The following is a 72,089-nucleotide window of genomic DNA, read 5'->3' as shown; positions in this document are numbered from 1 at the left end:
CTCCTCTGTTAAAACCTAAATGAAATGTTGACCGGCTACCATGGAATGTTGATTATTCCATTAATTATGAATGTCATTAAAATGATTTACCCAAAAAATCTTTTTACATTATTTTAAAAATTTTACTATTTATAAAACAACCCATAGTGGTAAAATCCCATATACAAACATTCAAATTGAATTTCATCAATTTCAATCTCTGCACACATTAAACCATGACATATCTACATAATTTTCAACAAGGCAACTAAAAATTTTCAAAACCCAAATAAATTCAACAACAAAACATATAAAAATCTCATTAAATAAACTTAGGCTTAATTTACGATTTGATTTTTAATACTTAAACTACTTTTATCCAATATTGTTAAATTATAATTTTTAATTAAATCTCCAACCAATTAAAGAATGTTCCTATATTTTCATAAAATAAATTTACTTACTAAAATGAAATTTAATTAACAATATAAATATATATAAAATTAATTCTCGCTTCCCCACGTTCTCCCTCCCTCCCTCCCTCCCTCACTCCCTCTTTCATCTTCTATTGTCTTTTCATTTTTCTTTCTGTAAAAACATATAGAGTATTAGAACGGAATGAAATCTTGAATTGAAGCATAACTTTTGAGATACACGACTTGTTTATTTATACAAGAAACTATAATTCCTTCATAGCTAGAAATTGGTTGAGCCTAACTAATTGTAGTTATTTAGTTGCTTCTGTTAATTGCTATTGCTAACATCTGCTGATATTTCCCCTGTAGAAACGCAAAAAATAGTAAGTGAAATTACATTGAGTTTATCACAACATTGAGCAAAACTCCCCATGGTCAGCGGTTTGTTGAGTATATCTGCTACTTGATCTCTACTAGGAACATAGTTCACTTGCGGGTTGACACTCAACACCTTGTCTCGAATGAAATGCAGGTCAAGTTCCACATGTTTCACTCGAGCATGTAACACTGGGTTGGCAGCCAATAACACTGTGCTGGAGTCGTCACACCAGACAACTGGAGGTCCAGGAAGCTTTATCTCAACTTCATCAAGTAGAGAATGAAACCAGGTTACTTTATAAGTTGCTTTTGCCAAGCTTCTGTAGTGGATCGTGACACTACACTTTGTTTCTTAGATGTCCAACCAATGAGATTATCTCCAAGATACACACAGTAACCTGATGTGACCCTTGAAGGCTGAAAAACTATTCCATGATCAAGTGTCCCTCGAACATACCATAAAATACGTTTAACAACACTCCGGTGAATGTCATGTGCCTGATGCATGTATTGGCTCACCTTATTAACAGCAAATGCAATATCTGGTCGGGTGAGACACAAACACTATATTCCTCCAACAACTTGCCTGTACGTTGTACCATCATCAAGTGGAGTGCCAACTAGAGAAGTCAATGTAGGTGAACTCACCATAGGAGTGCGAACAGACTTAGCATTTGTCATACTTGCTCAATCCAACAACTCTCGAGCATACTTGTACTGGGAAACATGCATACAATCACCCTTGCGAATGACTTCAAGTCCAAGAAAATAATTGAGATCCCCTAAGTCCTTTAAAGAAAACTTCTCATCAAGACACTGCACTACTTGATCAATTTTCAAGTTTGAATCACCTGTGACGATTATGTCATCGACATATACAAGCAAAATAACACATCCAGCTGTAGTTTTCTTTAAGAACAATGATAGATCTGCACGAAAAAGCTGAAATTGTTGCTTCTAAACCAGAAAATCTCTCAGCTTTTCAAACTAAGCTCTCGAGGCTTGTTTAAAACCATATAGTGCCTTGTTCAGCTTGTAGGCTAGAAGAGTCTCTTTTGCATCACAAACTTCAAATCCAAGAGGCTGTGTTCGAATAAAAATACTAAAACCCGAACTCAGCTTGAAAAATGGGCACAAAATTTTTCTCAAGTCCAGCCCGAATAAAAATACTGAAACCCAGACCCAGCCCAACCTATCCCGTCCATATTAAAATTTTTTATATTATTTTTTATATAAAAAAGTAAAAAACATAATACATCAAAAACACTAAAAACATTAAAAATAAATGTTTCCCAACAAATTGAAAATAAATTAAAAAAGTCTTTATACTTAAATAACACTAAGATAGGTGCAACTTAATAAACAAATGCCTTTAAAATAGTAGCAAAATTAACAATAAAATAAGAGTTATACAATATCTAAACAATAACTACAAAATAGTAACAACATAATAGTGGAATGACAGCAAAACAATAGCAAAATAGTGGGAAAACAATAGTTTTTTTTGTAAATTCGGGTTGAGCCCGGATAAAAAAAAACCTTACCCTAATGTTTTTGCCCAAGCCCATTTTTCAAGCCTATATTTTTGTCCAAACCCTTTCACTTTTCGGGCGAGTCTTCGGTCCAGACCACCCAACCTGACCCATGGATAGGTCTACTTGATATTAATAATTTTCTCTTTTTTCTTTTGGTCTTAAGTATTAGGTTCGAGACTCACCATTTGTAATTTTATGTCTAATCTCAAAGTCTCACCATGTGCGACTGCCATGTGTGGACTTAGTCCAATTAGTTCAGTTTGATGATTTTAGTCTAGATAGTACCAGTTTTTAGTTCGATCGTGCTGTAATAGTTTGATTCTATTTTGTGATTCCTTGAATAGTATATGTTGTAATAATTTGATACTTGTGATTATTCAAATATAAATTTGTATTTGTACTTTGATTGTACTTATCGCACTTTAAAAGAAAATTAAACCCTTTTAACCCCTTAATTAAAGGAAATTTTGTATATTTATCTTTATTAAACATTAATAATTCAATCTAAGCCCCTTTAGCCCCTTAGTTAAATGAAAAAGAGGCATTTTGAGGCTTATCAATAAAATATTATATACAATTTTAATTTTGAAAATCAAAATCCTTATCATGTTTAAAATTAGGAAAAAGAAATGCGAATGAGGATTTGGCATTGGATGCAAAGGCTGAAACCTTAAGTAACTCGTCGTATATAATTGTCATGTTTGGATCTTTAACCTAATCGTCATGAGTGGATTTTATCTGATTATATTTCGACTCTTCGTATGTTTATATTTTATATTAGTTTAACTCTAATTATAAACTCTTAAAAGTTAATACATTAATTTTTTTTGTCTGATTTTCAGAATTCAGACATATACAACAAAAGAAGAGATAATTGCACAAGAACAATTATACAGTATATGGCAACAAAGCATGATAATGTTGGATTTCATTGTTGCAAGTGACAGACAAGACAACAGACTCAAGTGGTAATCCCATAAACGTTTGTTTGGCTGCTAGAAATTTCGGCTTCATATGGAATTCTGAGTCAACCCAAAATTAATGCAGCCATTTTAAACTTTCATACATGTCTAAGAAATCATACATAAATTGGTGACCCACCAAAATGGTTGCAGTTCCCATACTGCACTTGGATTGCCCAATTCCCAAGTCACGAATTTTTTTTAACCATCGAAATGAAATTATAAAATTTTAGGGATTAAAATTAAGAATTTTGCATTAAAAATATTTAAATTGAAATTTTATTTTTTCAAAATACAAATTTTATTATTTAATTAAGGTTAAAAAGGCTCAAAATATCGATTTCGGTTTTTTAGAAAAGCCTAAAAATAAATTTCCTATTTAGCCAAGGACCGAAGGCCGTTTCTCCCACCTATCTACACTTCTAATTGGTATGTATTCAACATAAACCTCATCATGGTCAGGTCACTTGTCCAAGTTCAAAAGCCTATTCAAAAAGTGGAAGCATTTGAGAAAAATATAGACTCAAAAAATGAACTTAAAAAAAAACTCGATTTTTAAACGACTGAGCCTTAGGTAATATTCTTTTGGCTTGGGCTCAGTCCGAATCTGTCTAAATTTTTTTCTACTATTTTGTTGTTGTTTTGCTACCATTTTGCTATTATATAGCTACTATTTTGTTGTTATTGTTTAGATATTATATAACTATGATTTTATTGTTAATTTTGCTACTATTTTAGAGGCATTTGCTTATTAAGTTGCAACTATCTTAGTGTTATTTAATTATAAAAGACTTATTTTAATATATTTTCAATTTATTGAGAAACATTTATTTTAATATTTTTAGTGTATTTGATGTATTATATTTTTTAAATTTATTTTTATATAAAAATAATATAAAAAAATTAATACAGGTGGGCTTAGGTTGGGCTTGGCATTTTTTATCAGGGCCGGATTTTGGAAAAATTTCATATCCATTTTTCGAGCCGAACTTAGAAAATGTGCATAAAATTTAACATCGACCCGGTCTGAACCTGACCCAACCCATGATCAGGTCTAGTTCAACATTGTGGATGGAATTATTTGGGTGAGACTTTGCTCACTGTCTTTAGAGTTACGGACAATTATAACTCATTTTATTTGTAACACCCCTAGCTCTGTCCGGTCGCTGGACTTGAGCTAGAGGAGGTTACCACATGAAACTCACAAAACAAACACATACTTCATACATACATGGCAGGCCATGCCACAGACTAATATGTGGCGGACTGGTCCTACGGGTCATCCATCTACGTACTGAATTGTAGATGGCTAAACTGCAAATTATCCCGTGGACACAAATATTGCGGAAAGTAAGGCGAATATCAAATTTCATAATTTCTTGCGGATACTTAAATGGCGGACTGTTCCACAAATACCCTACACTGTGATAGGACCGCGAAATTTATAATGCAGAACATAACAGACTTGAGTTTAATTTATTTACATACATCCAGAGAGTCCAAAGAAATCACCTTCAAAATTTTAACATATTTGTTTACAATAACCAAACATCTATATACATGCCACCTAGATAGACCCAAACAAAATCAAAAGTCTACCACAATTTTGGGCGGAGAGTGTGAACTTCTTGCTGATCCGATTGTCACGCTCTGAACATTCAAAATCTACAAGATAAAAGCAACCTAGGCGTAAGTATTAAGAATACTTAGTAAGCTCATACAAATTCAATAGTTAACTCACCTCACATAATAATTATATGATAATTTAATATGCAAACACAATTTACCTATCAACCAACACAACTCATCAACAAGGTAAGCGCGTATACTTTATCACATACAATATATCAAGTACACAACATGATGCAATAATACTCTTCATATCTAATTCATTCCCATACCTTTGATTGGCGCGGGTCCAATTTAATAGACAAGTTTTCCATTACCCCTTATTTCTTAATTTACCAACTCCACATCTCGCATGTTTTATATTACCTGATGAACATCGTAAAAGAACTCAAAACGCAGGTACGCTTTCAGAAGCTTATTCGAGCTAATCATGTACAGGAGTGTCAGGTTACCTATCCGAGCTAAACCTTTATTGACACAATGAAAGCCTAGCCAAGACTGTATATATAAAACATATTAGTCTATTCAACAACTTTCCCTTTCGCACGATCTTCTCTCGGCTGATTCAAAACTTGATCTATAATATAATTTAATTCAATTTTTATCAACCATTATCATTCATCAGCTTATGAAACATATTAGTTAGTTCAATTTTATCACTCTAGATTCCTTTAAACCTAACACATTAAACAATCGAACCCTTTATAACAAAGTTTATAGAATCTTAAGCTAGTTTTGAAATGTCTACACTTTAGTCCTGATATTCAAAACTAACAAATTCTCATTATACCAAGTAATCCTTTTTCATAACCCCTCTTCTAAACTAATTGTTTACCACCACAATTTCAAGCATTCAACAATGGTAATCTCATGAAATCTTTAACAGTTTTAGAAACAAACACCACTATTAGCTAGATCGAAGCACAACAATTTCAAAAACATCAAATCCAAGCAAAACGGGCTCAAATTAGCTTATCATGCAAGAGCACAAAGCTTGGCCGAGCTTTCCTAGCTTAACAAAGAAGAAAGACGATGATAGAGAGAATGAAAGAGAGAAAAAAGAAGAGTTTTCTTCACTCTGTCCACTATGTTACCACATATATATATCTAATGTAATTATTAATTAAAATTAACATGATTATAAGTAATGCCAACAACTGTCCATCCACTATCAATAAAAATGACTAAATTATCATTTTAGCCCCTAGTCGATTAATGTATTGTCAGAAAAAAAAGAAATTCATAATGGTCAACTTTTACCACATTTACGATTTCATCCTTGTACTATGATTAATTCTCTAATCAATCAAATTTTTTGAACTAAACTTTATATAACACTATATAGTAAACTAATGATTAATATCTACAGACTCAATAATCGAAAATTGGGATTTCGAAACCACCATTTTCGATACCACTAAAAATGAACTATTACATTATTGTTATTTTATATTTAAGATCTTTAGATTTAAATTCTAGACTTAGATTAAAAAACAAAACAAAAACTCGATGAATGAAAAACTCTGAGCTTTTCTTTTTATGAGTAACTTTTAATAGAAAATGAATATGACGAACTCTCTTCTTATGGATGTGTTAAACATTTTAGCTGTAAAATGCATGGCTAAAGCACTTTAACATACAATGTCATAATCATAAAGATCGAAAACCGATTTTAACAGAAATGATTTCTTCCATTTTGGTTCGACAAATTAAAAAATAAAATAAAATTATTCAAACAAAGTTGAATACTTTGATTTAATTTATAATTATTTGAATTAGTAAAAATAACATAAAAATACTATACTAAAATTATTTTTCAAAAACAAAGATAAATCAAACCGATTTTAAAACTGTAGAATCAGTTTGATTTTTTAAAAACTAGAATAGCATAGTCAACATCGATTTGAACCAGGGAAAAAAAGAAGAAGAAGGGAAATAAAAAAATTTATTTTTAAAGTTTTATATTATTGGTTGAAATAGTTTTAATAAATATAATATTTTGCGTAAAATAGATAATAGAAGAATAGTTTAGTTATTACTTGTAACCAAACAAAAAGTTTAGTTACCATTCTTATAAAGCATAATGGTTTTTTTAGCTCTCCATCTTTATAAAAAAAAAACATTTTACCTCTTCATTTAATTTTTTTTGCCTCTCTTAGCCCTTAAACTTGCATTGTTTGTTAAATCATCTCAAAAGACATCCATGTGGGTTGTCACGTCAGAAATTAATTGATTTTTAAAAAAATTAAAAATATCTAAATTTTTTTATAATTTTTAAAATTTTAAAATATTTCTTTTTTTTTAGTAAAGTTAACATTTTTCTATCCATTTTGGGGTAATTTGACAAACAACGCAAGTTTAAGGGCTAAAAAAACGAAAAATAAAATAGAGCGCTAAAAAGATTTTTTTTTTAAAGTTATAGGCCAAAAAAGTCATTATGCCTTCTTGTAAAGGCAATGGAAGAAGGGAAGAAAACTTTAATCAGACGGAAGTTTTGACCTCATTTCAATGAATTTGTTAATTCCTTTCATGCTGGCATTTTTTAGGGCATATGCCCTAATCAAATAAACTTTTAAGGGGAGATGTAAGTTTGAACCTTTGAGACAACATCGTTAGAAACGATAGCTACGAACTTTGAATATGAACTGTAACATTTGTTTTTAAAAAATACAAACAACAACAATAAGAGGAAAGGAAACCCCTACAACATCCGTCGTAAACAGGTTAGCAACTCCATACAAAGGTTCCTCCACAACAAGGAGATTTGCATCTTAATTGAGACTCTCTCTGGCCATTCAATCTACAAAAAATTTCTTCTGACGAGGCATAGATTTTAGTTCCCAATACCAATCCTTTTTTCAAAAACTCTTGTAACTTACGGTTTAAACAACAAAGACTGTGATTATTGTGTAAACAATTTTTTAAAATAAAAAAGAGAACTAAAAGAGTCAAACTCAATTTCAATAGATCTAATACCCCTATCCTAAGAAATCTTGATCCCACTAAAAAGACTCCAAAGTCAACAAGGCCAACACTTCTATTCCCACAAAAGCTATGAAAACAAACAATCCATTTACCTACATTGTCTCAAACGATATTGTTGGAACTAGATCAAACTAGACTAGTTGGACCGAGAATTTCACATCTGGAAAAGTTAAAGTTTAAATTGCAATAGTCACTTTGGGGACTAAATTTAAAAGTTTTCTATTTGGGCAGGCTCTAACGTAAATAAGAGCAATCGGCAGACTGGATAGTAAAGGCTGAATTTCAACCCTTAGTTCCGTGAAGGGAGTGCAAGAGTATTATATAAGAGAGAAACGTTATTCTCTGATGTTGTTCTTTTATTTTTTTTTGTTCTTTCTTTATCTTCTTTTTTTGGTTTGTTTTGTAAGAGAGAAAGATTAAAGAACAATATGCATGGAGGGAAGAGACAGAAGTTTGAGCCTAAGAAACTGGAAATTTTGTAAGATGGTAAGCTTTCTAACCTTTTTGTATGTAAGGATTTAAGAAAAGGGAAGAAAGTTAAAGACTTCAGTTAATCCATTGATTTTGCTCTGTATTGGGTGAGGTTGTGGATAATCATTTAAATGGCCTCTACGTACAAACAAAGTATGCTTTTTTATGATTATAAATTATCTTCGTGGGGTTTCTGAAATGGTTGTTTTGTTTAGTTGGCTGAGGAGGCTCGAGAAGTAAGGGAAAATCTAAGTAGATGGATTTAGTGACAACTTTCAGGTGAGTTCTAGAACTCAAGTCTTAAATGGTTGTCTTTTTACTTTTAGTATCGTGTGATGGATATGTTTGGCTGAGTGTTGTGCAAATGATGAGATATATTATGGCTGAATGTTGATGTTTTGTGATGCATGCTATGTATTGATATGCAAAGGCCTGACTATTTGTAAATAACCACGTTGAATAGATGAAATGTTTGGCGTAATATGTGTCGTGCATGAACAATATTATTGGTTAACTGCTTTTGTATGAATGATATGTAGAGTTGTGGAGGGCTATTGAAGTGTGATTGAGATGGGAGACGGAGATGGAGAAGGAGAAGAAAAATATGATATGTTATAAGTTTTTCCTCTGATATGGCATGTAAATGAAAACTGAGAATGGCGAATGACCCCGACCTTGCGGGGGAGCACTTATGTGTTCAAATTAACCAGGAGGATTTGTGGAGGTTCGGGCGGACTATACAAAAAATTAATAATAATGGTATTTGGCTTTGCGAAGGTTCGGGTGAACTGTACAGAGAAAGGTGCACACCAATATATGAAATCCATTTATGTGTAGTATGAAAACTCTTTAAGGGTGGTAAAAGACTCTACGGAGTCAGAGGCTTTAAGCCGTATGAATGAATGCAAGTCTATGGCCATGGTGTGAACTAGGGAGGTTTGCAAAACAGTTCGCGTTTATAAATTCATCAAAATTTCCTATAAGGCATGATCTAGAGAGGTCCACCAAACTCGCTTAGGTGGCATAATCCAGTAGAAGTTCACAAGATAATTCACGTATGTGAATCTGTGCATTTGTCAGCACCTATGTTCTGCAAATATTGGGTCCACTTTTGTAAGTCTGCCAATAATGACTTCGTTTACTTGTAATCTATTACTATGTGCAAATTTAAAGGTACGAGTTATCTGTGTATGTGATTCGTATGAAAGAGATGACAATCCGTCAGGACCATCTTACAAAGGAGCGATTTTGGAAGTGGGAGTCCGTATGACTATCTATAAGTGGGAATTTGTCATGACTATATTACAAGTATGAATCTGCAACTATGATTCCGCAAATAGAGGATCCGCTCTTATGAATCCACCTACATGTAAATTGTTTCTAAGAGTAGGATATTATGTATAGGCTAATTGTTATCGAGAGGCAAACACAAATTATGACAGTCTGCTAGATTTATTCTTTAAGCTCAATGTCGAAACTAGATAGAATTTTATCTTATAAAGGTTCGTAGAGTCGCTCACATATTGGAATCTATTTCTATATAAAGATCTTTTCTTATCTATATTTACATATATGAATCTGTAATTCAGTATCCGTATAAATATATATAGCCTTCTAAGAAGGATGGTTTATCTTTCAAGTGGAAGCCGTAGAAACTCTCCACCAAGAGAGTGTCCGCAGGATTCAGCCATCATGCATTAATCCGCCATAAAGTTGTCAGCAAAGGTATTTTGCGTTGGTACCCATGGCGAGCCAGTACCATGATGTTAGTTATCCAATCACTAAAAATGGACAAATGAAAATAATCTACACGAGGTTCTATAAAGAGAAGCGAGGAAGAGGAAGTTTGTGTCATAGAGGATAATATGCCAACTTACGAGATGCTCCGATATGAGTGGTGACAAGTCTACGCCAATGATATTGGCGAACTGTCCTAGTATGGATAAATTCAACATAAACTCAGAACCATGAAGTCCATGCAAATATAAGTTTTATGAGTATATGAGGTATGGATAACTCATTAAGTTTAATTTTAACTTAAGTATGTTTTATTATGTATTTAAGGTAAAAAGGAAATTTGAGGATTTGAGGAGGGACCAGACACACAGCCGTGTACCATTCGAAATAAGGACACAGGGCCGTGTCCTAGCTCATGTCTGTGCCCGTATAACTTTCTAACTTAGGTCACACGGCCAAGCCACACGCCCATGTGCCAGGTCGTATAACTCTCAAAATGGCCTTACACGCTCGTGTGCCAGGTTGTGTAATTGCCTGACTTGTAACCCTTTGAAACCTATAGGGGACACATGGCCGTGTCGCATGGCCATGTGTCACATATGGCTGAGACACACGCCAGTGTCTTAGGACGTGTGGACAAGAAATTGGCCAAATCGAGCCTTTTCCTTTACCCATTTCAAGCATGTACCTAAACACAATTTGCACAGATAACCAGGCAATAAAACATGCAAAAAAGACCCATTCAATAGTAAAATTTTATTCCTTTTAAGCTTTAATACCTGCACATAGTTTCAACACACATACAAGGTATAATGCAACTTCAAACATTCATAGCATAATCACATAACCATTCTCAACTTGTAACCACAACACATTTATCTCTTAAATATACATCCATTCGTTTCCAAGTACTAAGATGACAATAACATACTATTTCATATTTTGGAACTGTCAAACATGTTAGGTAACAAGTAGGAAATTCATAAGTTGGTCAAGTGTACAACATGCCACAACATTTCACTCAAAAACTAAGAATTTAACATAGTAATACTTAGGTTCCTAATACATGCCATAAACCAAACCGAGAGATTAAGTCTACCAAGGTTCCCGGATAGTGTGATTCCTAGCATCGACCTGATCCTTTTAGCCTTCAAAATGTAATCTAAAATATGAGCAAATTTATAGGTAAACTTACACGGAGCTTAGTAAGTTCGTTTAGAAGTTAATAATTCTTTCCATTCAAATGTATATTTATTCAACATTAGATATAGAATTTCTCATTCCACACAACTTATATAATAAGTACAGTCAATTCAGTAGTTCAACACTTTAGTAGGCATTGCTCGATTGAGCTTCTCATCAGTATAACTGTAGGTTCTTGCTCGTTTGAGCCTTACTCAGTACAACAGTTGAATTTACTTGTTTAAACATCAGTCAATATAATAGTAGGATTTATTCAGTTAAGCATCCATTCATTACAAAAATACGATTTACTTGATTGAGCCTCATTCAGTATATCAATAAGATTTGGCTCGGTTGAATGTACTTCCAATATAAGAACAACATTTTTCCAACAAGGTATCATCAATAATGTAAGTATTTAGGAATAAAACTAATTATACGAACTTTCCGAACTGTTTTGCAAGAGATTCCAAGGTACAGGGACTATTCCGCAGTTTTTCTTTTTCCCCGATTATCTACTCGTTCTTGATCTAAAATAACAATTTCATTCCATGGATTAGAATAAAAAAATAATTTGATCCATTTCATGCAATTGAGTCCTTTTTGGTAAATTTACATATTTACCCCATAATCTTTCATTTTATACAATTTAGTCCTAGGCACTAAGCATGCAAATTATCCATTCTTTTCTAAACACCCATGTTACCCAACATATTATATTTCAAATAAGTCCCTATTTGAAATTATTTCACCTCAAGTATATGCAATTTACCATTTAATCAATTTAGTCCCTAAACATCAAAATCATCAAAAACCACTTTTCAAAACATTCAAATCTATTAGAAAAGTTTCATGTTTCATCATAAAATCTAATAAATAACCTCATTCATCAATGGAAACTTTTATAACATTTATCAGTTTCGCAAATTGGTCCTTGATATAGATGGACTAAATTGAGTTTAACTTAAAAACATAAAAATTACTGAAAACGAGCATCAGCACACTTACCAAATCAAGGTATAAAGATTAAAAATGAAAAACCCTAAACTTTCCTCTCTTTTCCATGGAGAAGATGAAGAAAGTGAGAATTTTCTCCAAATTTTTAAGTTTAATTATATATACTTATGGCATTTTTGTAAATATTTTAACTTTCTTAATTAAGCTTTTATAATGCATTAATTAAGCCTAATTTAATCACTTTAATAATCATAATCTCATCAAATCCCACTAAAAATTTTCCCATGGCTAAATTTTCCTTTTAGTTCCCTTAATTTAACTACTCAACCTTTGCAGTTTTTACAATTCAGTCCTTTTTACTTATTAAACTATCCAAACAATTAAATTTCTCAACCAAAATTTAATATGACTCTAGAGACCTCATAAGTATACTAATTAAACAATTTTCACGAAATATTTTGTCAGGATTATGGTCTCAAAACCACTGATTCTGACACCACTAAAAATCGGGCTGTTACAAGACCTGGTTTGATTGTCTTGAGACCTCAACATGTCTTGAGACCTTAAGAATAAAAAAACTTAAATTTCTTACATTTTTTGGGTACATGTCTCGAGACATGGTTTGATTGTCTTAAGACATAACGTACGAAGTCTCGATACATAGTGACCTTGTCTCGATACATAAAACATCAAAAGCTAAATTAGTGATTATTTAGTTAAAGGTCTCGAGACATAAGGGGTCTTTATCTCGAGACTTCAAACTTAGAAGTTTAAATCATAAAATAGAGGAAGCATGTATCGAGACATGGCTTTTCTGGCTCAGGACATTACCTTGTATTTTACTTGTTTGACTTGAGATTTGCAACCTGGCCCCGTGTTTAACCGTATTCAACCTCGAATTATTATATCTGGGCATAATAGACTTCATTTATATGCATTTAAAACTCATAACATCCTTTAATTGTACTTGCCACATTTGTTTTATTTTTTTCATTTATGATTGTGTTAAGTGATTGTTTGAGTTGCTTCAGAAACAAATGCAGTGTCTTGGATTTGATTGATTTTTAGGTCGGGTGTACGGAGGTACAAACAGTTTCTACATCTTTCTGCATTTGTGACAATTTGAACTTTTAGTGTTGAATTTTTTAGTTGAAGTAACAATTTCATTAAAATCCTTCCCAATTATCCATGCTCCCTGTACCCTATTAGTGATTGATCATATAATCCCATAGATTCTCTCAAACATATTGGATAAGACTAACATACACTATCATCACCAACAATGGTTGATTTCTCTAATTAAGAGAAGCAATGAGAGCTTGAACTAAGCTACCTTCAATTACTAATCGACCTCTTAATCCCTCTACAAAAACCAAATTCCCCTTGTAAAGCCATGTTTGTCCATTATTCCCTATTTTGAAAAACCAATCCTCTTAATATAGAATCTGTTCTTTCTTCGGTAACTCTTGTTTCCATATTACAAACTAGCTCAAGATTATGAGCTTTAACTAAGAAAAAAATGTACCTAAAAAAATCTTGACCTCCATTTCCCCACTCCCCTAGCATTCAACAATAATATCTTATAATGAGATAGAAAAGGAGTTAGAACTTAACAATCATCTTCCATTCTAACCTCTTCATCATACTTGATCTTAAGTTCTTTTGAATCAACCATAACTTGATTTCCAGAATTAAAAATCAGGACTTGGATTAATGCCAGACATCCCATTACCCCCAATTGGAAAATATTCAAACAATCTCCATTAATCTGATTCAAACTATCCATAACTTGAGTTAGAATAGAATCCAACCCACTCAAATCGAGTAATTTAACATCCTTCCTAGTGTTCAAAGGTACATGCATAGGAAGAGAATATGAAAAAATTGCCTTATTGAATGATAAAGTAGAAAATCCATGTGTCCATACACTAAAAACTACAACGATTTGTAATATTAGAAAGCACTTTCGATTTTCCTTTCCATACCTTATATCAAATTGAAGAAGATCCACCAAAAGCATCCTTCAGAGGCTGTAGAACAACCTACCCTTGTTTCGGTTCCATTTCAACTCTTACTGAGTCAACCAGTTACAACTCCTTAATTTCACTCATTATAAAAATCTTGAACAATCTGTTTTCATGTGATAGCAATGCCGCACTTGCAGATTTTCATTTGTTGAAATGCTTTTGTCTCCTCCTAGCTATCATCCAAGGAGAAAATTGGTTATCTGCACCAAATGTGTCGTTATCAATCCTAATGTTATCAATCCTAATGTTATCACATTTACTTCCTCAAGTACAATTTAATTTTATGTTGATACACTCCATATGCAAAGAAATCATCTAGACCTTCATATTCTACTTTTTTTTTCCAAAATGAACATATCATCATACAACCAATAAGTATATGAAAATTAAGTTAAAAATTTGAAATCAAGTCATTAAAAGGAAAGGGGAGTGGGTTTCTCAAATTTGAAACGTAGCCTAATATCAACCGAGACTTCAAATTAATAAAAGTCTATAGCCACACTATAATATTAATTTCATACATTACTAGTTAAATATATTTCATCTCCTTACTAAAATGTGGTTTACATGAGTAGATAGGAACTTTGGTCCTTTTTGGATCCATCAAAGTAAACTTGTCAATTAAGACTTGAATTAAAAAATCAGACTTTATAAACCTAAACCCGACGCAATCTAATTTGACTATAAAAATTCAACAATCCAAACACATTTAACTCATACTTAAATTAATTTGAATCTAATTTAACCAAATTTGAAATTGATCCAAACATGTAATAATTTGAACTTGAACCTGAACCCAAAATGATCTAAACAGATAACCTAAAAACAACGAATTTGAAGTGGCTCAAACTCAAAACGACCTTAAACACTAAATTATTCGAGCCCAAAACAATTTAAATTTGAAATTACTTGAACTTGAAACTGATAGAAGCTAAAAATAATGTGAGCCCAAAACTACCTGAATTAATGTGGCAAAAAATATTAAATATTATTTAAAAAAAATTAAAACATGAATTGGATTTATCCAAATCATCTTCATCCAAAATTAACTCAATGCACCCATTTAACAAATCTAATTAGATGTGATAGTTATTGTTAGCTAAAATTTGATAACATTGTATCTTCACCGCCAAAAGTTTTTATTCAATCCCAACCCCTTTATTTCAAAAGTTTGATTTTTTTCTTTATTAAAATTCTATATTTAAAATCTCTATATCTTCTCAAGTTGGAAGCTTACTAAATATAATTTTTTTTGTGTAAAAAGAAAAATCATAGGGAATTAAGATAAACTAACAAAATTAAAAGCATCACTAATCTTATTATATCAAGGGCTTCAAGTAACTCCGTAGGGCCTTTTGGCAAGATATGTACCCCTTTTGCATTCACAGTAACCATTTTTATAATACGATCAACAACATGATTAGTCTCCTTAGATATATGCCTTATCACTTAATGTTCTTTATTATGTATCAGCTTCTAAATTTGCATGACCAATGCTAAAATCAGGGTTGGTGAAGTTCTTCCTTGGATTGCTTGGCATGCCTCCAGGCTATTAGTTTGGATCAAGATTCTACCAAAGCCCCTATCTTGTGATATGGTCAACCCATCAAGAATGTCTCATAACTCGGTTTCAAGAAATGCTCAAAACCTATAATCCATTCCCCTAAATTATTTCGCACCACTCTACCTGCATACGCTAAATTTGTATTCAAATTAAATGCACCATCAATATACAAATGAATCCAGTTATAAAGACTAATTAAATTAAATTTTGGTTTCTCACTTTTGGTGTGCCCCTTTTTTCCAACTGCAGAATGATCGACGAATTCTACTCTGATGTTGAATTCTTTCAAAAGCTAAAACAAAAGGCATAAAATAATATTCTCTTTCATGGAGTTTGAAATTTGGAACCAAAAGACTAGTGGCTAAGCTTGGTCAACTTTTTTTGACACATTAATAAAGCAAATTGAAAGAATGATAATATAATAAATATTTATTTAAACTCTTTGAATAAAAGATCGTAGGAAAAGATGATAAATAAAAGGGCAAATTATGATTGTGGTCCTATTATGTTTAAAATTAAAATTTAATTTCAACAAGTGTTAAGTGTACTGGTAAGGCATATTATATTTTCATAGAGAGAATTCTGGTTCAAACCTTAAAGATAACGTTATTAGAAATGACAGTCACAAATCCTAAAGTGATTAGTCTTTGTGGGCCATAAAATGGACATTAAAGATACCTTAGTTACAAAAGAAATTGAAATTTAATCTAGATACTTTAATTTGACACAGTTTGGTCCCTTTATTTTTATAATACCTTTAGCTAGCCCAAATTAATTAACATCGTTAACTATTTGGTTTAAAACACTTACATAGATTTTCCTTAAAAATACCATCTCAACTTATCACGCTGACATGGTGAATTTCATCCCTCTACTTTACAAAAACAAAAATGTTAGTCATTTTACACTAATTAGTCAGAATTTGATTCCTGTGCTTTATGAAAACTAAGAAGTTAGTTATTTCGTGTTGATTTTTGCTAATTTGTTGCATATAAATTGCTAAATTGTTGATTTTTTGCTAGTTCCTTGCATATAAATTGTTAAACTGCTAGTTTTTTGGTTAGTGATTTAACACAAAGTTTAACCGTCTGACTCAATTGGACTAACTTTTCAATTATCATAAAGTACACAGACCGAATTCTGACAAAATAAAGCAAAATGATTAACTTTTCAAATTTTCTTGAAGTAGAAGGAGGAAATTCATAATTAGACGTCTTAAGAAAAGAACACATCATTATTCTAACCGGAATTATTAGCGTCATAAACTATTTAAATTAATTAATAAAATTGTAAAGGATAAAATTATGTCAAATTAAAATATACAAAACTAAATTCTAAGTTTAAACATAATAGGAGGACTAAGATAAGAATTTGACCTAAATAAAATAAGCCCTAAAATTTAGGTTCCGTAAATAAATTTGCATCTCAAATTCTCCTTTTGACATTGAGTAGGAGCTTTTATTTTATTTTTTAATTTCTTCTATGATGTTGAAATGGGAAGAAAAGGACCAAAGCATTAATAATAGGAAAACAACATGACATTCATTCTCTCTCATTGGACATAACATAAGTCGGTCGGTGCTTTTTTATTATTATTTTCCAAATTGAAAGAACTGAATTTTTGTTTTGTTTTAAAGATGAAAAAAATCATTACACCTCATTTGATGGAACACTTCATTCGACGATGTTATTGATATGCTCATTAATGATTTGCTTATAAAGTAAGCATACTTGATAAAAAGTAAATTTTAACCAAATAACTATAATTTACAACTTTGTAAAAAATACAGCAGTAGCGACATTAATTAAATCATCTCTAAATGCAGCTTAATGCCTTAATCCCATCAATTCATTTCTTCTTTCAGTTGCCTCTTTAATTCGTAAATATTAATGATGAAATTGTAACTTTCATGCTACTAGACACTACAATAATAACTTTTCATTTTAGCCAAAACAAAATTTTAAAATAGGCTATTAGTCCTTTTTTTCTTCATAAATTTGAAATTTTATCCCTGCACTTTTATTTTATGGAATTTAGTTACTCTTTTTTAGATTTTAAAATTCATGTCCAATTGTTAAACACCCTTAATTTTTTTGTTAAATTTGTTGGTGTGACATTTTAAAATTAAAAAAAAAATCTCACTCAGTAGCCATTAAAAAAAATTTTGATGTTCTAATGAACCTAGATTTAATAAAAGAATTTTAACTGTATAAACAATTGGGCTTACTTTTTTAAATCCAAAATGTAGAGCAAATAAATTCCTTAAAATAAAAATAAAGGAATTAAATTTCAAATGCACGAAAAGTACATAAACTTAGAGCATATTTTAATAATAAAAAATTCATAGTTTAATAAACGTGTAATTGTCCCATAAAGGTAATGGAGGCCTCGCCCCCAAAATTCCAGAAAACTTTTATTAAGCTCCTCAATTTTTTGAAAATTTTAATTAGGTCTTGTCAAATGTTTTTGAAATTTTCATCAACTCTTCAAAAAATTTTGAACTCTAGGTTTGATGTTTAGATGTCTTGAGAAAAAAGGGTTATTGCCTTGAGACATGAAACATGGTAAATCTAATTTAACTTCTATGTTTACTTGTCTCAAGACTAAGGGTCTTCAGACAAGGCAGTTTGTGTCTTGAGACATATTCAACAAGTTTCGAGACCAATACCCAAAACTGCAATGAATAAACATTTTGTTCTTGATATCTTGAGATAATAACCTTATTGTCTCAAGATCAAATAGCAAAACTACGAAACATACAACTTTACTTCAAGCATGAAGGACTCATCCATGCACCATTGCATCAATTGTAAAACATCACATCGGCATCCAAAAACACATCACAAACACCTATAATCATAGTAACCATTGCATCATACAAAGATATACAAGATTAATTATTTAGCAACATCAAAACTTATACATACCATATTATATACCATCATCAAAGACCATACAATGGCCAAAATATGTCCCAACATAACCATCAACAATCCATATCATTCCATGGACCTTATAGAACCCCTACTTACCTAAGTACACGCCATTTACAACACAAAACACAAAAGAAACATTATAAAGATGTAGTTGAGTTAAGATGTGAGATTTGGATGTTGCGATCACTCTTCGATCAATCCAAAACTAAGTCGACACCTGCGCATGGAAATAAAAAAATCCACACACTGAGCAAAGAAGCTCAGTGATTCTTACATAATTTAATAACAATGTATATACATAATAAGTAAATAAACATGCTATTACTAAATACTACTATTTCAGAACATTATTCTTTAGTGCTTTCTCAAATTCATCGCAATTCGACTTATGTCTTGTTAATAACATATCAATACGCTCTTGGAGCTCTAACTCACAATCTCGCATGGTCTTTCACATGTTATTCAAGTTTCACAATCAATATCACATTTCCTTTCTATATTTTATAACATGTTATAATCGTATTTATCGCCCTTATTAACCAAACAAAAACTTAAGACCAGTTACACAAATTAATCCATTGACACACCTAAAATGCTCCAAATGCTCACCAATATGATCTTATGAACACCTAATGCTCTCGAGAACTACAAAAGTGATATGCATTCGATCGTTAAATTATATATGCACCCAATGCTCATTGGTACGTATCGAAGTAATATGTTCCCAACACATATAGGTTTGTTACTGAAGTAATATGCATCTAGTGCTAAAGTATCCCTGTATAACAAATCCTATGGCATGCCAACTATACCCGTAACTCTATCTGAGACCATTTAATAGGTGATTCATAATGATAATATACATTTATTCATATATCATCCATACATTTTATTTATATGTATTCATATATCGTACATATGTTTTATTTATACTTTCATACTTTTATCTATGTCATAAGCGTCACACATACATATACATTCAGTAATTCAACAATTCATCCAGTCACAAGTTAACTTACCATTCATGAGATCAAGCATTATTTTTACCTTATTCAAGTTACTACTTAATAAGCTATGAATTGAAAGTAAATCATGAAAGCACAAACCAAATAGGGCTATTCGTCTACGACCTTAGCTTTTCCTTTATTCTTTAACATCCTAACATCGTCTTTAGCTACGTACAATAAATTTGATTACGAAAAACTTATTGGTTTCACATATCAAACATAGAAACATATTAATTAAATATGAAATGCAATATATTCAATTAGGTCCCTCCAAAGCCTAATATCTGAAATGCTTATATTGCATTACATACCCAATCGAATCTAAATCTGACTTCGTATTTATTTTCTAGGGACTTAAAACTATAGATCTATAGCATTTATTTCCAATAACTTTCATCTTTTACAATTTGGTCTCTAGTAACAAATAAATAACCATATAGCTTAAACCTAATTCAAGCTTAAATAAACACTTCCCACTAGGTTTTTAACATGATCTTAACATAAACTAACTTAATTCTCAACAATCCATAATATACAAGCTTCTATTTCACCATGAAATCAACAATGGCATATTAAATAGAACTTCACTCTAGAAAAATCTAATGGTTGGGTTCAATATGCCAAGCTCAAGTGATTATGAACCCATAAAAAATTATAAAAAAATATATTTTACTTTAAGAAATTTGTAACCGAAAATGAAAAAGAAAACTTATTCTTTCTCCCATTTTAAGCTACAATTTTGGATAAGAAAAGATGAAGATGACAGTCATCTTCTCTCTCCGACTAATAACATATATATAATCTTAATTAATTAATTAATTAATTAGCCTTTAATTAAATTAATCAATGGTCATCATTCTTAAACATAAGCATTAATGAAAATGAATGGCCATGATCAACTCATGCCTCTAATATCACTTAATCATGGTTTCATTTAATTTGGATCATTGATTGAATTGCTACTTAAGGCCTCAAATATTTCTTTGATCAAATATCACTTATGCAACCACTTTGTAAGTTAGTCTCCGTACAATAATCAACAATTTTCTCGATTTAATTACTCAATAAACCAATACTATAATTTTATACTTGATACGTAGATTCCTCGATGAATATTTCCACTAATTTGATTTAAGAAATCTAACTTCGAAATGTATTTTTCAACACCGGCTAAAATTGGATCCTTACAGTTCTCCACTCTATTAAGAAATCTCATCCTCAAAATTTACCTAGAAAGAGGTGGAGATATTACGATCGCATCATCTCTTCGGGTTCCTAAGTGGCGGTTCCTAAGTGGCATCTTTAATGTTATGACTTCGCAATAGAACTTTTACCAACAGAACTCACTTATTTTCAACTCCTTTACTTCTTGGGCTAAAATTACCACTGGTTCCTCCTAATAGGACAAATTGGGTTGAATTTCCATTGATTAAACTAGAACTACGTTTGATGAACCTGATCGATACCTCCGAAGCATAGAAACATGAAATACATTGTGGATTTTCTCAAGTTCTGACGGTAAAGCCATGGAGATACTTTCAAACTCAACTTCCCTTTACAACTGAAATGTAACACTTTCTTCTATAGAGATACTTTCAAAAACACTTCATCCTCAACTGCGTATTCGAGTTCCTTCTATTTCAATTTTGCATATGATTTTTGTCTATTTAAAGTTACTTTTAACATGTTCTTGATCAATCACACTTTATCCTCTATTTCCAAACCTAGTTCTATCCCAACCATTATTCTTTCACTCAATTTAGTCCAGCGCAACGGAGTTTGACATGTTCGACCATTCAAAGCTTCGTACGGAGCCATTTGAATCCTTAATTGAAAATTATTGTTGTACATAAACTCAACCAACTGCAGATATAATTCCCAACTTCCCTAAAAAACAATGATACGCGCCCGTAACATATCTTCCAAAATTTATATTACCTATTTCGGCTGACCATATGTTTGAGGATAAAATATTTTATTGAAATTCAGCCTTGTACCTATAGATTCTTGTAATTGCCTTCAAAATCTAGAAGTAAAACGATAATTCCGAACTAAAATGATAGATACCGGTATGTCATGTAATCTTATTATCTCCCTGATATAAGCCTTAGTAAGCTTACCAATGGACCGATTTGTTCTAATTGCTAAGAAATAAGCCCATTTCATCAATTGATCCACTATAACCTAAATTTTGTTCATTTTCTTCGGCAAAATCGATAGTCCCCCAACAAAATCCATGATTACTCTTTCTCATTTCCACTCGGGAATCAATATGGGTTGGAGTAAACCTGAAGGAACCTAGTGTTCAACTTTGATTCTTTGACATGTCAGGCACTTGGCCACATATTTAACAATCTCTTATTTCATGCCCAACCACCATATAGTTCTCGTAGATCTTGATACATTTTCATACCACCAAGATGCATTGCAAATGAACCACATGAGCTTCACGAAAAATCAGTCATCTCAACTCAACATCATTAGGTACAAAAATTTGATTATGAAATTGAATGCAATCATCATCAATGTTGAAGTTCTCTGCACTACCTTGCTAAACAAGTTTCCTTTTATCCCCTACATGTATCTCTCCAGAGTGGACTTCATGACAGGCGAACCTTAGAGCACAACAGATTCCATGAAGAATCCTTACTAGATCACCGTCGCTAAGTGTACATGGATCCTCAGGCTTATTGATTACCTAGTTATCCTAAGATGTCATAACCTTGACCTAGGATGTCACATCATCGCCATTGTAAGGAGACAAATAAACAGGGTATAACTTTTTTTCAATGAACTAAAGATATGTGGATTCCTTTGTTCCTCATATATGAGCCCAACCAAGATACTAGGGGGAATGAGAGAGAGGAACCAAGACACTTTACTCCATCTTCATGAAACTCATCCAGTCTAATCCTACAAAACAATCTTCCTATCCACCATTCGTAATAGCTCTCAACCCTAATAAAGGGTTAACCACCACCATCACAACCATTTCTTTCTCTTTCTTGATTTACTTGTCAAAAATTTAGTGTGGTAAGCATAGATTGCACAACCATGGCCAACCCAAATTCTAGTATTCCCCTAGCCAACGAATAAAACCTCACATGATAACCAACAACATCTTCAGAAAGATATAGTCAGCCATGCTTAGAGATGTAACACCCTAAAACCCAACCTAAAAGTTTCGACCAGATTTTGTAGGTCACATTGACCACCAAGATAGCTTAAAACAAAATGTCATTCAGATACCTTAAAACCAGATAAAAGAACTTATGTACTAGCTTTGAAACCAAAATGGACTTAGTAATCTTAATTTTTGAAGTAATATGACGTAAAAGTATGACCCTTTTATAATCAATTGAAAATTTTGAACAAACACTTAAAACTATCTAATTATCCAAGTAACCAACATACTTCAATCAAATGTCAAGCACGAAAACAATTAAGTTAACTTAAACAGAAAATCCCATATCGTAGTTACTTAAATTTATTTACAAAACCAACTGAACCAGATCAAAATACTATAGAAAACTTATTTGAATCAAACCAGAACGGAATACTCTGATATCCTCTGATCCGCTGAGTCTGAGACCTATCCACTCAGTTTACCTGAAAGAGAGAAAACTAAGTGAGTGAGCTACAAAAGCTCAGTGTGATTCTAAAACATACGTAAATAAGTGGTGTCAACAACCGTCCAAATGCAACAAAAATCTCGAATAATACAAGATATCCATACATGTTGAGTAAGTGAATCAGTACACAAATAATACAATCAGACGCATATGCAATACATACTTGAATGCAAAAACAAATGCAATTTGATCCCACCTATCCAACCGCTACACACTATCTCCATCCACCCAACCACACCAAATAGGGTTTACTAGCCCCTTCCATCATTTACACACCAATTTTTGGTTATGGTGGACCCATCCAGCCAAATCACACCGTTATGTGGTCACTTGCCACTTGAATTATTATGGTTTTATCACAAAATCAAGTAATGTGGTTAAACTGCCAAACCAAACTTCTTTCATTTCATATTCAGATCTCAAACACAGATGCAAATGTAGATAACAGAATCAATACAGATATACATAATTGACCATAATCATTTTTTAAACTTACATAATCAATGAACATTTTGTAATCAGTTCAGTTTAGCAGAATTAGAGTCAAAATCAGACATATTCGTATTCAGATACAAATTGACAGGATGACAATGCACACACTTTCAATTATCACAACCAAACATTCTCAAATTTCAAACTTAGTTTACCAATTCACTATGTACTCATTCAGATAACGAATTAAATCTTACGAATACATATTCTTATACACAATCGAGAAGTAAAACACCCTTAAATAACCTTCCTTACACAGAAATAGTGTCCTAACCACTTTTACAAAAGCTTAAACGAATTCGGGATCACTCGATGACTAAAACAAATCAATTTACAAATAGATGAGAAAACAAAAAAAATAGGGTCACACGGTCGTATGGCCAGGCCTTGTAGAGGGGTCCTAACCATGTGACAGGGCACACGACCGTGTGGCTGAGGGACATGCCCATGTGACTAAGCACACGGTCATGTGGCTGAGATACATAACCGTGTAACTTTCTGACCCTGTGTGACAAAATTACACAATTTAGAAACAAATGAGACACGGTTGTGTGGCTAAAAGACATGCTCATGTAACTGAAGCACACGGTCGTTTGGCTGAGGGACACACTCGTGTGTAATCGACAAATTCCCAAACAGAGGTCACACGGCTGTGTGGCCAGCCCATGTGGCCCACTCCAGACCGTATGACTCAAAAGCTACCCTAATTACCTGTGGACCGTGTGGACCGTCCGTGTGCCAACCTGTGTGGTCCAAAAACCACCTTAAATCTTGCTGCAAATCATGACATTCAACCACAATTTCACCCCTAATTCAGATAGTTCAAGAATACACACCTAAAAGACGACGCTACGCACTAACAATTGACTGATTCCCTTATACTCTACCGTCTCGATTCAACACTTGATTAAATGAAGGATCATAGTACCAATAAGGCCTTTGAAGAACGACACGAAATTACTAGAATTGAAGTAAAGGAAAAATACTATCAAAGAATGCAGTTGCCAAAAGAAAGTAAAATCTCCATTTTGGGAAAAATGAAAGAAACTAACATGAGAGGAACATGAGAATGAAACAAAACATGAGAGATTTTTTTTTTGAAACTTTCCTCTTTCAAAATTAAATTAAAATAAAAATAATTAAGTCAAAAATTTACAAAACTTAAACCTATCAAAATTTTCAAAGTTGAAATCAGAAAATAGTTTTCACTTTACATACACGGGGATTTGAACACACAACCAAAGGGTATACAGAAACTAAACCACTGAACCACTAGGCTTATCATTACCCCTTAAATGCAAAAGAAAATGTAAAAGTCTATTTGAAACCACTGACTCTCCTGCAAACCTTAATTCTTCTAATCCCAAATTTCGAGGAGTTACAAGACAAGTACAACACAAGAACATTCACATGCATAGCCTAATGAACCAAGTGCACATAATGAAAATTTTTATTAACACATAATGGAAATTTTTATTAACTTTCAATGGGAAAGTTAATTGTCTCTATAAGAACTGAAAACTATGAGTTTTTCACAGAAAATAGAATTTATTCTAAAAATAAGTTACAACTATTTTTTGACAGAATACAGACCCTCTCAAAAGGTATGTAAATAGGTTGGCTCATAGTTCCTATTTATATAGAAACATTACAAGGGTTCGGTTAGAACAATGGTTAATTAAATGATAATATTTTAATAGAAATTATGATGTTCCACTAGAAGTGGAACATCAATTTAGTTAATGGATTTAACAAGGATCGTTCAAGTCATGACTGAAATTTCAGAATTCGAAAAGGTATAACTAAAATTGTTTAAATTGGAAAGCAATGACTAAATTCACAAATGTTTGAGTTAAGATCCAAATTTCAAATTTTGATTAATAGTATAACTTGACCTAACATATTTTATTATTACTGTTTGAGTCAAGACCAAAATTTTAAATTTTGAAAAGTATAAGGACTAATTGACCAATTGAAAGTTAATGAACTAAGTTCACAATTTATGTATAATACAGGGACTAATAAAAATGTTGACCTTTTAATTATAATGGTGGTCCAAATGTCAATATTCAAGATAATTAATAACTTCTTCAAGTTTGAAAATTATTGAAGGAAAACATTAAATAAAATTCTCTTTTTGGTTTGGTTAATGGTGATTATCCCATCTTCTCCAAACAAGAGTGGTCCGAAAATCAGTGGATGTGATGGGTATAAGGTGGCAGAAAAAAAAAGGTTTTTAAGTTACAATAATAATAAATAATTACGTACCAAGAAAAAATAATAATAAATAATTGATAATATTGAGAAAGAGATTTTTGCCTTATCCGAAAAGGTTTGGGCTAACCAATTTGTGTTTGGTGACCATTATTCAAAAGCTAAAAGCTTTCTACTATGAATTTCGATTTTTTGATTTTGTTGGATGTTAAGATGATAATGAATTTAATTTATATCGAGTTATATCGATTGAGTCTTATTTTAATTGGAATGAGTATTATTTTTAATGTAGAAAAACGTGAACTTGAATGTGCTAAAGCACATTATCCTCCTATTTATTAATTGGAGAGGGGTTATGGGTAGTTTTAAGCATTGTGTAAAAAAATGATCAGAACCTATAATAAGATTATTAAAAAAAATTTATATCGAGTTATAGTGTATTTTGAAGTTCTTTAACTTCCACATATTTCCGAATAAACTACAAATTATAAATGGTATTGAAAGATCAACTTGGTTGCTTCCTCATCACAACTCCAATTTTTTTTTTAAATCTCAACTTTTTGGATCCTTTTTTCTTTTTTTTTCTTACTAGATTTAGACTTAGTTTAGATGAACGGTGTGTTTACTTCCGATAAGGTTAAAAATAACGGTGACAGTAAAATTAATTACTATAATTATGAGATAAAAGATTCCACCACACCACAGTAACGCCTATACAAAAGAGACCTTATTTAAAAACCAAATTATAACAACTTAATTTATGCATAAACTTATATCTACAACTTAATTTTCATTTTGAAGTAGAAACGTTGATGAGTTAAATCGAATTATGATCTTATTTTTGAAATTTTCATTTCAAAGTAGAGATGTTTGAGTTGAAATATAATCTTATTTCAGAAAATATAATAAGCTCATCCAAATAGGTTTTTTAAATAATTATTTTTTATTTAAAATTAATTATAAAAAATATATATACATATTATCTAAAAATAATGCTTCATTCATTGAATGGAGTTATATAAAAATAAAAGAAAATTTTCTTCAAACTTGAATTTAAAATTAATTCTAATTTATCCACACCTTAAGGAATAGTATCTGAAAAACTTCAGAATATTTATAATCTCTGTTTTATATTTTCAAATTTCGTCCCTATTTATAAAAGAAAAATAGAAAGATAAAAGAAAGAATGTACCTAAGAGTAGGTACAATATATGAACCAAAAAAAAGTACGGACAAGATGTGAGCTAAAATAAGTAATTAGCATTTAATTTACATAATTAAGTGAACTATTAACATTTTTTTCGTGAGTCTTGTAAGTTATATTTTCATGATGTGCTCTCAACTTTGTGAATTAAGTTTCTTTAGGTAACTCTTAAGACACACTGGTTCTAAGCAGAGGGGTAAAAGTCCCATGAAAAGACAATAATTTACCATTATTAAGAGTGTGAAAATATATTGTTGATAATGGTAATGTATCGCAAAGAAAAGAAAGAAAAATAGAATACACACATATTTTACATGGAAATTTTTTCAGGAAAAAAATTATAGACAGGGGAGAAGAAAATTTACTATGTCGAATTCGAATGATATAAGAGGATAGACGACTACGTCTATTTATAGGTTTGTAAAACTATATTCTAATCAAAGTCAAATAGAAGTAATGCAGTAAGGTTAAAATACCTTATTCTAATCAACATTAAATAGAGGTAGTGTACTTCTATACGGATTGCACTTGTGCAGCTTGTACCGTACCGCATGGGCCTTCGCCCTCGTAGATCCCCTATTTTGCCACTTGTATTTTATTTTAACAAGAATTTGGGTCACATATCTTTAATAGAGAAATCAATTGATTGCTCGACAAGTGATACTTCAAAAACCTCTCTAAAAAGAATCGGCTCACCTCAACAAAAATATTAATTAAATTAAAAAAAATTATATGTTTTTTTTTCTTTTCATTTTAGTCATAAGCACGTGAAATGGTGATGGAAAGTGGGGGACTAAATAATTCCACCAATTCTTAAAGGGTAAAGAGGTGCATTTTCTTAGGGAGGCTCCAACAAATAAGGCAAAAAGAGAAAGAGGAGCTAAGCCTAACTTTCCTTCCACTTAACACCAATTATGAAATTTTAGAAAATAATGCCATCATTAATGGGAGTATTAAGCAAGCCATTTTTGACTAATTTTTTTATGTAAGCTTATTCGTTTAAATATTTTTTTTTCATTCATACATCTCAGAATTATACATAAATTTTAATTCAGTATACAATTTGATACATAAATTTTAATTTGGCACAATTATGTGCACAGAATTTTTATTTTGGTTCAAATGTATACATAAAACTTTAATTTTGATTCAATCATACATATTTAAAGAAATCAATGCGTCAATTTATTTTTCTATTAGATAAATATAATTATTTATATATGCAATGTATAAACATAAAATAAAGCTACATCAATAATTGTGTTGATAATCTGTGAGAATTGGATCAAATCAAAATTCATGTATAATTTTGAAATTTATTATTTTTTTTATTGAAGGGTAAAAAATGTTTTCTAAAGAATTTACAACTACAAATTATGGATAATAAATGTATGATCACTAGATAAGACTTACACATGGTGGGACATAACCTCATAATAATATAAGAGAGGACTAATACATGGCATTTGTGCCTGATAGGACACAAACTTAGGTCATCAAAATCTCATAATCTCAACTTTGCCTATACAGTTCAGGTGTCATTCGCGATAAAAAATAATAGTTTCATCAACTGTGATCAAAATTCTCAGCAACCTCCTATTTTCACTATAAAAAATAATTATACGTATAAAATAAAGGTACATATTTAGAAATTATATTTAATCTATTTACTTTAATTTGACATAATACGGTAACTATTTCTATTATGTAATTAATAGGCCTAAAATTGAGAATATCATTAATTGTTGGCATTCAAGCGATAACGTAATTTTTTTAAAACAATTCTAAGCACTGGGTTGACATGTAAATTTTTTTTTATCATAACGTGTAAATCTATTGTTGATTGGACATAATTAATGAATTCTCAAGTAGCCGTAATTATGCGACAGAATAACATTAGAAAATAAATTCACGTTATCATTTTAACGACAACAATCAATAGTCTTGTCAATTTGAACCTACAAATATTATAAAGTAAAAAGACTAAATTGTGTCAAATTAAAGTAAAGAGATTAAATCTCAAATTTCATCATATTATTAAGACTAAAACCATAAATAAACATAAATTTATTACAAAAACAGTTTTGAAACCATAAATAAATATTGAGTGTAATGACGAGGTTGATTCATATTTGAATTTTGAACAATTACAAACCTAAAAATTTAATCTATAAACTATAAAATAAACATAAAATATATATTAATTTTACTAAAATAATTATAAAAGTGTATAAATTTCACTCTCATTTAAAAGAAAAAGTGATTGGTGCTTTCCACTTGCCACAATACCTTTATACCATCTAATAGAAACTCGACAACAATTAATGTACTTCTCAATTTCATATACCAAAGAAAGAGCGAGGTCCAAATGACATAAAAGTTCTGATGGCGGTTATTTATAGAGCATGCAAAATGGGAATTAAAGCTTACAAACTTTTGAACGTAAGGAGGAGAAACACACGATGTGATACGACACTTTCTTTTACCAAAATTAGAAGGCCAAGTTTTGAATAGGTGTCAATTTTGAAGTGGTGATTTTGACAATTTAATGGTCCAATTTGTACTCTTTTTCAATGTTAAATTAAGAGTTCAATCGGATTGAAATGAAAGATAAACTTTTTCTAGTATTGTTTCTTGCATAATAAAAATTTTACTTTAAGAAACTTCAATTTCCTTCCAGCTCAATCCAGGTCGGACGGTCCTACATGTTGCTAAGTATGTTCATTTTCTTACCACATTATCAACAATGGAATTGGCCAGCACCTGGTTTTTAGGTAAGGGCTCGTCTCCAATTAAGCATTAATCCCAAATGTATTTTGGGTTTTTTAAGTGAAAAGAAAATGTTATATGAAAAATATATTTCACAAAGTATTTCATTTTCTCAATTAAATTCATAACTATATCTTAATATTAAATTATAAAATTTAAGATTTAATTTGAAGAATCTGTAACGAATTTAGAAGAATCTATAAACCACTAATCGGTGCAGACAAGCTGCTAATACTTCATCCTTTCATACCGTCCTACCCCATGTAATGCAATATGACATACTTATAACAGATCAATACGGTAGCAATAACATGCTTATAGCAAATCAATATGGTAAGAATCATCATGCTTATAACAAATCATTACAGTAGCAATAAACTTGCTTAACATGAGTTTGGTTTAACAGTAACAGTAGGAAAGTATGTCATGCAATCAGTAACACAGTGGTATGGGAAACGTTATCAGTTCATCAGAATTACAATGACAATAAACATGTAATATTTTCATATCATACATATACAGTAATAATTCAGTCAATCAAATCATGTATTCTGACACTATTTATATTATCAGGGGCTCAATTGAATGAAATATGACACTACAACAATTCGGGGACTATTCTGTGACTAAACTGAACAATTCACAAAATTCTAGGTAAAACTGTAAATTTTACAAAATAGTGGTCACATGATCGTGTGGTCGGGCCATGTGGAAGGGGCATGTAGCCATGTGAGGGACCGTGTAACAGGTTGTGGCTGTGTGGCAAAGGCAAAAATAACCTACAAGGATGACATGGCCGTGTGGTTCACGAACTATGCTAAGGTTTCCAGAGCAAATGGTCGTGACACGTCCGTGTGGCCCTAATACTAGGCACGGTTTGCCCCAATTCACTTGTAAAAAAACATACATCTTTCACCGTGTTGATGATCAACATTCCTTATGATCAAATATGATCTGATTCACATAAATCAGGTCCTTCAAATGACATTTACACACGAGTTAACGATTGATTTCAAGATTTATCAAGATTATCGAAAGATTTGTCAAGAACTGAAAAAGATTGTTTAATCGGGTTGAAAGATTATCATCGAATAAAAATATTACAAAAATTCGAGATTTATTCATCGGGATTGAAATGTACTTACCATTTTTTGGCAAAACTAGGGGTGTTATTGACGTTAATACAAGCCAATAGAAAAAATGTTGAAATGGTGAACGGTTTAATTTGAAAAAGCAAAATAGTTTTCAAAATTTAGATGGAAAATTTGATTTAAAGAAAAGAAAAAGAGAATAAATAGAAAGATGGAGAGCAAATTTTATTAGGATTTGAAAAGGGGTAAATTGAAAATCTAATTAGAAAAAGAAGAGAAGAAGATGGTGGAATTCTAATTATATTAGAATTTGAGAAAGGACAAAATATGAATTCTAATTAGGAAAGAATTAGGTCAGCTCTTAATCCCAACAGTATATATTTTGTGTTTGTCGAAAGGGAATGAGAGACTCGAACCTAAGAACTCTAGGAGAGGTTCTAATGTGCTAATCATTAGGCCTAAGCCTACTTCTTATTTAGTTTTTACCCCCAACAGTATTTATTTCAGTGTGATTTTTATCCTAGGTTGCTAGAAATAAAAGGAAGAGAAATGGGAAGAATGGGGTTTGAACTTGGGACTTCTAGGGTGGATGCACAATCACTTAATCATTCAGCCTATGTCTTTTTTGTTGTCTAACTATTTCAGCTAGCCCCTTATTTTTCGAGGCGTGACACAAACGACAATTGTTAAATCCATTAACTAGCTTTTTTATATAATATGTGAAGACAAGGGAGAAGCTAAAAAAGAAAAATATTGAGGCAAAATTAGTTGTATATTTTATGAGAGCTAAAATGCAATTTAACCATTTTAATAACTTATATCTTTTTAATTTTTTTTTAAATGACTAAATAAAAATTTGATATTTTGGGATCAAAATACAACTTTACTATGTACTAATTTAAAATCCCAAGGGATCCCATTAGATACGAAATTAAGTCAAGCTGGACCTCATTTTAGGAAGTAAACTCTCTCAACGTTATTTTCTCTATTTACAATATACGAACTCGATATATTACTTAAAAACCATCAAACTTTTTACCAAGAGTTAGTATATTCTCAAAGAAACATGAGCTTGTCAAGAGAGTCATTGTAGCTAGAAATGTGAAAAAAAATGCAATGCTTTGTGCTGATTACACAAAATTGGATGGGACTGCAGAGTTACCCAACCTGTATTGCCGACTACCTAGTGCCATGCTTTGTTACAATCGAAAAGAAAAAGAGTCTTTGTCATGTTACCATCAACCACACAAAGCAAAAAATTGACAGCCACCATTTTTGTAGTCAAATTATTAAGCAAATATAGTTAGGCTGTTCATTATTTTTAAAGTAATGAGATGTTGACTCCATACATAAGCTTATTCAAACAATAAAAATCAGTCTCTCAATAATTAGACTAACCTATTTCCTGGACTTAAGTTTATATAAAATGTTTTTGGTTCATAAAATATCTAATAGATTTGAGTACGAATCCTAATATCTATAGCTTCATTAATTCTATATGTTGAAGATTAAATAAATAGTGGATAAAAGGTGGCGGTTTACTTGGTGATACGGTGTAGAAATTTTTTAAGAGAAAAAGAAACACATAAAGCATGAGAGTCCAAGATCGCAAAAGACTTTGTAAAGTCAAATATGGGTATTTATAGGCAATGTTAACTATCTTGGCATCAGACCTAGACATGTGCTCGGCGTTGATCTTATTGTAGCTAGCCACTTATGAAGCATAGTAACCATCTAGCGATAGGATTGACATGAACAAGGCACTATCCCAAAGGTAATTCCTGTATAAAAGGATCCAACACTTGTCCTCAACAAAATATATCATAGACTCTCCACATGCCATGTATACATATGTTTGTGAGGTACATAACTAAGGGATGTTGCCAACAAGCGAAGTTGTAACTGACAAGGCTGTGACTACACGAGTGAGAGCGACAAAGCCCACTCTGGTGAGGCACCAATAATAATATAAAAATTAAAATTTAGTTATGGTTTTAGTATTTTTGTTATATTAAAATTTAGAATTTAGCCCTTCTAATTTGATAATACTTGGTCTCTATATTTTTACAATATTATTAGTAGATTTATGTCGATAACGTTATTAATTGTTGTTTTAAAGTGATGATGTGAAAAATTTTAAAAATAACTTTAAGAATTTGGCTACATATAATATTATTTTTTATTAATTATGATTGACTGAAGTTCTATGTAATTCTGATTATGTAATCGAATAACAGGAAAAAAAATGTCTATATCACTTTAACATAAACAACTAATGATATTATGGATTTGAATAATAATAATAAAGAAATCAAATTATAAAAAATTAAAAGTAAAATGACTGGAAAACCAAGCATAAAATCAATGCATGGGGTGTGGGTGTTTGAAAAAGATATGCTCAGGTAATTAAGAGGGCAAAGAACGGAGTGGGTCCTAAATGTTTGTGGAGAAATAAAGATATAAATGTTTCCTTTGCATACAACATAAGTTGTTGAATAAGGGTTCAAATGTTCTTTGGGTCATCACCCACAAATTTCTCCTTGTCCATTGTTTTCAAATTCCATCGACTCTAAATTTCAATATGGGTTAATTGCATCAAATTATCACTTTTCATATAATTATTCTTCATAAACTTGTTCATGGGTCAGGTTATTAGCCTAGATTCGAAGGCCTATCCGAAATTTAGGAGGATTTGGGTAAAAATATAAGGCCTGTTTAAAATATGGGTTGAGCTCGGACTTGAACATTCAAGGCCCAAGCCAGGCCCGAGCCTGACTCATTTTTAAGTTTATAATATTTTGTATTATGTTATTTTTATTATTATATAATTTAGAACACATTAAAATAATAAACATATACTAAATATATAATACTACTATAGTATAAATATAAAAATCATGTTAAAATGACTTTATAAAAACTTTCAATAAATAAAAAATATATAATTTTATTAAATATTAAAATAATATAATATAAATATTTAAAAAATAATAATATGGGCGGGTTTAAAATGGGCTTAGGTTAGTTTTTTGCAAATATGGGTGAATTTGAGTAAGGATAAAGTATGTTAATATCATGTTTAAACCCGACCCAACCCATGAGCACCTTTAGTCATAACTAAATTAATTTTTAAATGTTTTAATTGAACTTTCATATGAAAGTATTGTTTTAATTAAGGATAGTAATATGGATTACAGATTTAGATATATGTAAACATTTTAGTTGGGTTTTTTTGCATATTTGGATTCAAATGTTAAAGTTATTATCCGCTTTGAACTCCGAATAGAAGTAGATTGACATCCTTATATTTCGTTATACGAATCCGCATTGCTTATTCGGGCAAATATTTAGATATCCAAATCCAAATTCGCATCAGGATTGTAGCTTTGGATTCAAACAACAAATTTAGAAATTAATTGATTTTAAATTTTAGCATATTCAGATTAAGATTTTTGCTGACTCAAATATTTAACTCAAATTCATGTTTGAATAGTAATACTCACATAATTAAACAGATATTCAATATATTGTTATTTCTAGTTTTAATCAAACTTTTCTTTCAGTTTTGACATTAAATTGGTCTAAACAATAATTTAATTTAATGATTCAAGTAAAACAATTTGAAATTTTACCTATAATATCATATATTATTAGACTTAGGAAAAAAAATTCTTGAATTATAGTTTAATGATAAAAATATTTCAATTTATAATTTATTACAAAATATAAAAGTATTTTGTTTGAAGACAAAAGGGGAAAAAAGAATAATGGTCGTATAGTACACTGAATTTCATATGGGGTGGGGTAAATGCATTGATTATTTTTGGATTTTCTAATAAATTAAAAATGAGGGGAAAAAATGAAAAAGGAAATGGCCTGCGGCACCTCCAACCATTGTGATACCAACATTAAATTTAATTCCAATTATTTTGAAGGAAATATTTGTTTTTAATCAAACTTTTTGAAGAAAATACTTCATCCATCTAAAATGTTACCAAAAAAATCAAATTTAATTCGAATTAAAAATATATTAAGAATATTGAATTGGAATTAAAAAAATTGCAAAATTTTTGAAATCAAACTGAGTTTCGATCCAACACATGAACACTTTTAATTGTAGCTCTCCTAATCTTATAATATTTTGTTTTAAAAATTAGATTTAGGGATGAAAATCATAATTTTAACCCATAAATAGGGTGAGGCAATAAGAATAGCAATTTCTTTTGGTCTAACTTTTTATATTTGAAATTCAGATGGCCCCGACTGAAATTGGGGGTCAAGATAAATCGAATTTTATTTTATAATACAAATTTTTATAGGGTTGTGCTCAAAACTTGTAATTAGGAGTGTAATAATTAGGGGAAATAAGAGCACTATTAATTGGAATAATAACACTTTTAATCCCTCTTAATTATGAAATATTCAATTTAAGCCATTTCAAACTCTCTTTTTTTCTTTTTTTCTTTTTTGACCTTTGAGCTCTCCCAAACTTTTTAAATTTTATTTCTAACCCCTGAATACTGAATTCCTATCTTCATCCCACCCTCCTCATTGGAACCCTCCTCACTGAGAAAAGATTGTATGAAATAAACTCGCCACATCATTCTGTATCACTTGCCAATTATTTAATGTCATTTCAACATCTTTTTTCATATCATTGACACATCCTTTTGGTAATTTTTTTAACCTAAACTTTGGACCTTTGACCCTGAATCTTGGACCCTCAATCTTAAACCCTGAGTTTAGGGTTTAGGGCTCAAGAGCTCAAGATTCGAGGTCTAAAGTTCAGGGTCTAAAGTTTAAGTTCCAAGCTTCGGGTTAAAAAGATTAGCAAAAAGAATGTGTGAATGACATGGAAAAATAATGTTAAAATAGCATTAAATAATTGATAAGGGATACAATCCTTTCCCCTTCCTCACTACTCTACCCAACATGTAGCAATAAGGGGGCATGGCATTGGACCATTACATCATGGGGTTAACGCATGCCAAGTCGACAACCTTGTAGCCTCTTGCCTACCGTTATATATATATGCGCACACAGCCTGCCCACTTCCAATCTCAAAATCCTCAACCATTTCTCTTCTTTTTCCCTTCACAATTATTTTCTTTCTTCATTGAAGAAACAAAACAGAGGATATTCCCTTATCCCCACAAAAAGAAAAAATGGAGAGAGAGATGGAAATGAAACAATCAAAATTCAAAAGAATCTGTGTGTTTTGTGGGAGTAGCCCTGGTAAGAAGAACAGCTATAGAGAAGCTGCTATTGATCTTGGCAGGGAATTGGTAACCCTTCTTTTTCTTTCTCCTTTTTAGCTCTGTTTTAGCTCTGTTATATATATTTATAAGTTATTGTATGATTTTCAGCTTCCTTTATGGTTATTCATGGCTAAACATTTTGTTTCCACTGCTACCAATCTTCTTATTTTCAAGAGGGAAAAAAAACAGGTTTTGTGAATTGAGTTCATATATATTTATATATGTATGTGTAGTTTGTAGCTTAAAATTCAGCTCATTTTTCTAAAATGTACTTTGATGGGTTGAATAAAGCTGAATATTGTTGTTTTTTAATAATGAAGGTTTCAAGGAATATTGATCTGGTTTATGGAGGGGGCAGTATTGGATTAATGGGGCTGATTTCTCAAGCAGTTTTTGATGGTGGCCGCCATGTAATTGGGTATTCAAATATTCAACTTAAAAGCTAATTTTCAACTTACAAAAATATAATTTTAATTTTGTGTTTCTTCATGCTTATTATCATCTGCAGAGTGATTCCCAAGACACTCATGCCTAAAGAGGTACTCTCTTCTATTTAAATTATGTCTTTCTTTTATAAATTAAAATATAAAAATAAAAAACATTATCTGTTTGTTCTTTTATGTTTATATTTTTTAAAAATTTTAATTTTATTTTTATTTTTCTAGTGGTATCTCCCATGACATGAATTTCTACCTCACTTTTGTTATCTTCAAAATAAGGGGGGTTTCACACTTTGTCTCTTTTGGGTCTGATGCAGGTTCCTATTTAGACTTTTGTTGTTGCTTTTTCCCTTGTTTTTCACATTTTTTAAAACAAAACTTTGCCATTGAATTCCACCTGAGGGCATATGATGGGCCTTCACCATTTTTGTCCCTCTCCAATGATGTTTTTTTCTTTTTTGCCCACCATAAACATCATCATTCTTAGCATATATATCACACTTACATGGTGCATGTTGTGTTTTCTGTATGTATGTATATTGTTATTGTGAATTAAAGCCCACCACATCTTCATCTCATCATTGCAAAAGTGGGTATCATTTTAATATCGGGTTTTAAAACGTTTTAATTGAGTTACTGTAATATCACTACCGTATTAATATGATTTTTTCGTCGATTTTTTAACTATCAGCTTGAGTGTTAAATGTTGGCTCAAGTTTAACACACACCAACTTAAAACATTTGCATCAAAATTTAACGATACTGCTTGTGTTTAATACATCAAATTTAAACTATTCATGCAGTAGTTACACACATGTTGCAAATATGCTCCACTTTAGATTCTTGCTAGCATTTAACACTTGAGCTTATGTTGGAGGTGTGGTGGAAATAAATTACATTAACATTTTCTTGCAGATAACTGGTGAGACAGTTGGGGAAGTTAAGGCAGTTTCAGACATGCACCAAAGGAAGGCAGAGATGGCTAGACAATCTGATGCTTTCATTGCCTTACCTGGTTGGTATATAATAGACCCGAAATACTCTTTCAAACTCAAAAGTGACTTGACCTAGACCTGGTAATTAGCGCAATGGGGACCTAAGAGACTTGGGGCCTTTTCATGGACCACATTTATATTTTGCCTTTGAAGGGCTCTCTCCTAGTTTACCCCCAAAATTAGGCCTATTGGGCATGGACTATTCTCCCAGATGGGCTAGGCAAAGACCAAAAATGTGATGAGCTCGTGCAAATATCATGGTCTACACTTGATGTAAACATCATAAAAATTAATTTAATTGATAATTAAATTTGAAAATAAAAATAAAAATTGAAAAAAGATCGCTAATAAACCTCAATTATCATTTTTTTTCCTGCCATTATCTATATAATCAATGTAATGAATTAGAGGAATCTCTATATTGTATTTATGAATAGGTGGCTATGGAACTCTTGAAGAACTTCTTGAAGTCATAACCTGGGCTCAACTTGGAATCCATGATAAACCAGTAATATTCTTTTCTTTTTCTTTTTTCAATTTCCTAAACAAAGCATTTATAGGATATTTTGGTGTCTAATAATTAACTTCTAAGTCAAATCGAGTTCATCTTTTAAATGGGCCAAATCTCTTGCACCTAATGGGATTGAGTGGATTTGAAACACATTAATACGAGATTTTTTTTGAACAATTTTATTATAATTTCTAGTCATATTTATTTTTTTCTGATACAATGTTTAAAATTATTCATAGCCCTCTTAAATTCATAAGGGGAGGATAATACGTTTCAGCTCATTCGAACTTACATATTTTTATATTGACAATAATATTCATACCAATAGAACTACAACTGAATCGATACGAGATTTTTTTTTATATAGAGTTTTTTTATAGGTTGAATTAATGTTTAGGATGTTGGTTGAGAGTGGTGCAGGTGGGATTGTTGAATGTGGATGGATATTACAATTCATTGTTGTCTTTTATTGACAAAGCGGTGGAAGAAGGTTTCATTTCTCCAAATGCACGCCATATCATTCTATCTGCTCCCACTGCTCAAGACTTGGTCAAATACATGGAGGTTCTTTTTTTTTTTCTTTTTTCTCAATTTTTAATTTGCATTCTACACATGAAAAAGAAAAATAAGTTACAAATTTTCTTAACTTTTTTTATCTTAATTTTTATTCTTTTCCAAATTAATCCTAGTATCTTTTTCTAATTTGATTTTAAAATTTGGATTATGTTAAAGTATGATGATTTGTTATATTGAGATAATATCATATCATCATCTTATTATTTTTTTAAAAAATAATTCTTCTAATTTTTTATACTTTTTAGATTTTATATAAAATTTCTAAAATTTTCAGGTGATTACGTAACATAATCTCAAAGTGTCACATCATCACATTTTAATAAAATCTGAGGTTAAAGACCAAATTGAGAAAGTTACCAAATTTCTAGATTAATATGGAACAAAAAAAATATTAAAGACTCAGTTAAGAAAAATTGTTGAGTTCAAGGACTAAATGTTAATTTATCCCTAACGTGAATTATGTTATAATCTCACCTACATGTAGACATATCAATTTTTATCCTAACTCAACAATTAGATTTGGTTATTTGAATTCAAATTTGATTATAAAAAGTAAATAATTTGCTCACCTCAAACTTAAAAATAGCTCCCACTAGAAATAATCTAAACTCAAAATAGCCTAGACTCAACAATCCAAACACAAAATGGCACAAATATGAAATGACCTAATCCCAATATGACATGGCCTCAAAAACCTACCTAACAAACTTAAAATGACTCGAAACCAAATGACCTAGACTTGGAATGACCCAAACCCAAATGACTAAACGTGAAATGACCTAAATCCGAGATGACCTGACTTGAAACTCTTGACTTGCAAGCTTGAATAATTCAAAACCAAAGTGACTTGAACCCAAAAATGATCTTTACCAAAATCACTCAAAAATTTTAAAACCCAAATTGATTAAAACTCGAACCAACTCATTCCACCTAGTTGACACATTGTAATTGCGAAACACTTTTTTTTATACAATTCCTCTTCTTCCTCTTTTTTTTTTTCTCCTCCTATTATCTATAATCCCTCAAAACTCTTAAATAAAAAAATAACGTATATGTAAACACATTTAAACTTACGTCATCTTGATTATTACAATAACAAATTCAATAGCTTATAATTTATAACATAAGGTAGGGTTTATATAGCCAATTTTAATGTCAAACTAATCACCCATTTCTTTTGTAAACAGGAATATGAACCACAACATGAAAGAGTGGCTCCAAAGCTAAATTGGGAGATTGAACAGTTAGGGTACCCTGCAAAATATGAGGTCTCTAGGTGAGAGAGATGTGGCACCAATTGCAGGTTTCAAAGGACTAATTTTTAGGAGATCAACTTGTTCCTGAAATGGGAATTTTTTTTTTCTATTTACTCATGTTCTGATATAAATTATATATATATATCCTCCCCCTAAAAGGAAAAAAAAACATTTATGTCTTCATTTGAAGTTGAAATTTGATTCTCTAATGATCAAACTTTGTGGTAAAGTTGCTGATCAAAAGAAAAAGAAATTTGTCCCAGTGGAGTTTTATTTCTGCCCCTAGTCTTTATATTCTTTAAATTTTGACATTTAGCCCTTCTACTTTATTTTTAAGATTTTTTGTCGAAATATTTTTGTCTCTCTGCTAAATATTTTATATTTCTAATTGGAAACACATATTCAGGATTAACAAAAATCAGTTAACAATATTATCAATTGGACTTTAGTTCTTAAATCAAACAAATAAAGGAACTAAATCCTTAAAATTAAGAAACAGAGAACTAAATTTCATAGGTCCAAAAAGCACACGAAGAATTAGACCTTATTTGGACTTGTGGAATTTAAATTCGATTTATATATTAAACAAGCTTAATTTTTGTTGCCCAAATTTATTTTACATGTTCAATATTTTTATCAAAACCCTCCAATATATGAAGTAGGATCAGGGGCATATTTAAGAGGGCAGGGCCTTGGCTTCTCAAAAATGAAAATTTGTTATTTTAGCTGCTTCATATATAATGAAATTATAAATTAATATATAATGAAATTACATTTTGACCCTCTAAAAATGAAGATTAAAATTTTTAAATTGATTATTAAAATATATATAAAAAAACATTGGATAGATTGGGGTTTTTTTTAATTATATAAATTTTAATAAATTAAAATATTTAAAATAATAGAGGTAAGAGTTAACCCAAAAAAAATTAGTTTGATAAATTAATGGAGAGAGGGAGGGTAGTATTTTCATCCATTAAAAATATGACCCAAATTTAGTTCAAAAATATTGAATTTTTGATACCACCACGTGCATGTATTTTGATTTCAAATAAGATTATTAAATGCATAAAAAATAATTTAATTAATAATAAAAGTCAAGGTATATTATATGGATTGCACCCTTTTTGAATTTTTTTCAGACAATGGCTATACATAAGTCATGTGAGCATCCCCTGCCTGCCTCAGAGGAATTTATTATGGCACCACCCCACTTAAAATTAAGTCCAAAAGTCTTCCAACTTGGCCTGTATTGATAAAATAAAATCAATATATTTTAGAAAATATAAATTATTGAAGGGATCAATTTGAATTACTATATTTCAAGAGGGTCCTAAAAACAATTTACCTATTTTGAATTACCATCAGATCATTTGGTAACAGAAAATATTAAATGATGGGAGATGAAGTGAAGATGGAATTTTGATTCAGAGCACTAATGATATATAAATTGTTTAAAATGTATTTCCATATGTGGCTTCCACTTCCTTCTTCATCTGCATTTGAAAAAGGGTTGCTCTCAATCTTGACTTTTCTTACATCTATACCTTTTGACTTTTGACTTTAGATACCGGTAAATCATACATTCTTATCGATTGAGTTTTAGTTTGATTGGTATTTGTATTATTATCAGTGCAGGATGATATTTATTCTCCTATAGTCCTATTTATGGGTTAGGGAAAGACTATAGGTAGTAATAAGCATTATATAAAAAAAAACAAATATGATAATAACTAGCGCCATTTTAATTTCACTAATAAAAAATATTATTTTATCTATAACTTCATTTAAATATCCCCACATGTCTCATTATTTTTAATAATTAATTTTTCATTAACATCTCATTGAGAGTGCGAGAGACATGATTAAGAATTCTTTCTTTTCCACTTGTGTGTGATCTAATTTGCATGTTCATGCTTTTTTTGCCTTAACATTTTATGCATTCCGGGAAGTAATTTTTTTATTTAATTTGTATTTATTTTTTATTTTTTTATTATGTAAAAATAAAAAAATTATATTTATATATAGTGAAAAGAATTTGTATATAAAATAAAATTTAAAAGATATTATATGAGTTATTGATATTTTTATTTACTTGAAAATTTATTTATTTTTAAAAATTTTTATAAAAAAGTTTGAAACTTTAACAAATAATGTTCAAAAGCCATAAAGCGAAGCTATTTTTATCAAAATAAATTCAAAAAACTCAAAACCCAAAATTAATATAGAAGAATTGAGAATTGAATCAAATTATAATGAAAAATCCAAAAAACTTAAATCGAACCAAACCAAATTCAGTCGTAATAAGGGTTTTATATAATTGATTTTTCTTACATCAACTTCTTAATTTAATAAAATTTATTTAAATTTTTAAAAATACTATCTATATTTTTTTGAGTTTAATTACGCTTTTATGTACTATTTGGATATTTGAATTTAATTTTTTTATTTTGATATTTAAGAATTTAGTCCCTATATTTATCTAATTTGAAAATCAAAGGTTGATTGATATCTCTATTATTTGATTTTGATTAAATTTAAATACGTGACATTTCAATATTCAAATGTTTAATTAAAAAATTAAACTCCAATTGACTACATATTTCTAAACTAACATGAGCCCGGTAGAAGTGTTGTCAGTTGCTCTTTAATTTTTAAAGTAGACAAATAAAGAAAATAAATTCTTACAATAAAGAGATTTAAAAGATCTGATCAATATAAAACCTCATTGATGGTCTGATGGTTAAAGTGCTCACCGTCTTAAGTGTGGCCTGGGCTTGAATTGCACTAATCGTGTTTGTTGTTTGGGCTTTATCCTGTTCTTATTTTTTATAATAAAGAAATTTGATGAATATAAGAGTCGAGAGTATAATTAGGGTGGGTTTGGATAGGCAGTGAGGTACGTTTAGCTTATTTTTGTCTCACACTATAGTATGTTACAATATCTAATCTCATCGCCACGTTAATTTTACCAAATAAAAAAAAATTAAAAACACCTTAGACTTTTATATATTTATGAAACATTGTCTTAAAAAAAAATGTTTGTTAATAAATTTCACCAAATTTAAGGTCCCAATGCCAATATTTAAGTTGACGTAAAGCTTTAAATACAAATCCCCAATGAGCATGCCATCATCATCATCATCATCATCATTTGACTATGATTATAAGGTGAATCTTTTTTTAGCTTATTTAATTTATTAGGATTCTTTTTTATTAGGGTTTTTTCTTTTTAATATGTTTCAATAAAACTAAAAATGAATAAATAAATAAATTTAAAATTAAACACAAATATCTAGATATGGTAACGGATTTGGGAGCTTAATTAATCTTTTTTTTTAATTTGGAGGTTTAATTTAATTTTTTCAAAAAAAATGTTTAAATAATTTTTTTTAAAATTCTGAGAGGATTTTTGAGAAATTTTGAAAATTTTAGAGGTTAGATTAAAATTTTCATAATTTTCGGAAGGCTTATTTTGAATTTTAATTTTTTTAAGAGATCTAATTTAAATTTTCAAAAAGTTAAAGGGCTTAATTATAACTTTCCACATGATGGGGACAAGTTCCCTCATGCTCCTATTTAGTTCCATAGATATTATAAATATTTGAAACAGTTAATATATATCTTTTAAATGGATAATAAATTTTTTTGCCCTCCAGTTTTATAAAAAAAAGAGTCATTTTAGCTCCCCATTTAATTTTCTGTCTCTTTTAATTATTGAACTTGCATTTTTTTTGTCAAATCACCCCAAATTGATGAAAAAATTAACGTTTGTTAACTTTTATGATATAACATATACATAGATTGCTACGCGGATGACATGTCAACATTTAATTTTAAAGTTAAAAATATTAAAAATATATATTTTAAATAATTTTTAATTTTTTTAAAAAATAAAAATTAATTAAATGTTGACGTGTATGCCACGCCATCAAAATTAAAAAAACGTAAATTTTCATCTATATGGTGAGTGTGTCATAATCAAGTATTAATAATACTGATAATAATAAAAATTAATAACGACAAACATTGAACTGAATAATTAACTCAACTCTAATTAATTAACGAAACTAAATTTAGAATACAAGCCACATGTTTAGAACCCTAGGAAGAGCAAACCCTTTCTTTACCCGAAATGGCAATATCGCTTTTTAAATTTTTTAAATAATAATAAAATTACCTTTCAAAATTTATAATTCAAAACTTGGACTATAATCTTTTGAGATTTCATGGTCTAAATCAATGTATTATACATACAAATATACTTTAATATAAAGTAGTCTTAGTAAGTACTTTTGATATCTCCAAAGTCCAAGAAAAGGTGGTAAAATTACCACAAAACTCACCATATTATATCTTAGTTTGCATTTTAGTCTTTCTACTGAAAAAATTGAGCAAATTAGCCCCCTCTACGTTAGATGAGTGAGCAAAACAGACCCTCCATTAAAATCTAGTGTTTATATATAAGGTATAATAACAAATTTAGCCCTCAACTTTTACATGTATCTTCAATCTGACCCCTACTTTTTTATTGGAAGTAAATTAAAAAAATTTGAAATTAATAAGACCTTAGTAATAAATTTTAAAATTTTTAAAATATTAAAAATATCATAAAAATTATAAAAATTAAAATTATAAAATTTTTATTAGAAAATAACAATACCAACCCATTAAAATCTAATGGTTATTAGGTTTAAAAAAGTTGACCCCTAATCTTTTATAGGGTGGATATTGTTTTTTAATAAAAAAATTATAATTTTAAAGTTTTTATATTTTAATAATTTTTTAATAATTTTAAATTTTAAAAGGGCTTAATTGATTTTCTTTACTTTGTTACTAAGGCCTTTTTTTGACTCTTTAGCCTTGTTAGTTTCAAAATTTTCTAATTTACTTCCAATAAAAGAGTATGGGTCAAATTAAATAAATATGTAAAGGTTGAAGGCTAAATTTATTATTATATCTTATATATAAACACTAAAACTTAACGGAATGACTATTTTGCTCACTCATTTAACGCGCAGGGGTCAATTTGTTCATTTTCTCAATAAAAAAGCTAAATGCAATCCAGAGTATAATACAAGAGGTTTTATGATGCTTTTACTGAAAATCAAACATGAAAAAATTGAAATGCATGCTCACGATTTATTTACTGTTTTCTTCAGTTAAAAATGTGTTAACTCTGCCAAACATTCTAGTCCAAATTTAAATCAGTTTAGTAATGAATTTGGGTATTAAATATTAGTTCGGAAATGACATAAAGAGTACTTAGAACATATGACTCAAATTTTAAATAATTTTGTATTTATCATATGAAAATTTAGATCTATTTAAAAGAAGAAGAAGAAAAAAAAAGAAAGAACCCTTTTAAATTTTACTAATATTGTGTTCAATGTTAATGCCAAAGGTAGGCAAGGGTCTTGGTTCCCGAGAAAAATGCTCTAATTTTTAAAATTATAAATTAATACATGGTGATATTGTACTTTACCTCCCAAAAATGATAAAATTAAGATTTATCCATTATAAAAATAATGACTGAATTGTATTTTAGCTCCCATAAAAATTTATAATTTAAATTTACCCCTTTGAACAATTTTGTATTTTGCCCTTAATTATATTTTTTTAACATACTAGATCCAAATTGTCCATGCAAGAGGTATCCACATGTTTAAACATGCTCCTGTTGGATTCGACCCATTAGATTAGTAAAAAAACCCAGTTGATATGATACTAATACTTTAGAAAATCAATTAAAACATTTTAAAATTTAGATATTAATTTAGAATTCGACCCAAGTATAGACCCTAATAGTGCATTATATGCCTATAGCAATAACGAATGTTCTTTTCTTTGATTGTATGTAACACAACAAATTCACAGAAAACATGTCTTGAAAACTGATCAATGAGGTGATGATCTCATAATCAACCAAATTCAGTCATGAAGGGGAGGCTTTTCTTGCTTGTTCAACTTTTGAAAAAAGTTGGGCAAAAAGCCATTAACAAAACAAGCTTGCTGCAATGTTCATTTACGTATCTACATGCAAAGTCAACCCTATATATATTTTCTCTTATATACTCAAGCTTTACTTTTGCCTAATATGCCTTCCTTGTCGACAACTCTACTTGTTTGAACCCAAGAGTTGAACCTAATAAGAGTGCGTGTGTGCTGAACGAGAAAAGGGTTTTGTGCTTTTAACCACAATATTATTTCCTGGTTCTCCAAGGTAATATTGTCATTACTTCTATTTTTCTTTACTAATAATTTCTTCTTCTTTTTTATCGAAAAAGGTTTAAAATTACCTCGATTCAGGGTTAGAGTATATCATTGGTCTCATAGAGGGTTGAAAATAGAGGACTAAAATATGATGTATTTAGGGGATAACAATAAAACCCAAACCTGACCATTTTTGACTTTATCAAATCCAATAAGGTCTCTTTTTAAAAAAAAAATTAAGTTCCTAAACAGATTGAGATAAGTTTTTAAAAAAATTGGCATGTGATAATTAACAAAATATCTTTTTATATATAATATTAGTTCAAAATATATGAAATTAGTTTTATATGGTCGCATATTAGTTCAAGTCGAAGTTGAATAAAGTTTTGATTTTCTAGATTGGATTCGAGATGCATGAAAAATTGCTCAGTTGTCATCTTTGGATGTGCTTACATATAACTTATTAAATGAGTTTATTGGCCGTTGCAGAAACTTGAATACTAATATTTATCAAAATACTAGTGAGCATTTGATTCACTAAATCAATTCATATGATATGTCTGAACACTAACTTGTAAGTATATTCTCTCTCACACAAGGATGTATCTAAATTTCAGTGTTGAAAAAAGCTTTGACAGAAAGAAATAAAGAGCAAAATTGATAGGAAAGCATATGGGATTATGTGAGGGTAGCCCTTTCCTGCGCCATTAAACCCGGCTTTCCTTAAGAGCTGCCTAAGGGGCGGCATTACAAAATGTATATGACGAGTAGTGAAGGCAACGCGTGCAATATATATCGTAAGGTTTAATTATGGTTTTAATCCCTTTATTACACTATAATTTAAGATTTAATCCATATACTTTATTTTTTATAATGTTATTAATACGATAATATAGTTAATTGTTGTCATTAAAGTGATTTTTTAAGACATTCTAAAATAATTGGTTGACAGGTAAATTTATTATGGGCTGAAAATGATTAACTGGGTTTTCAAGTAGTACTAATTAGTTGTGTAAGAATTATAAATTGTAAATTTTAGCATAATAGAAGGACTAAAAATATCATTAGACAACATTGCTTGTTAATCAGACTTTATTAACAATAAACGTTTTAATCCCATGTGACCTTCTCTTTGCCATTTCACATTGGCTGCTTATCATTCACTTTATTTTAAGTACCTTTCCATTTATATATATACACACTATATGCCATAGGCTCCATTGCCCTTCATCACCACTTTCTTCAACACTCCGTTCCTCCCATCAGAACCTAAATCTTGAAAGCATCTTGCATTTGTGTTAGGCACATAAATTGCTTGGTTTTTTGAATTTATGAAATGGGATTTGGTCGGAATTCGAATATGAGAAGTACCGATTTCTTGGACGGAATGCTCGGTGACTACGTCGGGAGAAAAGCTAAGGTGAAGGCTCCGAAAACCAGCTCAACTCGGCTCGTCACGGCCCTCACCTGCCTGCAATTCGCATTCGCAGTGTACGCAACGTTCCTTTTGTATTACATGAGTCCCTTGGTTGATTTGAGGACGAAACCGGACTTTACTTGGATCACGAGGAACATGAGGCAGTTGATCACAACCCCACATGTTCTCGGCAGGTACCAAGACGCCGCCTTGTCACTTGTTGGAGCTGAAGTTGCTCTGAGTACGCCTTCCGAAGTTTGTGAGCACGAGAAGATCGATTTCATGCAGAAGAAGTCCAATAATGCTCGAATGATCAATCTGAAGAGGGAGTTGTACGATGAGATACTGGATTTCCAGAGCAAGACCATTGGCACCGAAACTCTAGCCGAGCTAATGGCAATGAGATCGAAATGGGACATGCGTGGTCCGAACCGACCGAGAGTTACAGTGCTGTTGAACCATTTCAAGAGGAAAACACTATGTTCCCAGCTCGATTCTTTGCTTCAACAGACCCTTCCGTTCCATCACGTGTGGGTACTTTCATTCGGGAGCCCGAATGAGCAGTCCCTAAAACGAATCGTTGACAGCTACAATGATTCGAGGATCAGCTTCATCAGTTCGAGCTATGATTTCAAGTACTACGGAAGGTTCCAAATGGCCTTACAAACCGAAGCCGACCTCGTTCACGTACTCGACGATGACATGATCCCGGGAAAGAAAATGCTGCAGATCTTATCCCATGTAGCCGGGACCGAAAAGTACAAGAACTCTGTTTTGGGCAGCATAGGAAGGATCTTGCCATTCAGGCAAAAGGATTTCACATTCCCAAGCTATAGGAAGTTCGGATCCAAAGAGGCTGGGCTTTACTTGCCTGACCCCGCCTACGACATCACCATCGACAAGATCGTGCAGGTCGATTTCCTGTCGAGCTCCTGGTTCTTATCTGCTGAACTTGTCAAGTCACTCTTCATTGAAACTCCTTTCACTTTCATGACTGGTGAAGATCTTCACCTTAGGTACGTTTTAAAAACCTATTCAAAACTGGAAGTCTTCTTTTGAATATTAAACATGTTCCACCTACATTACTAAATATGGATTAAATTGCAATTGAGCTCACTACATGTTTGATGAAATGTATTAAAGGGTTTCAACGGGCTTAGAAAGTTGACTATCATAGAAGGCATCTGAAAAAGTATATATTAATTATCTTTATTGAATTCCATGAAAGAATCTTCTTAACTAATGCTGCAATAAATTAGTTCTGATACTGGTCAGCTTTTATGAATATTGTAATCCATTTTTGACAAAATGGACTATTTATATATTAGTTACAGTAAAAGATGGATACACAATATCATGTTTCCACTACTGATATTTCTGCAACCATTCGTTTTTTTGTCTGTTCTAAATTATGTACTTCCATACAATACATTATTTCAAATTTTCTTTTTTCTTAAAGTATTGGTATTTGACATTGACATTCGTTGCATATACAGATAAGGTATAGGTATATGGCTTTCCAAGAATCCATCAGTGCACATATTAGATACATACATGTATCAAACTGAATTTGAGTACCTTGAGTATTAGGTTCATAGGTTGGTTCTAAGTTAATTTCATATATTTTCAACTCATTTTGTTTCGAGTAAGTTTCATGTTAGATTCAATTTTGAGCTTGAGCCAATTCAGGTTCAGATTGTTTTCGATTTAAGTTATTTGGATTTCTTGGGTTGAGGTTCAAATCTTTTTAAGTTCATGTCATTTCCTATTACTTGTTCGGGTCATTTGATCATTTTGCTTTCTGAGTTATTTAGGATACTTGCTCAGATTATTTCAGATTTAGGTTATTTTGAGTTTAGATCAATTTCATTAGTTAGGGTTCAAGTAGGACAGATTAAGTTGTTGACTTTTAATCATAAAAAATCACATTGAGTCGGGTTTGAATTCGTATTGATTAGGTCAGATATCTAATTCAGGTCAGAATTAACATATCTACATTTCACCCATGATCGTTAATCAGTTATTTTGGAAGTCCAAAATTACATGATGATAAAAATTCTAATGGTTATTTATTTGTTGCAAATTTGTGCAGCTATCAGCTTCAAAAATACAGAAATGCAGGGTCATTTGTGCTTCCAGTTGACCCAACTGACAAAGAAACATGGGGTGACAGTGAACATAGGCTTGCATATGTCTCAGAAACCACTGTGATCTTCAAGGACATTGTTCAAGTAAGAGATGATCAATGGTGGAGGGCATTAACAACTGGTTATGTAACTCAATGGGCTGCAATGTACACTCAAAAGATCGATGCTCTCTTTTACGCTCACTCGGTTGACGAGGTCAAGGCACTCATGCCGTTGCTCGAGAAGTTCCGATCCACTGTCGGCAAGAAGGCTTACATTGTGGTCTCTGGGGATGGTTTCTGCAGTTGTGAAGATGCTGCCGCGGCTCTCAACTGGCCTAAGCAGGTTTGCAAAGAGAGAAGGTTCAAGATTTTCGATTTGCAAATCGGGGCGATCTCAGGGACGTCAAACTCCGAGGTCCCGGTCCTGCAAGTGGTGTACTCTAGCATGAAAGGGTTGATAAAGATCCATAACCCCAGTGTGGTGATCACATTGGCAGACGCCGATTCGAATGTGAAGAAAGCTCTGAAGATGGCATCCGAGACAAATGCAAACGGTACCACACTTGTGCTTTTACCTAGACCTTCGGTCTCAAAGGTTCTATGGATGCCCGATCTAAGATCAACTGCATTACCATGTAAGTATATACATATACACATACACAGATACATGTAACCGATCAACAATCATATCTTAGTGGTCCATTGTGAATTGCAGATTGGAATCGGATGAGGATCTCGATCAACATAATTACACAAAACCGGGCCGAATCGTTAACGAGGCTTCTTAAATCTCTAAGTGATGCATATTATGTTGGAGATGAGGTTCCTATTAGTTTCAACATGGATAGCAAAGTGGATGAGGCTACCATTAAACTAGTGGATTCATTTGAGTGGCCTCATGGCCCTAAAACCTTAAGAAGGAGGATCATTCAAGGGGGCCTAATTCGAGCAGTTAGTGAGAGTTGGTACCCCACTTCTGATGACGACTACGGCTTACTCCTCGAGGATGATATTGAAGTCTCGCCGTACTATTACCTATGGATCAAATACGCTCTCTTAGCCTATCATTATGACCCTCAAATATCCCTCCCTGAGCTCTCGTCAATCTCTCTTTACACTCCTCGGTTAGTCGAAGTCGTTAAAGAAAGGCCGAAATGGAATCCGACCGAGTTCTTCAAACGCATTCACCCCAACACACCGTACCTTCACCAGCTACCATGCAGTTGGGGTGCGGTTTTCTTCCCGAAGCTTTGGAGAGAATTCTATGTTTACATGAACATGAGGTTCACTGAAGATGCCAAAGCAAACCCAGTTCAAATCCCAAAATCCAGAACCAATGGATGGCAAGCTTCATGGAAGAAGTTCCTCATTGACATGATGTATCTCCGAGGATACGTGAGCCTCTACCCGAATTTCCCGAACCAGTCAAGCTTTTCGACGAACCACATGGAACCCGGGGCTCATATAAGTGCAAAGGACAATGTTGTTAGGCATGACAAAACAGATTTTGAGGTCCCTTTGTTGATGGAAGATTTTAGGCCATTGCTGCCTAATGCAAAATTGCCACCAGCTTCTAAGCTGCCATCACTTAACCTTTTCAACCAACCTGTTTCATTGAAAGGGCTGAAAATGGCCGGAGCCAAGCTCGGTCAGGACGTTTTACGGTGCGATAATGCAACCGAGATTGTGACGGCCCATCACCTGACTGGTCTGCCTCTGCAATGCTCAAAGATCGTTTAAATCGGAAATCGAATTGCTATTTTAGTTATATTCTTTGTTTCTTTTCCAGAGAAAAAAAAAATGAAAATAAAAAATGTAACAATTTTTTTGATATAGCTTTCAATCTGCTGCTATTATACGTACATCAACGGAACCATACAGCGGGAAACAAAATGCCTGTCCCTAATTAAATATAAAATCTTAATAATATTCAATTGTTAAATATTAAATTATTTATAAACAAGATTTTTTTATTAAATGAATTAAATATGAAAAAATTTGTTTAGCCCATTAAACTTGTTTATATTCATTTAAAATTTAATTAATAAATTATTTAAAATTCGTTTAATGTTCGATTATTAAATAATTAATAATATTATTAATTGTGTGCTTATTTTATTTATAATTTAAATTATTTATATATTTTTTATTTATTCTTCGTTTTTTATTCATCAATATTATTTGTGAATATATTTAAATATATGTAGGAGAATGTGCTCTTTAATGTTGTTGAAATAAGTTCATGAAAATGAACACACTAATTTGATTTTATTTATTTGTTATTATTTATGAATCATGTATTTTTATTTATTACTTATTTTTAATTATTATAATTTATTTTATTTTAAAATTATCTTTAATACTATAAAATTAAATTTTAATTATATTATATTATATTATAATTCAAATAAATGTTAAATGTTTTAAGTTTATACTCATTTCAATTATATATTAATTTTATGAAAAATTGAGTAATTTATGGAGACTAAAAATCCTATCAAATTAAATTATAGGGACTAAGTTGTTAGCTTTTTGTAAAGTAGAGGGATGTGGTTCAACATTAGACCAAATTCATAAGTATACCAAAACTATATAAGGAGTTGGTTTTTCTTTTTTATTCTTTTTAGTAATTTTTAAGCCAACGTACGATGATTTTAAACAGAAAATTAAATGTGAAAATTTAGATTAGGAAACTCAATATTTGCAATAAAATTACAAAAAATTCTTACATTTTCTATTTAATTCAATTTAAAGTATAATTAATTAATTTAATTCTATTCTAAATTCCCCCCTCAAACAGCAAAAACCAGATGTAACTTTCTCTAAATTTTCTGTTTCTGTTTATTAAAAATAAATTATATGCAAAGAAAAGTCTCATTTTCTCTGTTTTTTTTCTTGAATAAAATCAATTTATCATCACCAAAAAAACGCAGGCAATTTTCTAAACCAAACATTTTCTTGTTGAAATTTGAAAATTTTTTGTTGATTGGTTTTTGTTTATTTATTCATAAAAGTAATTACTTGATGTCAAAATTTTAAATTTTTTTAGGTTTTTTTTTTCTTTGGTCTTCTCGGCTTTGATCCTGGGATTTGAAATTCTCCAGACAAAAAGGAAAAAAAAAAGAAAAGAAAGAGAAGGTATTTTTAATTTTTGACCCTTAAATTTAATATGTTTTGTTTGTTTAAACATTTGAGTTTTTGCTCAATGTGATTAATAAATATATATTATTATGGAGATCAGTAAATTAAATGAATGGCTTATTTCTTTTTTTTCTATTCGTTGCAGATAATAAAAATGTTGTCTTTTTCTTAAAGCAAGTTTGGAATTATTAGATAATTGAGGGGTTATTATTATTATTATTTTAAACAATTTGGAATTTTTATATTTCAAAAAAAAATTATGATACTGAGTAAAAGATGTTAACATGGTTCAAACCCAAAATTGGAATAGCATAAAGGAATGATTTTGGAGGATGAAAACAGTTTAAATAGTAAAAAAAATGGCAGTTTTTTTTGTTTAAATTTAATAGTTTTGCAGCACATTGCATTCTAGGAGTAAGCAATGGTCAGAACGTGCTTGAACTATGTCATAGGTTTTAAAAGCTTGAAATTTTAGTCATTGGTTGAGTTAAAGCAGTAACTTATATATGGTGACTTGCTTTGATAGCATGTTGAAAGTAGATGAGGCTTTTTATTTCTATTCTATTGATCCTTTCGGGCTCGAATTTGTTATATTCGAATGATCTTAGGCACTCTTTTGAAACATAAATGTGTTGCAGATCTTTTCTTTGTGTGTTTGATACTTTTTTTAAACATATATTGAAGGTATGGATCAGAAGTCTGTCTCGGTTAAAGATTTAGAGTTGCTTTGCCTTGGTATTCTTGAAGAATGCTCCTAAGGTGCTTATGAGATATGACAGTTCTTGTGGGCATCTAGCCTTTTAAAATTGACTGCAATAGAGCATACTGATACGGACACCATGTACCGCAGGTTAGGATACTGTTGTTTTTAGCTATTAGAAAATGTTGGTGTAAGTAATTGTTTGAACCTGACCTCGGTCTTATGTGTCTTCACTTGGCAAAAGATTTTTGGTTTATTGCTTATGATGACAAATTCTGATGACCCCATTTACTACACTATTTCGATGCTTTGCAGTGTATTTTGCAGGAAAAATTGTAGTCCCAGGCTCATTATCACAGCCGTTATCGGAGCAGTTTTTGGATTTTTTGTTGGGGTTTCCTTTCCTTCAGTTTCCCTTTACAAGGTATGTTTGCCTTAATTTATATCTAGCTACGCCTGTAGTTGATCTATCATCTGTATGATTTACTTCTAATCCCTTCAGATTCGAAACTTTCCTTTAAGCCTCGGCCCGTCAGTTGGTGGAGCCACATCTGAAAGCAAACAATTCTATATGGTCGGATCTTCTGAATCATCTCGAGCCAATATTTATAAGGTGCCTGTTGATTAATCTTTTGTTATTTGTAAGTGGAAAACATTTTATTGATGCTCTTCAGATTATACGTTTTTGAATGATCAGGGAGAGTTTTGTTTACCCCCATGTTCTTGAACCATTATATTCTGTTTTCATGGCTTCTTGTGTGGAGCAGTGCTCTTTGTTCAGAATTACGGCACAGTGTTCGGTTTTGGTCCTTCTCTTTAATTGTTTTCTGCTTCTATGTTCTCCCAGATATATGTTCCAACAAATCCTCATGGTGCAGAAACATTACCACCAGCAATTGTTGTACCAGAGACCGATCTTTACCTGCGCAGATTATGGGGTGAACCTAGTCAGGTATGATGCTTTAAGTACTATTTACATAGAAGTGTCATAAAACATCTTTGAGGAATGTTTACATGCAGCATATTGTGTTATTTCCGCTAGAAAAGGATCCGATGCATTAGGGCCCTTTTGGCACTATATCACTATCATTGTCAGCTCGGAAACATATGCATTGCGGCATGCTAAAATATACTTCAATGCGTCTCTTTGTTCTCGGTTAATAAGTGTCTCTCTTATCATGATTTTTCCTTGAAATTGCAGGATCTAAAGAGGAAACCAAAGTATTTAGTAACATTTACAGTTGGTATTGGTCAGATGAATAATATTGATAAATGTGTTAAAAAGGTTTGACAATGGGGACCGTTCCATCATTTCTTCACCCCCCCTCCCCCGGTTTTAGCTTTCAGAGTTACTGACACTTGTGTATTCTTATATGTTGAGGTAGTTTTCTGAGGATTTTCAAATAATGCTTTTTCATTATGATGGTCGGACCACTGAATGGGACCGATTGGAGTGGTCAAAGACTGCAATCCATGTTAGTGCAAGGAAACAAACGAAATGGTTAGTTTTTAAGACAGTACACCTTTCTCTATTCCTTACATCTCTTAATTTTAGTCCTCCCTTGTTAGATTAGCTTAACACTTAAAGGTCATTCAAGCCGACAATAATTTTGCTTCCCTGCTCGTGCGCACATGTGTGTGTGTCTATCAGGTGGTTTGCAAAAAGGTTTTTGCATCCAGATATTGTAGCTGCTTACGAATATATTTTCATATGGGATGAAGATCTAGGAGTTGAAAACTTCAATGCAGAGAGGTTGGTCATATTTTAAGCTTAATTTCGACATTTATATTTCCCTTTCTAATTTCCTCTGCACATGTTACCAGATATATAGAACTGGTCAAGAAACACGACCTGGAGATCTCACAACCAGGTTTGGAGCCCAATGTCGGACTCACATGGCAGATGACAAAGAGGAGAGAAGACCAAGAAGTTCACAAGTAGGCTCTCTCTGCAATTACTTTACCCATCATAAAATGTCATGCCTTTTTTTTTTTTTTTTTACCTTGAAGTTCTGCGTTTCGACTTGGTTCGCAGGTTTACCGAGGAGAAACCTGGCTGGTGTAGCGATCCACATTTTCCACCATGTGCTGCGTATTGCCTCTCCCCCTGTCTCTCTCTTATGAATTTTACAATTTAATACTGTGTTAGTGAGCATGTTCAAATTGGCTCCGACATCATTAATTTGGACTGACTTGTTAAATTCTGAAAAACGGGAATCATGTCTGTATGGAAAATCATAATGCACGAGCTGTAATATCCTTGATCTGTGAATTTTTAATGCACTTCACTGTTAAACGTTCCTTGAACCGGATGTCTTCCTTTCCCTTGGTGCGTTTAATACTGTTTACTTTCTTTCAGTTTCGTGGAAATCATGGCGCCTGTATTTTCTCAGGAAGCTTGGCGATGTGTATGGTATTTGATTCAGGTAAAAGTGGTGCTTAAGGATTTTGTAGGCTTTGTCCACATTGTTTAGAATATTTACATTCTCACGGATTAACTGACTAGATAGGTTGCACTGGCAAATTTCAAACGGTTTCCTTGTTGCCAGGTCCGACCCTTTGGTGGGAAATTGCACATCTGAGGTTTAGTTTCCCTATTAGCCGTTAGCTCGGGCTATTTAGGAAAATTACAATTGTGAATTGTTTTGTTACTAGCACCTTTCAGGGTGAGTAATGGAAAGAGAACGAAGACACGGATTATTAGGAGCATACAACAATGTTTTAATTTTACTTAATAACTCGGTGCAATTTCTTTAGCTCCTTTTTTTATAATATCAAAATGCTTAACGATTCGTGTTCTTGTAGAATGACTTGGTGCACGGTTGGGGATTAGATTTTGCTCTCAGAAGATGTGTTTCAGTGAGTAGTTTTTGACAAATTTTGCTTTCATTCTTCTTTTCTTGAATTACTCGTTTCTGGTGCAAAGCAGCATGATATAGGTATAGGAATATGACCCTCCATGGGATCAGAGAAAAAAACTTGAACAGACCCGTGTCAACTATTATTTGACACTAAAATCTTAGTCCAAGTAACATAGCTAGAGAATTGGAGAATTTATTCGGAAAATCAGCATCAAAGAAGCTACTTTGTAGAATCGATCAAAGCTGTTAATTTTCTAGAGAAAGCGATTTCACTTTCAACCATCTAATAAAAACATGTAAAGCTGGCTTCTCCTAGTCCTCATCTTGGCCTCTTATTTAATTTTGTGCTAACTTTCCATTTTCTTCTCCATAGCCTGCACACGAAAAAATCGGTGTGGTAGATTCGCAGTGGATTGTTCATCAAGGGATTCGTTCTCTCGGGAACCAGGTGAGTCCTCATCAGCTTGCTAGATATTTTGGCCACGATGTATGATGAAAAATGTTGTGGTTTATATCCCCATATATTTTCCTTGGATGTTTATGTGAATTATCGATTGTGTGAACATAGCGTTTGATCTATATCTGATATCCCGAGTGGTAAGCATGGATGGAGAACTTTAGCTTTTGATCTATTAATACATGTTTTTTTATGGCCATCATGATTATAACCTCAGTACAATGACTTCTTTCAAATTTCAGGGCGGGTCGCTCGGTGGGATATCTCCCCGGGTTGCGGTATGCATATTTTATGAATTTCGACATCAATTTTGTATACCTTTTAGCCTTTTTTGGCCTCCAAATGTCTTTGCATGGTGTAGGTACTAAATATGAAGTCTTAAAACCAACTAACATACTTCTTTTCTTCTCCATGCGCAGGTCCGAATAAGGAGCAAAATCGAGTGGGCGATGTTTCAGAAGCGACTCGTGAATGCCGACTTGGCATACGTTGCTCAGCGTGGCAAAGGATAAAGATAATTTTTTATTATTTCCACCCCCCACCCTCCCAATACACCCTCATATGTGCATCTATCATCTCACTTGCTAGGCTTAAAGTCTTGGGTGACATTCTTTTTACTACAATAGGGTGGACTCATTTCCCTAACCCACATTTTTTTGTATCTTAATATTTCTTTTACAGATAAAAAAAAACGGGGGGTAAATTATTTTTTTACCAGTTCTTCCTCACGAAGAACAATTGTGGGGTGTCTCCCATTAAAATCATGATGATTGTAACAATTCCATAAGAAATTTTCTTCTCTCATCTTAATGATATGAAACCATTGTTTTTTACATCTTTTGCATTGTATTTCAATGTATGTATGTATGTATGTTTGGGATATATCATCAGTTAAGTTATTGTTGTCATTATTGGGTTTTATAAGGCAAGGAAGAGCTTGCAGCTGATTTCATCAAAATACTTCATTTCTTTTGACCCTATTATCATCATTAGTTCAAAAGGACAACACAACAGACAAAACGGAAGGTAAAATTATAGTTTTGGCCCCTTTACCATGCTTAAATTTGGGATTTAGTAGAAGGATCAAAATTCATAATTTGACCAAAAGGGAAGAGAAGGTTGTCTTGTAATGAAACATTGATCTGTCAACTGCTGTTTGCATTTAAAGTTTGACATTTGAACCTCATTGATACTTGGAAATAAAGAATATTCTGCAACTAATTAGCAGTAAAACTAGGATTTGATCCTGAAACTGAGTAAATTCCTTGTGGATCTTGCAAATACAGGTAAAAGGGAGAGAAAAAAATGAGATTAAGTTGATCAAATTATTTAAGTCAAGTTTGATTAAGGTCCCTATATTATATTCAAATTTGAGATTTAATCCCTGACATAATTTGATCTTTTTATTTTATTTATATCAATTTGTACTAAATTAAAATACATAAATCAAACCTCAAATTCAAGCACTACAATTCCACCAATTATTCAGAGTATATAATAATGCTAACTACTAAACATCTTTTCAAGGAAGTTGAGCTATCATATATTTATACCCAACACAGCAAAACACAGTATAAAAAAGTATGAATATTCTTCTCCATCATCAACACCCCCCACCCCCCCAACAGCAGAATTTTCTGTTGTTGATGATTTTTGGTCAAACCCTAGGTCCTAGTGACATTAACCAATGGGGGGTCCAAAGGAGGTTTTTTTTTTTTTTTGCATGGTTGGTGGAAAGGCCTTTATTTTATCATGAGTGAAAATGAAGTTATTATTATAATAATAATAAAATTTTATTTATTATCACCAAACTCACAATTGAGTTTTAGGATGGCAAAGCCCCTTTTGCTTGCATTGGGAGATACCTCATTTTTCATTTAAGAAGAAAAAAAATTTGTTCATCTTCACCTTCCTGGCTTGTGTCCTAAGGATCATTTAAACACTAATCTAGAGGAAGGGAGGTAAAAAAAAATCGAAACCGAAACCGATAAGTTTCGATTTGTTTCAATCATATTAGGGTAAAAAAGAAATTGAATTTTAACAGGATGAATTAAGGATACCACTAGTTTTGAAAGCTTAAAGTACATCAATCAGTTGGAGTAAATAAAGCATGTCACCTTCATAAAAATTAAATTGGATTAATTACACTATACGTTCTAAACTATTGGTTAAATTCTAAACTTGTCCTTAAATTTTACAATATTTTAATTGAATATTCAATCAAATCCTTCTATCAGTCTAGCCATCTACCTCGGTGTTAAATGCAAAGGTTGGTGTTAACACTAGTGCCTAAACCACCAACCAAAGGACCTTATTGGGGACATACTTTTGTTTGAGGATTTGATTGAAATATTTTTGAAGTTTGAGCTGCTGTAGGTTTTATTTTTTATGGAATCAAAGTGTACATTAGAATTTAGGGGATGGGAGGTTAACATCGAGACTTAGTGGTAACATAAAATTTTAACCCTTTTTCTTTGGAGTTGTTAGTGTTTTCCAAAATGAATTCAACCCGAAATGATGAAAGCAACTAACTGAATCCGGGTTTTGAAAAGAGTGAGTAATTAAGTAAATCCGGGTTCAGGAGAAAAGGAAGTGTAGGCATATGATATGATGGGCAACAGCATTTTAAAATGTGAATGGTTGTTCTTGCTTAACTTGAAGGTCAGCTTCTTCTGGAAAGTAAAACAAGCCGTCCTTCAAATTGTAACAGCGTTAGGCACCAACCCTCTTAGCATATTCCAACACTGTGAAAACACAGACTGTTTAAAAAGCCTTCTTTCTCAAACAACACCACAATCATCTCTCTCCCTCTCCAGGCTTCTGCAGCAACTCTCAACTCTCATCTTCCAGTTTCTGTTTGTTATTAAGAAAGATATAAACTTGGTGGTGATTTTGATGGAGTTGTAGGATCCCCCTGCAAATAATCTTGTATACTTATTTGTACTCTTTTCAAAGGTGTCTCTCTTCTCTCTCTCTCTCTCTCTCTCTCTCTCTCTTTTTCTTTTTCAATGTGGGAATTTGGTTGATGAAACTAAAACTTTTTTTGGTTGTTTAGATCAATTTCAGGGCTCCAAAAACTCCAAGGGAATCTGCTTATTTTATATAAAGGTAACATTTTGTTTACTTTTGACTTTTTTTCATGCTGCATAGCCATTGTTACCTATTGTGCTTTCTCCCACATTACTCTGACACTAATGAATCCAAATACAACAATCTACAGCTAATCAACCACCAACTATGAATCAAATTGCAGCAGTGCACATGCAATATATGTAGCTGTCTTTTCTGATATATATATATATATATAATGTTGTTTGATTGAGTGAGCAGAGAGAGATGGGAGACATGTCAAGCTTCCAGTTGGGTGTGATTGGGGCCCTGTTTCTGTCAGTTGCATCATCAGTCTCCATTGTCATATGCAACAAAGCTTTGATGAGCAATCTTGGCTTCCCTTTTGGTAATTTTTTACTCTCTCTCTTTCTTCATACATCACATCTTTAACATTTGCACTCCACATAAAATGAGTACGATGTTCGAGGCTTCAAATACATGGAAAAACTTTGAATCAAATGAAAGTTGATTTTCTTTTGATCCTCTAATTCCTTTCTCCTATTTTTGGTCTAATTTGGATTTAGTCCCTCCACTATTATCAAATTTGGATTTAATCTTTATATTTTAATTTGATCATATGCTTTTATAATGTTATTAGCATGTCCAAGTTGATAATAACATTAAGCTTTCAAAAGTTAACGATAATGGGGGAATGTGGGCTTAAGTTCTAGAGAGACCTAATTAATTTTTTTTTAAATTGAGGGGTCTAATAAAACTTACAATAAAAAATTGAACAAATTAATGAGAATATTCCAAAAATTTTGGAGGGCTTAATAAGATTTTCCAAAAATTTTGAAGAGCCTAATGAAAATTTTTCAAAATTTTTGAGAGCTCAGTACATTCCGTCACTGACTAACCAACCTTATCAATTCAGACTCACTAATAACACTATAAAATCAGAGGACAATCATATGTAAAATTAAAGTAGAATGATTAAATATCAAATTCCAACATAGTATAAGGAGTAAAACCATAATTAGACCCTGTTTTTAATCTGTCTCCTTTGGCGTGCAGCCACAACACTAACAAGCTGGCATCTGATGGTAACATTTTGCACCCTCCATGCGGCGCAACGTTTCAATCTGTTTGAGAGTAAACCAATAGACATGAAGACGGTGATGCTCTTTGGCATCCTTAATGGTGTCTCCATTGGTCTTCTCAACTTGAGCCTTGGTTTCAACTCCATTGGCTTCTATCAGGTCTACTTTTTCACTTACACGTCCATTCCAAGCTAACCATAAGGTAGACCACACACTTGTTTAAAGATGACTAAGCTGAAAGAAGAAACCATTTGATATACTTTAAAGACTCGATCAAAATATTTTCAAGTTCAGGGACTAATTTAAAATCCAGTCTATAGTTTGAGGGCATCTCATAAAATACATTTTTAGCCCCTAAATCTGGGTCCTCATTCTTTGTGGTGCCTTCATTTGGCAGATGACCAAGCTTGCAATCATACCATTCACCGTATTATTGGAAACCATCTTCCTAAAGAAGCAATTCAGGTTTTTTTTTTCTTTCTTTCTTTTTTTTTAAATTTTAAATAGCCATTGCTTATGATAATTAAGCCCTTTGAGATTTACATTGTGCAGCCAAAAGATAAAGATGTCACTCCTCGTTTTATTAGTTGGAGTTGGGATTGCCTCCATAACTGATCTCCAACTCAACTCTGTTGGCACAATCCTTTCTCTCCTTGCCATCGTCACCACTTGTGTTGGCCAAATTGTATCCTTTTTCTTTCTTACTCTTATTGCCTTCTTTTATAGCCGTCTAGCTATTGATTTCTCAAGAATTGGCCATGAATCAACTATACTTGTCAGTCGGGTCCGCTAGATTGGTTTTGGATTGACTTAAATTGGGTTTTAAATTTTTTGAATCATTTGGAGTACGATTCATTTTAAGTTCTGATTATTTTAGATAGGGATGTTAATGGAGTAAGGCGCGGGTGGATATTGTCAAATTCACCACTGTTATGTATTTGGCATGCTCTTCTATGCCACTTACCCTACTCCACTAAGAATTTTAATCTTAAAAACCACTATCACCTTTATAAATGTTGGATACATCCATCTCCACCCTACCTCAATTCATATGTTTTATGTTTAATTTTTTCATAATGCATTTTCATTTTTATATAAGAGTAAAATAGTAATTTTATATAGTGGGACAAGGTAGGATAGAATAATGGAAGCAATTATTATAACTGCTTCGAATTCACTATTCAAGAAAAAAAATCCCACCCACATCCACTTTCAAAAAAAAAATCATTTATATTCTAAACATATCAGTTCAAAATCCATCAAGTGACATATGTTTTGTCATTCCTAATTTCAAACTTGAGCTACTATGGTTTCGGTTTTTTTTTTAAGTCATTCAAGTTTGTCAATTGAATTTTTCAGATTAAGATGTCTCGAATTAAATTATTTAGGTCATTTTAGGTTTTGATTATTTTTTGTTTGGATCATTTTCAAATTCGAATTGTTTGTTTTTATGGTTGTTGATTCAAGTTTAAATTTAGATTAATGGATTGAAATTGACTATTGATGAGCAATTACATATTTGCAAAGTTGATTTAACATTTCAAGAAGTTTTTTAATGATCTTGAAAATGGTTTATCCTTTAACTTGACCATAGCTGACAAACACCATACAAAAGAGGTTGAATGTATCTTCAACCCAGTTGCTGTACCAATCAGCTCCATTTCAGGCAGCCAGTCTTTTTGTCTCTGGTCCTTTGGTTGACCAGTTTCTCACCAAACAAAATGTGTTTGCCTTCAAATATTCCTCTATTGTCTCGGTAAGGAAATCTAGCCTCTCTTTCAACACCATTTCATCAGATTCCTCTATTGTGACTTTGGGGTCAAATTATATTTTTGGTCCCTCTTTATTCTCACGTTTTGGGATTTAATCCCGTACTTTATTTTGACGTAATTTCAACCTTTAGTTTTATAATGTCATTCGTTAGTCTAAATAGTTTATTAACTATTTAGGTTAACTAATGGCATTATAAAAATAAAATTCAATTATGTCAAATTAAAGTACAATGATTAAATCTCTAAGCTAAACATAGTAGAGAGACTAAAATCATAATCCGACTGTAATTTTTGGTAACTAATTGGATTTATTATTATTGTGGCAGGCATTTATCATCCTCTCATGCATAATATCAGTATCAGTAAACTTTAGCACATTTCTGGTTATTGGGAAAACATCCCCAGTGACATACCAAGTGCTTGGCCACCTCAAGACTTGCCTGGTTCTTACATTTGGCTACACACTGTTGCATGACCCGTTCACTGAAAGGAACATCATTGGCATCTTGATTGCCATTTTTGGGATGGTCTTGTATTCATATTTTTGCACCCAAGAGAACAAAAAGAAGCAGGCTGATCCATTGGTGTCTCAGGTAATATTATATATTATAAATTTGTCTAAAGATCGAATTATCTATTTAAATATGAAGGCTCATATGATAATAGGAAGGATTCAGATAAAAATATTAAATTAAAATGTAAATTTATAATAATAAAAAATTAAATCCACGCATGACACAACCTATTTTTATGTAAAATTATTATCAGGTGCACTGCCAATAAAAATATATTTTTTAAATAAAATAATTATATAATAATTTGAGTTAATCATTTAAATATATGGATAAATTTAGAAAAATTTTAAAATCTATATTTTAAATTAAATCAAATTTGAACAAACTATATATGATGTTAATACCAATGAGTCTGGCTCGACCCATACATACCCCATGTGTCTACATACATACATATGTTCATAGTTCTTTGTATCCTTTATGATTTATCCCAAGAAATGTTTGTCTTGGTTTTTTTCTTTCCAGATGAAAGATAAAGAAGGGGCACCATTTCTGGGTCTAGAGAAAGAAGGCCAAGAAGATAAAAATGCAGACAAGGATTCTCATGTCTAAAAACAAAACAGGATTTTTGTCATAAAGAACCTTTTGTCTTTTAAGGTGTTCTTTCAAACATATTCTTTAAATAAGTCACTCATTTTCTAAATCATCTTCTTTCTTTTTCTTCACAGCTTATAATTGTAGAAAATTTATGGAATGATTAGCAAACTGTAATTTGGTTTCAAAGTAAATAGCAAGAAATGTTGAAAGAAGAAATATGATGCCCCAAGTTTATATATGTACATATAAATATAATAAATAGGGTTAATTTCTCTCAAATTATTGAAAAATTTCTAAATTCATCCCTAAACTTTAATTTGAATGTAAACTTTAAACAATTCTATTAATCTAGCTATTGATTTTTTTTTACTTTAAATATGTGGTTAAGAATCATGTTTGATCCATATGAAGGGTGATTTTTTTTTTAATTTAGGTAAAAAAATATAATTTTAATAATAAAATCAAATTTGAAAATAAATTGGATTGTTGCTCAATTTAACTTTACTCATGAATAAGTTTATTCTAAATTTCATTATTTTAATCAACTTCCCTAGAGTATTATAATCTGTGGTATAGATATAACAATTTGATTGATAAAATGTAAGATTACTTAAAAGCACATATTACTAAATCATCCTCATAGAATTTCTTTTTCTTTTTACAAAAATTGTAGCATATTACTATTATTTAAGTAACTTCTCATAACCTTTTTAATTTCTTAATTATTTTAAAGATTATTTTTGTATTATAAACTTTTGAAACTCAAATATATTGTTTTACCCATATTATGGTAATGGGTATCACAAATTTTGTTATATGATTATCAATAAAAAAATTTATTTGAGGAATGGTGTCACTCTTTTATTCATTCAATCTAAAATGGGTATTTGTTTCATCAGGTCTCTGAACTTTTTATATAATTATTCTTCAGTTTGGTATCGCTAATCACAATTATGACATCCAAAAAAAATTATTATTTTTAAATCAGAGGTGATGACGCGAATGATAATGGGTCATTAACTAAAGTGAATTATTTTTATAAATAATAAAAAACTTAAAATATTTTTATAAAAAAGGCAGATTTGAGTATATGGTGCCAGGTTCCAAAGTGATGTAAATAGGACAAAATTGTTAGTTGCCTTTCTGAAAATTTCCAAAACCATGATACTTGATGATGATGAAGAAAGGAAGCGTACATTCATCATGGACAATAAAAAATATTTTAAGCCATTAATAATTGCCTGGGGTTTATAATTTATATTTTTTACTAAAACTATAGAACAAAATTGTAAAATAATATATATACATACCAACTTAGGTAAGTAAAAATAATTGTGAAAAATATATTATAAAAAAGTATAGATAATGATAAATTAAATTTTGGTGAAATAATTAAGTTAAAGATTTTAAAATTATATTCATGTTTGAAATTTTATACTGATTTTATACAAAATATAAAGAAGATAAATTATCCGTATGATAATATAATTTACTTCGTGAAAAACAGCTTTTTAATCATTATTCAATTGAATTATTACTTGATTGAGTAATAACATCAACTTAATTAAAAATTTAATAATGTATATGTATAGTGATGTGTCCTTTCATAATTTCGCGTAAAATCAATGGCTTAACATAAATCTAAAATTATCCTAATATGAAATCATCTCAACTCTTTGTTATCATTAAAATGCCAAGAGATGAGATGATAAAATTTAAACTCGTGTTATCTAAAAATGATGTGGGAACTCCGACCACTACTTCAAGAAAGCTTTGCATTTAAAATTAAACAAATATAATCTATTCAAATCTCAAGTTTGAATAAGAGTTTAGATTTAAAAAAAATTTAAATTTTAGTTACATCGAATTATCATTTGATCATAAAAAAAATATTTAAATTTAATTATGAAATATATTGTATTTTTTAATTTACAAGTATAAATATAATAATGCAACTCCAAGCAACTATAAAGTACAAGCAAATTAGTACAAAGCACCAACGAACAAAGAACCGAAATATAATTAGACAACCCACATGGCAATTATACATGTGTCACAGGGTCATTACCCTCTTCCCAAAAGATATGTCTAATTGTAGGATGCATAGTACACTCAACCTAGGACCCTCTTGCTTCATGGGGCCACTACCCTCTTCCCAAAAGACATACCCCAAAAGGAATAATTAATCAAATATGCAACGCACCTGCTTATATAATCTCGGAGTCTCCTTTTCATGTCTGATGCGGGATTAATGCAACATACTTCCTTTTTTGGAATGCTATCCACACATGACAAGTGTACATACCAGAATTCAAACTTAGGGTCCGTTTGTTTATTAGGAAAGTATTTTCCGGAAAATGTTTTTCTGGTTTTCCAGTTTTTGTTTACTTGAAAATAACTTACATTGGTAAAACGTTTTCAGAAACACGGGAAAATGAGAAGGGATTTTAGGGAAAATGTCTTACCGATTTTATTTCTGTAAGACATTTTCCATCTTTCCTCATTCTGTCCTTCTCCTTCTTCATCCAGTTGGACCAGTTCCCTTCCTGAAACAAAACTCAAGGTAAATTTTTTATGCTTTACTCTGTATTTCATTCAATTTGTCACCTCTCTCACTCAAATCTTCTTCCTTTTTTTTTGTTGAAGAATCTGTTTGGATTTTGCATATGTTTGTTTAATCTGTTTGGATTTTGCATCTGTCTGTTGAAGAATCTTCTTCTTCTTCCCTAATTTGTTTAATCGTGTCCCTAATTTAAACAATCTAATTAGCTTGCTAAAAAATTACAGCCTCCTTCGCCACCTCTTCTCGCGATTCATCGAAGGTAGATTTCTACTCACATTCTTGATTGCAAGCTCTAGGGTTTTCTTTTTTCTACTTTCTTGATCAATTTATTTTTTTGTTTCTTTGATTGAGTTTTTATTGCAGTTTTATTTTCTAATTTCCGTTTTGATTTAATTGTTAGGGGTTTCTGTATATTTGTATTAGTATTTTATTTTTTATTTTGTTCAATTGCTGAGGTTCAACGAATAAAGTAGGATTGAGATGTAAACTTGAGGAATTAGAGGATAAATTGGTAATTTTTTAGCTTAAACTGGCTTTGCTGTGTTAAATGGAGCATTTCATTTGATGAAACTGGATTTTGTTGATTAGTCAAAAAAATGAAGAAACATTGAGGAATTTAACTGAGATAATATTTTGCCTCGTTTTTTTCTCGTCTGATTCAATATTGGCTTGGATTTAATTGAAGTAAGGAAAGTGAAGTTGAAGGCAATTATTCGTATCCTTGTGCCATGGTAAAAAATGCTAGGAACACAAGAGCAACGATTAGGGAATAATTCAAATAGGAATGCTTTCTTACTGAATACTATGATCCATAAGTATCCCCCATTTGAGATCATATTGAGTTCAGCCAATTAAGTAGTCTTGGTTATCTTAAGTTATAATCTCAGTGAGATTGATATTTAATTTATTGATATATATTATATATCTTTTTAGTCTGTTGCTCAGCTGGAGGTATAGTAAAATAAATGGCAGTGTTCTTCTGCTCGAGTTTGGTTATTTTGCTGAAATTTATTTGTTGGGCTAACTTTTTTGAACTATGATTCTATCTTAAGTCAAAATGTGTTAATGATATGGTTGTAAAAGGTTTTTCCACACATAAACCCTGATTTCTAACTTTATATCAATCTCTGATATGTTTGTTTTATTAAATTTGTGCTGCAGAGATGGGCAAACAGCCTTAGTAGCAATTTTTGTTTTGATGCATGAGAGGTGATTTACATAAAGGAGTTATACAGTTTAGAAACTTATTTAAATAAAAGGTAAATTGAATTGGTGGTTCAATCATGATTTTACATTCATATAGGTTTTACTAGCAAGTGCCTTAAGTAAACTATTATAGTAGATTATTTATTTTAAATGTAGTAGTTGACTATTAATGAAATGAGTTCCGATGCATTGGAGAAAATATTACGTAATATGATAACATTTTTTTTGAAAGTTAATATGATAACATTGAAGTGTGTCCTTTGGGGACCTTTTTACAAAACCCTATTTATATTCAAGGAATTTTATGTTATATTAGTGTGTTTTTAATTATTTACTGAGTGTGAGGCTTGTAGAATACCCTACATATCTAATTGATCTTAGTTCTCTGTAGCTTTTGATTATTGAGTTAGTGAAGTTATTGTGTGATTCAGAGCATTGAGTATTGCTTAGAATTTCTAGTTGATTGTATACATGTGCCACTTGCTAGCCGTTAAAAAGTCAGGATAAATTTTAGGATCACTAATCTATTTAAAGTTAGGATTGAAAACCATTTAATTTGCAATCTGTAAGACACTTATAACTTAAGTAGAAGAATAAAATATTAAATAAAATAACATTTTTACTACTGCCACTATACATCATGTCATCTACAAATAACTTTAAAAAAAAAGAGGGAAGTGGTTACAATATTTATTGAAGAACAGAATAACGATATGAAATGATGAATAAGTATAGGTCCGATGTCCATCTTCAACATTACATATGTACATTATATTATGACCAATCATTGGTTTATTCTCAAATTGAATCATATCTAATTTTAGTTGTGTCACTAAATTGGTACAAAGAAAGTAGCTTTATTTCTCAAAAAATTATTAATGCAATTATAATTAGCTTAATATGTATGTATACACTTTAGTCATGGTAACTTTAGTCATATATGTGATCTTATGAAAATCTTGCATCTTTTTTGTAGTGATCAAATATTTGTATGGCATTATTTTGTGTAGATGGATTGTAATCAAGATCAAAATGTAATTGTCGGAGTCATGGCTTCAGTTTTAGCTTTTGGGGCTCTTTAGATTAAAAAATTAAAAACTAAGAAGGAAATTGCTTCTCACCCTCGTGTGAATCGAGATGATGAAAGAGAAAATTATATTAATAGTATTTTATATAGTGGTGACCAGCATTGTATTGATGTGATAAGGATGAGACCGATTGCCTTTTTTAATTTGTGTGATATTCTTAGTAGGAATAATTTGTTACAATCAACTAAATCTGTGAATATTAGGGAGCAAGTAGTTATATTTTTACATATAATTGGTCATAATGTAAGGTTTCGAGTGATTGGATCTAGATATTATAGATCAACTGAGACAATTCACAGTTACTTTAGGGTTGTATTGAGAGCTATTTTGAAATTGTATAAACTAGTTATTAGATTGCCTGATGAGTCAACTCCTAGTGAAATAAAAAACAATCCAAGGTTTTATCCTTATTTTAAAGATTGTATTGGAGCATTAGATGGAACTTATGTTCATGCATCCGTTCCACTTAGCATTTAAGGAAGATTTTGTAGCTGTAAAAGGGGGACAACACAAAAGGTATTGGCTACCATTACATTTGATTTGAAATTTTTCTATGTTCTAGCTGGTTGGGAAGGTAGTGCACATGATTCTCATATTTTAAGTGATGCACTTTCACGCCCAAGAGGATTAAGAATTCCGGAAGGTAATAATTATCATTAAATACCAAATAGTTCTAGTAAGCTCATAATTTATTAGTATTAATTATGTTTTGTAAAATTGTAGGTAAATATTATCTTGCTGATGCTGGATATGGCATCCGAAATGGATATATTACCCCATATCTTGGTGTCTGATATCATTTAAAAGAATTTAGTGCTTAGGGGCCTGAAAATGCAAAGGAACTCTTTAATCTTCGTCATTCATCATTACGAATCACTATTGGACGTGTTTTGGGGATTTTGAAGAAACGGTTTCATGTATTAGATGCTGAACTATTTTGGAATTTTCAAACTCAAATAGATATAGTTTTGGCTTGTTGTATCATTCATAATCATATAATGGGAGTTGATCCTAGTGATTTACTTAATCAATGATTATATGAGGAGCTTGAGTCTGATTTAATAATACCAACTCTTACGGAGCGAGAAGAAAGAGAAGAAGCAAGAGAATGGTCTGCTAAAAGAGACGAAATTTCACAAACTATGTGGACTAATTATATTGTTAGAAATATTAGGTAGGTTTAGGGCTTATGGTTATTGTTTTTATGTTATGCATGTTTTAGTATTTTTTTTTGTTAATGTTGGTTGGATAATGATATTGAAATTTTAGTTTGTTGGATTTTGAAATTATTATGTCTTGAATTTGTTAGATATTGATTATGTTTTAAGCTTGTTGGATATTGAATTTATTATGTTTTAAGCTTGTTGGATATTGAAATGACTGACAATGACAATTATTAATGTAGAATGGGTAAGGGCAACCAAAAAGGCACCTCCAAGCAATTCAAGTGGAAAAAACCGATGGAACATCTTTTTCTTAAAATTCTAGCAGAGGAGGCCCAGAGAGGAAATAAGTCTTCTAATACTTTCAAAGCAGTTTCTATTAATCAAGTTGTCGAAGCTATTTCTGAAAGATTTCAAGTCCAATGTGATGCGAAGCATGTGGAAAATCATTTGAAGACTGTAAAAAACCAGTGACAGATTATATGCATAATTCGGGGTAAAAGTGGTTTTGGATGGGATGATAACATGAAAATGATCACATGTGATAGAGCGACGATGCAGCAGTGATGGTAATATATGTATATATATGTTAAGTATATTTCAATTTTTTTACTTGTTATTCTAATTGTGTATAAATCCAACAGGCACACAAGAAGTATGAACCATTTTTGAATAAAAGCATTGATCATTATGATGAAATAGCTTTGGTTGTTGGCAAAGATATGACAACATAGAGTTTTGCCAGAATATTTGCTGACATAGATAACCAAGATTCAGTGCCTATAGACTGCGACAATGAAGAGACTGAAGAGATAAGAACAACAGTATCTTCATCTGGCACATCCAAACGTAAAAGAAAAAAAGTTCAAGAAAGTGTCGTTGATGAACAAATTAAATTTGTGGGTGAACAACTTGGCAAAATTGCTAATGCTTTGGAACAATTTACTGCGGATAAGACACCACATCTTTACGAAGAAGTGATGTCGATGGAGGAAGAAGGATTTGATGATGACTTCCTGTGTTCTGTGTTTGATTATCTAGTGAGTCATGAATCCGAGGCCAAAGCTTTTTTAGTTAAAAGTAAGAAGCATAAAAAAATTTGGCTTCAAAAATTTTCTGAAGGTTGAAGATATTGATACTTTTAATGTGGTGTAATATTAATTATACACTTGGACAATGTTGTTGTTATTATGTGGTGTACTACTAATTATGCATTTGGATAATATTATTAATTTCTAGTATTAATTGTGGTTTGGAAGCTAATTTATAATTATTCAATCCTTGTTTTTTATTATTACAAATAATTTATTTGACTTTGGTTGTTTTCAATTTATGACGGTTAATATTCTAGCTCAATAATTGAGTATTATTATATATTTAATTTGATTTATTTATTTATAAATAAATCATTGCAATATATGTAAAAATAACTTAAAATATAAATTTATTAATATATATAAATTTATTGATATATGTAAAAACAGCTTTTTCGGAAAATATTTTTAAGAAATCTGTCAAACAACAGAAAATATTTGACACAGATTCATCCAAACACCAGAAAAGTAAATCATTTTCTAGAAAATGTTTTACTGGCAAACAAACGGAGCCTTAAGTATTCAATGACTTAGAGCCTTATCTTTTACCAACAATACCACTACCTCAATGTCAATATATTGTAATTTCAAATAAACTTTTGTTTGAAGGGAAAATATTTGGTAATTTGATCGGTGGAGTTTCTAAACTCCACAAGGTCAATGGTTAGTAACTTATAGGATATAGTAAAATATTAAAAAATAAGCATTCTAAAAAGGAGAGATATGACAATTTTTTAAAGTTATTTGTGAAATAAAAAGGTACACTGATAATGTATCAAATACTAACGTTTTGTTTGAATTCACAAATTAAATAGATTC

At 31.2% G+C, this 72,089-nt stretch overlaps 4 protein-coding genes and 1 long non-coding RNA gene across 9 annotated transcripts; all 5 read left to right on the top strand.

Annotated features, from left to right (window-relative positions):
* The first annotated feature begins 36,005 nt into the window (after positions 1 to 36,005).
* On the top strand, positions 36,006 to 40,555 carry LOC107962121 (cytokinin riboside 5'-monophosphate phosphoribohydrolase LOG1). Of its 2 annotated transcripts, XM_016898367.2 has the most exons (8): positions 36,101 to 36,453; positions 36,535 to 36,615; positions 36,747 to 36,844; positions 36,935 to 36,965; positions 37,782 to 37,881; positions 38,299 to 38,369; positions 38,793 to 38,936; positions 40,136 to 40,555. In XM_016898367.2, exons 1-8 carry the CDS (start codon positions 36,334 to 36,336, stop codon positions 40,226 to 40,228), a joined length of 738 nt encoding a protein of 245 aa, XP_016753856.1. In that variant the 5' UTR covers positions 36,101 to 36,333; the 3' UTR covers positions 40,229 to 40,555. The 2 variants fall into 2 exon arrangements, with proteins under 2 accessions (XP_016753863.1, XP_016753856.1); XM_016898374.2 differs by lacking the exon at positions 36,535 to 36,615 and having other exon boundaries at positions 36,006 to 36,453.
* Positions 40,556 to 47,605: 7,050 nt separating this feature from the next.
* LOC107962111 (uncharacterized) lies at positions 47,606 to 51,797 on the top strand. The gene is made up of 3 exons (XM_016898360.2): positions 47,606 to 48,850; positions 49,927 to 50,597; positions 50,678 to 51,797. Exons 1-3 carry the CDS (start codon positions 47,754 to 47,756, stop codon positions 51,700 to 51,702), a joined length of 2,793 nt encoding a protein of 930 aa, XP_016753849.1. The 5' UTR covers positions 47,606 to 47,753; the 3' UTR covers positions 51,703 to 51,797.
* A 748-nt stretch (positions 51,798 to 52,545) lies between these two features.
* LOC107962092 (uncharacterized) lies at positions 52,546 to 57,954 on the top strand. 2 transcript variants are annotated; one of them, XR_005911495.1, is made up of 16 exons: positions 52,546 to 53,100; positions 53,788 to 53,953; positions 54,119 to 54,227; positions 54,306 to 54,416; positions 54,651 to 54,755; positions 55,005 to 55,088; positions 55,189 to 55,304; positions 55,455 to 55,556; positions 55,628 to 55,741; positions 55,839 to 55,895; positions 56,163 to 56,229; positions 56,609 to 56,662; positions 56,733 to 56,960; positions 57,038 to 57,112; positions 57,364 to 57,399; positions 57,541 to 57,630. XR_005911495.1 is itself a non-coding variant. In XM_016898333.2 (15 exons), exons 2-15 carry the CDS (start codon positions 53,943 to 53,945, stop codon positions 57,631 to 57,633), a joined length of 1,134 nt encoding a protein of 377 aa, XP_016753822.2. In that variant the 5' UTR covers positions 52,546 to 53,100; positions 53,788 to 53,942; the 3' UTR covers positions 57,634 to 57,954. The 2 variants fall into 2 exon arrangements, 1 of the variants encoding a protein (XP_016753822.2); XM_016898333.2 differs by lacking the exon at positions 56,733 to 56,960 and having other exon boundaries at positions 57,541 to 57,954.
* Positions 57,955 to 59,738: 1,784 nt separating this feature from the next.
* LOC107962083 (UDP-xylose transporter 1) lies at positions 59,739 to 64,372 on the top strand. 2 transcript variants are annotated; one of them, XM_016898321.2, is made up of 9 exons: positions 59,739 to 60,076; positions 60,177 to 60,229; positions 60,452 to 60,578; positions 61,247 to 61,431; positions 61,670 to 61,737; positions 61,825 to 61,957; positions 62,867 to 63,028; positions 63,371 to 63,637; positions 64,085 to 64,372. In XM_016898321.2, the coding sequence occupies exons 3-9, from the start codon at positions 60,458 to 60,460 to the stop codon at positions 64,169 to 64,171; spliced, it is 1,023 nt and encodes a 340-aa protein (XP_016753810.2). In that variant the 5' UTR covers positions 59,739 to 60,076; positions 60,177 to 60,229; positions 60,452 to 60,457; the 3' UTR covers positions 64,172 to 64,372. The 2 variants fall into 2 exon arrangements, with proteins under 2 accessions (XP_016753810.2, XP_040946305.1); XM_041090371.1 differs by having other exon boundaries at positions 59,781 to 60,076; positions 60,342 to 60,578.
* Positions 64,373 to 66,404: 2,032 nt separating this feature from the next.
* LOC107962076 (uncharacterized) lies at positions 66,405 to 71,126 on the top strand. Of its 2 annotated transcripts, XR_001701511.2 has the most exons (5): positions 66,405 to 66,719; positions 66,944 to 66,978; positions 67,881 to 67,978; positions 70,419 to 70,745; positions 70,821 to 71,126. It is a non-coding gene; the product is annotated as an uncharacterized lncRNA (long non-coding RNA). The 2 variants fall into 2 exon arrangements; XR_005911494.1 differs by lacking the exon at positions 66,944 to 66,978 and having other exon boundaries at positions 66,406 to 66,719.
* Positions 71,127 to 72,089: the final 963 nt, after the last annotated feature.

Source organism: Gossypium hirsutum, chromosome D03 (genome assembly GCF_007990345.1).
Source record: "Gossypium hirsutum isolate 1008001.06 chromosome D03, Gossypium_hirsutum_v2.1, whole genome shotgun sequence".
Classification (NCBI taxonomy): domain Eukaryota; kingdom Viridiplantae; phylum Streptophyta; class Magnoliopsida; order Malvales; family Malvaceae; genus Gossypium; species Gossypium hirsutum.
This window is presented reverse-complemented; position numbering and strand designations above follow the sequence as displayed.

Bases quoted from the DNA above. Each gene is read 5' to 3' on its own strand.
- LOC107962121 (XM_016898367.2), top strand. From the start codon at position 36,334: ATGGAGAGAGAGATGGAAATGAAACAATCAAAATTCAAAAGAATCTGT. The intron at 37,882-38,298 runs GTTGGTATATAA...ATTTATGAATAG, and splicing joins TGCTTTCATTGCCTTACCTG to GTGGCTATGGAACTCTTGAA. The intron at 38,937-40,135 runs GTTCTTTTTTTT...TTTTGTAAACAG, and splicing joins ACTTGGTCAAATACATGGAG to GAATATGAACCACAACATGA.
- LOC107962111 (XM_016898360.2), top strand. From the start codon at position 47,754: ATGGGATTTGGTCGGAATTCGAATATGAGAAGTACCGATTTCTTGGAC. The intron at 48,851-49,926 runs GTACGTTTTAAA...AAATTTGTGCAG, and splicing joins GGTGAAGATCTTCACCTTAG to CTATCAGCTTCAAAAATACA. The intron at 50,598-50,677 runs GTAAGTATATAC...TGTGAATTGCAG, and splicing joins AAGATCAACTGCATTACCAT to ATTGGAATCGGATGAGGATC.
- LOC107962092 (XM_016898333.2), top strand. The intron at 54,417-54,650 runs GTGCCTGTTGAT...ATGTTCTCCCAG, and splicing joins CTCGAGCCAATATTTATAAG to ATATATGTTCCAACAAATCC. The intron at 56,663-57,037 runs GTGAGTAGTTTT...TCTTCTCCATAG, and splicing joins CTCTCAGAAGATGTGTTTCA to CCTGCACACGAAAAAATCGG.
- LOC107962083 (XM_016898321.2), top strand. From the start codon at position 60,458: ATGGGAGACATGTCAAGCTTCCAGTTGGGTGTGATTGGGGCCCTGTTT. The intron at 61,958-62,866 runs GTATCCTTTTTC...ACTTGACCATAG, and splicing joins CCACTTGTGTTGGCCAAATT to CTGACAAACACCATACAAAA. The intron at 63,029-63,370 runs GTAAGGAAATCT...TTATTGTGGCAG, and splicing joins AATATTCCTCTATTGTCTCG to GCATTTATCATCCTCTCATG.